Source organism: Drosophila virilis, chromosome 4 (genome assembly GCF_030788295.1).
Source record: "Drosophila virilis strain 15010-1051.87 chromosome 4, Dvir_AGI_RSII-ME, whole genome shotgun sequence".
In the NCBI taxonomy this organism is placed as follows: Eukaryota; Metazoa; Arthropoda; class Insecta; order Diptera; family Drosophilidae; genus Drosophila; species Drosophila virilis.
The window spans coordinates 1,216-72,187 of record NC_091546.1 but is presented as its reverse complement, the minus strand read 5'-3'; the positions used below and the strand labels follow the sequence as shown (position 1 = coordinate 72,187).

The window sequence follows — 70,972 nt, the reverse complement described above, 5'->3', positions numbered from 1 at the left end:
GTTGCTTCTTTGTTTGACATTTATCGGGCTTTCTGTCACTTATTCTCCTTCTCATTTTATGTGAGCTTTTGCACAGCTGTTTGTTACAGTCGTGGCATACACAATAGTCTCACCCTATGTTGTTGCCATTATGCACATGTAAGGCTTGTACTTTTATTTTGATATGTTTATGCATTTTTTTATATTATATTATATTATTTAACAATATCGTCATCGATCATTAATATTCTACTCATGTCTTCGAGTTAAACCAACGTATGTACATATATGTATATGAATAAGCTTTTCAACACTGCGCTTTTGCTTTGAGTTTTTCTCATTTTGGGCGAGACTCAGCGTAATGTGAGACTTTATAATAAGTAGAAATAATTGCTATAGCAGTGGATGTTCGATAAATAAACTAAAAAATCTATGTAGTGGGGTTGTAACAAAATATGAGATGCAAAATAATAACTGTGATAATATAAAATTTTAATATGATATATGCACTTTGGCTTCGCTGACCTCGTATACAAAAAGTTGTTTTTACTTTTGTACAACTCTGTTTACTTATAACGGGAAAACCTTTTTAAGACTATAATAACATATATGTGCGTATATGTACAGTTTATTTACATCATAAAATCCATAAAGCGTTACTACTAAGCCTGGCTGTGATTAAATATATACGCATCTATAACTAAACAGTTCAAGCGATGTGCTTTAAGACTTTGTGCAGAAAACTGTTTAGCTGTTGTCATTCTGGAAGAAAGGGTGGTTTGAATGAGGTAAGCCAGTGAGTCAAGGACTAGCTTTAAAAAAAATAATTATAATATACTTAAAATATTCTGTTTATATGTGCAACTTCTAAATGAAAAACTCTGTATTCCGTTTATCAAGTTTAAAACCTTATAAATGAAAAATACATATGCAATATATGTCATATATGGTATATACTTTGACAATAGCAGTTATTTTTATAATTAGACTAACTTGTGTAGGTATAGACTTACGTTTAACCCTTGAAAGATAAATAATATCCTTTTTCAATAATAATAAGTACTTTTAAGAGAACGCAGTAGGCATTTTTTGTTGCACATGGAATTGTTGAAATGTCGATGTTATCTATATTTGATATATTCAGCTTTGAACGCCAAAGTGAACAGCTAGGAAGCATTGTAATGTAGATAATTTAAATATTAACAATACATAATTTAATATTCACTTTAGGCGTCTTTTTATGAATACTCTGATGCGCAGCCCAAGTATTCTACTGATGAAATTGGCCAACTCTGCGAAGGCGTTAGCTTTACCTTCACTGGAAAAATTGCCATCAACTGCGAGCGGTGACTGACTCGGATAAATCATATTCGTCTGTCGTTTACTAAAATAATATATATACCCACAGATTTTCCATTAATTTTATGTACAAAAATGAAACACGGGATGTCGCACTACACATCAACCCCCGCCTTCCTCAAAACTATATTGTACGTAACACCAAGGTCCATGATGTTTGGGGCCGTGAGGAAGTGTCTTCAGCGCTGCCGTTTTTACTCCGCCGTGGGGATAGATTTGCTATTCAAGTGTTCATTACAGACGTTTGTTACATGATATCTATAAATGGTCATCACTTTACTGAGTATTCGCACCGCGTACCCTACAGCGGTGTTAAACATCTTGAAGTCAAAGGTGATGTGGAGGATGTGGAAATGCAGCGTACTATAGTTCAGAGTTACCCACAACGACTGAAAGAATCAGCAGCAAGAGTTATAGAGGAACATCTTTCTGCAGAAATGGACGAGGTTGATGCCAATGCTGAGGAGATTATCAGTATACCCCGCGAGTGGTGTCTAATTAGCGCTCCCGCTAAAATATCGGACAATTCATCAAAAACCTGCCAAGTTTCTGCAGATCAAGGTCTTACGCTTCCATATTACGGCGGAATTACACCAAAATCATTAAAAGAAGGCCGTTGCTTAAAGATTGAGGGCCGTGTACGTCTGTTGCCACATTCATTTTACATAAATTTGCAGCAAGGACAGAATATTTGGCCACATCCCGTTATTGCATTCCATTTGAATCCACGTTTTTCGCAAACGAGCAGTGGTGCCATAGGTAAAGCGGTAGTGTGCCGTAACGCTTGGTATGATGGAAGTTGGGCTCAAGAAGAACGTTCCGAATTGGACACAAACTTAAGACCGGGCCGTACATTCTGTTTAGCAATTGTCTGCTCCAAGGATTCTTTTGAAGTCTATGTTAACCATAAGTTTATTACTGAATTTAAGTTCCACGTTAAGCCGGATATTGTGGATACGGTATACATTCAGGGTGATGTAAAGCTGTGGAATGTTTCATTAGAACCAAATCCAATGATTAAGGGCAAAAATGTGCGTATCTATCATAATCCTATTTATACAGAAGAGTATTAGGTTATGAAATATGCGGCACGTCTTTGAACGTTTTTTCTTTTAAAAGCCTATGTTATACCAGCTGCCTTAATGACAATATTAAGCTTTTAGACCGTTTGGAAAATGTGTTTTAAATCAAATTATCTAAGCAAAACGTGTGTAAAACAATGTGTAAGGATGTTAGTAAATTTTGTTGTGAGCCAGAATATGAATATAAACCAGCAATCTTCTCTTTTTATTTAACTTTAGTTGTGAATTATGAATAAGTTTCGAAAAACGCTACTCTCTGTTAATATTATAATTTCTTGTGAAAATAATACCAAACCTAGTTTTAAGAATTAAAAAACCAATTACAATATATATTGTTTTTAAAATACAATATCCCATACATTGCTTTGCATATACTAATGTACATGTTGGAAAGTACATAAGTATGTATATATCATTTCAAAGTTGTAGAGAAAAATCTTAATGTGTGCATATATATGGTGAATAATTTTTCAACATTTACTTTTCTAACAAATATGATTTAGTTACTGCGTATTATTTCATGACAGTGTTGCATTATTTTTATATTTTAGGGCGCAAGTCTTGTTTCTTAAAAAATTATATCTTTATTGTTGGCCTACTTTATTTAAACTTCTACGATGTACTAAGCTGCATTCTTAGACATGCAAAATTAAAATTAAACAATAATTATAATATCTTTGTTATTAATTTGATACAAATCAAATTATTACAATACTGTACTGCGGCAGTTTAAATAATTAACCTTAATGTTCAATTTAACATTTTTAAATAAAATGTTATTTGCTTTTCAAATTTAAACCATAAAAAAAATCAGGAAAATTTCCCTTATATTGTTGCTTGGTTATTTGACTTAAACTGTTTCACATGACACTTGACAAAATTATTCCGGTAAAACATTTAAAACCCACCACGCTACTTTTAGAGAGGCCGTTATTTGAGCATGCATAACAGTCGCAGGCGGCTGCAAGGCCATGAATATCTACGAGGGCGCTCGCAGCATTGCCCTACGGCGTGACTTGGATGCTATGTCCATATTCTATGAAGAGCGCAGCGCTGTTAGTCGAAGAAAACAGTTCAAGCTGATTGAGCCACCAGTGCCCGGGCTTTGCTTTTTCTTTCACGGACTTATACTTGGCGACTGCGAGCACTTTGTGATCGACTTTGTGACTAAGCAGAAAAACGAACGATGTGATACCTGCGACGTTGTTTTGCAGATCGGGGCCCGCCTACCACAAAACTACATTGTACGCAATTCGCGATTAATGGGCAAGTGGGGCCCAGAGGAAAATTCATCTAATTTACCTTTTCAGCTGAAACGTGGTAAAACCTTTTGGATGCAGGTGCTTCTGACAGACAATTCGTTTTATATTTCGGTAAATGGCTTTCACTTCGCACAGTATAATTACCGTATGCCATACAGATGGCTAACAGGGGTAGAGGTGCGTGGTGATGTATCTGACATGGTCATTGACATCTTCTATGTGACGGAATATCCGATTCGTGTCAGTCGTAGTGCGGCCACCGTTATACAATACATCGACAAACCCTTCAGGGATCTTTCGCTTGAGGTTGATTCCACCATGCCGCTCGATTGGCTCCATATTGATGCTCCACCCAAGTTCCTCGAGCGTGGCCGTAATCCCCACGCCCAGTTAACCGTACCATTCTATGGTCGAATTCAAAATGACGAAAAATTTACCGATGGCCATGTACTGCGTATCGAAGGTCGCGTTCGTATTATGCCTCAAAGTTTTAGTGTGACATTACAGCGTGGTCAGAATATCTGGCCGCAGCCAACAGTATCATTATTTTTTAGTCCTAATTTCCTACGAAGCAGTCGTGCCAAGGTGGGAAAGGCTATTATTACTAGGAGCGCCTATATAAATGGTACATGGGTGAGTCGTGAAGTAACACGGTTACATACACATTTGGGTCCAGGCAAGGCATTTGTCCTTATAATCGCCTGTCGGAAGAATTTTTACGAGTTATTTGTCAACAGCTATTCGCTTCTGACATTTAAGCATCAGATGAATCCCGCAGATATTGATATGGTTAACATTCGGGGTGACGTTAAGCTCTGGAATGTTGTCGTTGAACGGGTCAAGCTTCCGCCGAAGCCTCCCAGTGAGTTCAATGTAAAGTAGTTATCTAATTTTATTTTGCTATCTGATTTCCCAGCAGGCCGTTCTCTTGTCAGTGTTAGTCGTTTCCGGTTATATGAAAATGAAAAAGGGATTTAAAATGTAATTGGATCACCTTCAAAAGAGTTTAAAAATATTGTATCCACTAGAAGTGTTCAGCTCAAGAAGACAAACGCTAATAGCAGTGTCGGCAAAATGTAAAAAGGACCTAGTGATTCTTATCCCGCTCTTGGCTCGCTAACTAACCACATTCACCGAATAAACACCAGCCCCAAATGAGCGAAAATTAATAATTTAATATTTACCTTACATTCTTACTACATATTTTTCTGCAATTAAAACAGCAAATATCACAGCGCACTTTAGACATGTCTTAGGTGCAACTGCAGGGCGCTTCTACTCATAAACGTCAACGTGCGTGCTGTCAAGTCGAGCGCAGCCCATAATAAGAATGCAGGTGGACTGTAGATTCAATTGATTATTAAAAATGATAATCGATTATAGAAGCCTCCTGCCAGTTTCGAATGCTGTGTCTGTTGGCCTGCTGCGTTTAACTGCATGTGTCTGCATGTGTTGAGCACGACAGTTGACATTGTTTAGGCATGTGCAACAAAAAGTGGTATCAAAATGGGCAAAGCCGAAAACGTCAAGTAGAAGGTAAATATTTTTCAAGGTTGCCAAAGGAAGTCGCTTTGTCGCAGGCAAAAAAATTTATATTATTTATGGTTCAAGTTCGAACGTGCCTCGCATTTTTGATCAGTTTTGGTAATGAAGTGGATCACTCCCAGTCCAATGCAGCCAGTGCAGCCGACAGCGGTCTTCATTGGCTTTAGTATTTGCTTAGTTAAACGTTCCGACTACTATATAAGTTCTTTTTTACCTGTTTTAATATTTTGTAGCGCGGCTCAGGCAGTAGTCTTGATTGTCTTTACATTGAATAAAGATATAACAAGGATATATAGAATATGAATTGGGCAAGTACATTTGACAGACTATTTGGAGGCTTGAATTAAAATGTTTCCCCTCCGACTTTCTGCATAAAGTACTGCATATTAAAATTGTCGAAATCGATCGGTAATGTGTAGACTACAAATGATGAACTTGCCGGCAATTACGGTCGTCAGGTAGGTTGGCTGACGGCACCCATTTTTTGTAATTAATCAAACGAATTAATTGGGCGTTTATGGTAAAGCAGCGGCCAAAAACTCAACCGCTGCTACCTTTAAAAATGTTCGTTTTGCCGCCTTTGTAATCAAAATGTCGCCGCGCGAATAAAATTATATGTCGAAATCGGCCAACAGCTCGATACAACTGTCCTTCGATGGTCATCCCGTGCTTGTTTCAATTACTGCAGGTTTCGTTTTCTGAGTATTGACTGTGCAGCTACTGGTGAACTTTTTTTTGTTGTTTCAAGATGTTATTAATTATGAATTTTTTGTTGCTTTTTATGATGCTGCTTCTGGACGCCGTCTGATAAGTTTTCTTGATCCCTTTTCGCATTTTGTACATAGCTCGGTCATCGCTGTAATTTGTCACTACTGATGACGTTATTAGCTGCATTGATTGAAGGTTAACTCTGTGTTATGTTGATGACTCACTTCAATGAGCCCTTTTACGCAATTTAAGAGTGTGCGAATTTAGACTGGGGTTAAATAAGTAGTAATACCTAAAATTTGACTGAACGCCGTTTTTACTGGGACTTTCAGTAAGTACATATAATAATTGATAATTGGGTATGTTTAGAATGTATCTTTTAAAACTACATTAAAATTGTCAGTGCTACCATTATTTACTTGGTCAAGGGCTTATCAATATTCCATCTGTGTAGCAAAGTCTCACAGAACGCGGTACAATCAATGCCTCCGCAGTGCGGCACCGCTGGCCACATTATAAATGAAACCTCAATTGAGGTTTCGCGCTCTGCAGCCGCACCAGTAGCAGTTTCTGCCAATTGTTGGAAATGGTCATTGGAATGTAACTTGTTTCCCATATAACGCAATACCCCAGTCTTAAATAATAGCCACTTTCCGACCAAATTGCGAGCCGTCCAAAAAAAAAATAAAAACAGGTCATCGAAAAACTGTCCGGCATGGGTGTGCAGATATTTGAGAGAAGCAGCTTCTATACCCATACCTGAGGAATACAATATAAAATAAAAAAGCACATTAAATCAATCTGTTTTTGTGATGTGAGTCTTGCAGTCGTGTTCTAATCCCCACGACTCAACGGTCCGCTCTGCTTTACTCATAGTGAGTAAATTTAAAAAACTGTCAGAAATAATAATGTGCTAACTAACAAATGCGGAAGATTCAAGGACACGTCTTAACAAGACCACTGTGGATCTTATTCTTTAAAAAAAAACTGGTAGGCCTCACTAATTAGTTGGTTAATTAAAGCATTGGTGGGAGGATCATTAATCATTTAATTTAATCTAAATTGTAAATTTATGTAAACTGTGTGAGATATAGACTTTTGTGACTTGGGGATGCGCAAGAAGGCGTCATCTGAATATTTGCGACTCGATCTTCAAAGAAGTTTATAAGTAAATTATTCGAAGTTTTGTGATTATGGAATTTAAGACATACATATTTGGGACTTAATCCTCCACGTCTATCGCGGGTATACACGAGGGTATAGCTGAGTATTTTGGGTAGATAACTGGCACGTGCTTTTTCGATGTCCAGTGAAGACAGTGAGAATTTAATGTAAATGTTGGTAAATGTTTGGCTAAATTGCTTACCAAAAACCTCACATGCCCAGTGGAAAGCGGACACTTCCAAATTTAGAAGACAATCAACTAGTAAGTTGGGGATGAAGGCCGCTAAAACCAGTATTTCCTTTCCCCTTTTTTTTACCATTTTTGCTCTTAATTCTTTAGTGTATTCGTTTGGTGCATTTCTGCTTGCTTCTCAGAAAAAAATGAATACAATTAAGCCAAATTTTTGGTATCTATACGGTCACGGTAACGAACAAATTTTTGAACTAGATGGTAAATGTTACAATGGAAACAGAGTATCCCAAAGCCGCAACCCACAACTGCGGATGGCTACTTCGATTTAGCAACATTAAAACAGAATAAAATTGGGCCGCTTCTGAAGCCTAACGAAAGCAACTGCTAAAGACGCCTTTTCGTGTAAGCGATAAATTCACAATACGGTCCGAAACTTGTTCCCTACTGCAAACTTGGAGTCTGATCCTGCAACGTTTCAAAAATCATTGCATTAGTGTGTAGGTCGAAGGGACCGACAGTGTCGACTGCTGCTCAAGCTCCCGGTTTCTTGGAATATCGCTCGAGATCAATCTCTCATTCGTCTGATTGCATATTTTTATATGGTAGTTGGGCACATCGTTCGCATCCTTTTTCGGCATTTCGCCCGCCAGCAACTAGTTGTTGTTTTTTTTTGTGTTTTTCTTTACCACGTGCTTCTTTTTTACATACCCTGTAACCATAATATTGGTAAGGCGCATTATGTTTAATAGCTAATAAGTGAATACCTGATAATATAAGGTATACAAAACATTTTCTTGGTCGGCATATGAGAATAAATCAATTGGAACATGACCGTCCGTATGCAGAAACACCAAATTTATTAAGTAAACTCTTATATACTTAACAATTATCAGAGTTATTAGGTATCTTCAAGTCGAAGTGAATCGATTTGAACATTCTTATGCCTTTTTTTTCGGTTCAGGACGAAACACTTATTCCAGCGATTTCGATGCGACAACATTGTTTTATTGATTTTGTTTGCTTTGATTTTGCTTGCTTTATTTAGCCCATGAGTATAATGTGAGTTTTTAACACTTGTGTTGGCCTCGCACCGCCTTCTTCTCTCCTTTGTTGTCGTTGCAAATGCGGTGCGCATCCTAAGCATTTCAGCTTCTGGTTGAACAAATAGTATATCCATAACTTGTAAGCTACTGTCAAATCCGTTTATGAATATGCTCTTGTCCATATGACATTGCCAAATGTGTAGGTTGATCAAGAAAAGTAAATTGGTCCCAATATTGTTTTACTACAAAGTAATAGTTAAATTGAAGCTACTAATTAAAGAATGTGTCTCGTTCTTTTGATGATCTGCCAATCTGTAGGTGCCCGAATATTTAAAAAATGCTATATGAATAATAATTGTCATTAAACGAACCTACATAATACCGTTACTAAGTGCATACATCCATCAAAAATTAAAAAATTTTAAAAAAAATTAGCTCTGGCAAGCCTCACATGCTATATTTTTTTTCCAAGTGCCAAGTAGAAGAGAAAACACCGAAGATCAGGATTAAGCTGTGGCATGTTGCGTGGACACACTCGAACTAGGCGCCCATTGACTGTGCATGTCTTCTCAGCTGCGACTAGGATGCCATTTGCACCAGCCAGAAGCAACTGGGCACATCTGGCAACAGCGTAAACGTGTAAATTATGGGGCGCTGATAGGCATCTCTAGGCTCGCCTCAACAATACTCGTTGGTTATGCAATAAGGGCAGAAGTATGAACGATGTGGGTGGAATCTTAATCCACGCACCGATTGAATGCTCCGGTATTGTGCATTTACCTGCGTGGTACAGGTACATTTTTCAACTGGTTGCCGGGGCAACCAGGTGTTTCTCTCGCACAAGTAGTAGTCCCGACGCGGTTTTGGTCAGGCGCTGGCTATTGGGCAAAATTGATGACTAGCAAATTCGCAAGCTTGTCAGCACGGGGTTAGTGATATAACTGAAGAGGCACCAGTGACTTCGTGTTACTCTCGTTGACCTATGACTATTAATTCCTTGTGTTTACCTAAGTCAATCGTGCGACGATCAGGACGCATATTAGTATTTATATAGACCGCACAACTTTTATATGTCGAACAATAAACACGCTCCTTCAAAAGTTCAAATCGAAGAAATGGTATATATATTTAAGTATTTTGAGTTCAGCTGTTACTGTGCAGTTTAATATTAGCGCCAACCATCATTAACATATTAATGGGTAGCAAAACATTCTGGCATAGTCAAGATATCTGTCGTCAAGGCCACATCTGGTTTGTGTCTGCGCGCATGCTCCCCTCCTTTTTACACAAATCTCAAATTGAGTTCCTGACTGCTAGGTCAGTCACAAACGGAAAAAACGCAACAAGTCCAAGAAGGCGGTGCAAGAAGATTGCAGACAAGTTTGTGAGAATTAAGCACAAAGCGGGGTTCATGTACTGTGGTTGCCTCATGACGTAATTTCGATTGCAGTTCGGTTCCACTTGGCACTTTACAAAACTTTATTATTTGTTTCATTTGAGTAAGGGCTGCTTTAAATACTCTCAAATTCCCCAATAGATACAGTGGCAGGTGAGATGGAATAGCATTGTGATCATAAATTTGGGATTTTCTAAAAAAATAGCTAAAGATGTCGTTTTTTTCGTATAGGATCGCTTGGTCAAAAATTGCAACGCAACGACTTTTTTATTCTGCCTCAGGCCGTCTTGTACCCAGCACTGATTAAAAGGGGTATAATAAAATAGTAAGAATGAATAGTAAATAAAGAAAATTAAATAAAACTTTAAATCAAAGTAAAAAAGTAAAAAAAAAGCATCTAGCTTAAAACATATAACAACACATAAAAAATATCTTTAACTGAAATCTTCTAAAATCCAAACCATACAACAGATTCATTTAATAATGTGCCCAATGCATTATAGATATTGAAGATATAGCGTAGATGCCAGTCCGAATCGCGCTGCAAGATCATTCGCATTTGGTTTATTTTAAGAATGTCACTTGTGCATTGCTCGCGGGCGCCAATGGTTCGTGCGTTCCGATGCACAAGCCGACTCTATCCCCACCGCTGTCTAGCCCCTGCCCAGGCTGTGTCGACTTGGCGTGCAATTTAGCGTCAGTATGCAAATAATTTGCTTTTGCGTTGTTTTTAACTAAGCGACACCAGCTGTTGGGCCACCATACACATGCATACACATGGCTATATGCATACATATGTAAACGTTGAACATTCAAATGTTCGTATGCTTTAGGCGTAAGAATTCTTCTGCAATTTATTTTGTTTTCATGCTATGCTATTAGGAAGGCGCTATAAAAACAACTTTACTTTTTAAATTAATTTGACCTTTCAAATCTGAAGAGTGAAAAAAACTATCACAAAGACCACCTTTCTAACCATTCATGTTACAGATAGCTTGCTTTTATACAAAATTCACATAGTTTGAAGCTTAGCTTGATGATAATAAAAGAAATTAGTAAGGTTTTATAGCACTATTTGTATTCAACTACGAGTTATTTTAATTTTTTTCGTATGAACAAGAAGTTACGTTAACTGAAAACTCACGCTCATTGTCCGCATGGCATCACCATGATGAATCCGCCCCCGTACTTCTACAGGCGATGAGACGCGCTGTAGACTCAAAAATCGAGTGATACACTCTCTTCCTCTTTTAGTCGCTTAAAATTACCGCAAGCATTGATATAACTATTTTTAGGCAATATTTGCTTTATATTTGTGCAAAATCATCTCGATTCTCTACTGCTAAACCCACTTCGCATCGCGACCGCAACATGTGATCTAACGACCTGTCATTTTTTGTTTCAGTTGTTTATACAAATGCTAATTTTTTTAGATAACATAAGAATCACCGTGAAAATGTATAAAGTTTGCAGGCTTTAAAAAAAATGAACTCTGTCGATTGCAAGAAAAGAGTTTGTTCGAGTATGAAGGTGGTTTAAATTTTAATATAGGTAAGAAACGGCGTGTGGATGCATTGGTTTAATGCACACTTTTGCTTTATTCAGTGAACTCTCTCAGCCGGTCAGGCTGTTCTCTTCACTCGTGGCGCTGACAGAATATAAATTAGTTTGTAAGCATTTTAAATTCAAGATTTGTTTCATTCATCTTGATGGCTTTTGGTGACTGCTACAATTAAAACTTTATTTTTTTATATTTTCTTTTAAATAAATTTAAGCGTATTTCAACAGTGTAGTACATGCAAGTATTTGGAACACTGTTTGAAGCTTGGTAGATTGAAATGAAACACAGATCTGAAGTGACCGATGCTTAATGTAGAAGATTCTTAAAAATGGTACATCAATGAATGCAAGCAAAAACAAAGGTACGTTGTGGATCTGGGGACATGGAACTAGTTAACTTCGTGTTTTTGTTTCTTTTGAGAAATTTTCCATACATATATGCTTATATATTTTATAAAATAACATATTGAATATTCTTTTTAACCATTTTTATAAAATATATAAACTCTGTTTCACTCTATACATACTATCTATCTATACACTCATATATCATTGAAAGTTTTAAGTCTACTAATTATTTGATTATTTGATTTTGTATTTTTGCGCAGTATGTAAGCCTTTGTAATTCTTTCTACAAGTATTAATTAATAGTTAGCAATTTATTTATTCAAAAACAGGCATCGCCCATGGCCCCGCAATCATACACAACAATTACATCAGCTAAAGCTTATGTTAAAAATATAAAATATACTTTATTCAAATAAAGTATAAAGCTTAGCAGCAAATGACAACTGTTGTAAAATAAGACGCTCTGTTTAAAAATAGATATTCAAAGATAAGCAATATTCTCAAGATTAAATCCCGCTATATAGAAACAATATTGCTCCCCAAAAATTAAAAATAATATGCCCGCTATCTATCTATCTAATAACACTACTCTATATATAAAACAGTTAGAGCGAACTAACTAAATTAGTATGCTACATTTTTATATACAATAATGTATTCCCTCAAAGTGAAAATATTCAGAGCGGAACTATTGTATGAATCTTAGTTTTTCAAAGCAAGGCTTTCACAAGGGAGTTAGCAAAAGAATAAGCCCAAACCTAAATAGAACCAATGCCATTTATAAACCAAGTATGAACCAAGAATTATCACAGCTACTGCCTTATCGTTACCAGCCCAATAACTGTAAAGGCTATTTATACTCATTTTATGCAGCTTCTACATTGTGAACTCAGTATAAAGCAATTGGTTGCAACCGAATTCTTCCATATCTCTTTAAAGAAATGATTATAGAAGTCATTTATGAAGGTACAAAACTGCACAATAGAATATTGCTTTGTGCAAACTATTTCCTATGCTTTTGAATTTTACATTCTAAATATTCTTTAATTATGTCGAATGTTGACTATAATTTATATAGCATTTTTAAACTACGATATTTCGTGTATTTTCACACTTTTGACTTGATAGCAATGTATTTTATGCTATAAAAAGCTGTCGAAAGTATAAAATTATAAAATATATCAATCTAAGCCTTAGTTTTTAAAACTACAATGATAGTGTTAAATGAAAGTGAATATAAAACAACGTTTGCGGAAATTGGACAAACCGCCTGCCTGCTCTAGTAAACCTGCTCTAAAGCTGATGTAATTTAAACCGGCTATTGCACACTAGGTCAAGTAGATGGATATTTAAGAAAGATAAACTGCATCTCTTTAATGATTGTTGTTCGATAAGTGCACATGCACCAACTACACCAGTGCGATATCGTAACACCTTGTGCTTGGCTAATAGATAAGGTAAAAATATAAATATGTAGGACTTTTGTTAATGATAAGGGGTCGCTGGCTAGTTCGAGTGTCCCAAAACAACTTACGAGAACTTGGTGCAGATGAACCGACCGTTTACCGTTCTGGGCGCACCTGTTGCCTAAAAGCTCTCTTTCCCGTTCTCTTCTGTTATTCCATCATGTTGCGGTCTGATAAGATTAATAAGTATATAAAAATATATAACCCCTACATGTCTATCGAAGTTTGAATCAAATTTTTTGGGTGCGCTCGCACTAAAGTTTGTAATGGGTCAGTCCCAACCACATACAAACACATATTTCAGATGATATTTAATTTTGTATTCAGTATTTTGTATTTCAGCTTTCTGCTTTTATGGCACTTAAAACATATATAAAATGAGATTATCGGTAATGCATATTGTTTTTTACACAGGAATAAAATACCATATTGTCTCCCTTATGCAACATACAGTTTGATTTCTTCTCTGCTCTAATATAAATACAAGTCAAAATATATATTCAATAAAATTTAAACTTTTGTTGTTTGACGTGCACATTTTTTATATATTAATATTAAATGTTTATTTCTCGCATGCTTGAAGTCAAAATATTTCGTACAATTGTACAATATTTTTTTTGACAAGTGCAAAATTATTGTCATAGATTTTTCTCATTTCGACTGATTACAATTATTGTCTTTTTAAAACATTTGAATATATTGTTATTTACAGTTTGTACTACGGAACATGATTTGGCCTTAATTACATTAGACTTTAAGATTAGAAGCTAGTTTAAAATAGGATCACATAGCTGGTTTTATATTCTACAAATATCATTTTATTATGATGTGTTATATATATGAGCAATCGTGAAAATCACCCCAGAGCGCTACATTTTTGTTATTGTTATAAATCTAGCTTAAAAAATTTGTAAAGCTGTTTTGGTTAAATGTGACTTCAATTTAATATTGTGTTATGCCGCATATGGACTTAGTTTCCGGCATAGGAACGTTTAGCATGACACTTAAAAAATTCTCAAAATATTCCTAACTTACATTAAAGTCTTTCCACAGTTTAAAATTAAGCCACTTTACTCGTCTTTCTTCCGTTTTACCTTTCCTTCTGTTTGAATAGTTGAAGTGATAGCCTCGATACACTCAGCAATGGTCGGCTCGGATCGATCAGAGCTATAGTCTTTGCCAGCCATACGACTTAACGTGAGTATGTAGGAACAGGCTACACGCAATACCGATAGCTTTGAAAGTTTTTGGGAGCTAGCATATGCCGGAACAGCGTGGCGTAATGTTTCATAGGCGGCGGAAATTGTATGAACGCGAGTTCGTTCACGAGCGTTTGCCTCAATTCTTCGCTCGCGTGTCATATTTTTATAGTTCCGTTGCTGCGGTCTCGAGAGGGAATCACTGTGATCAGCTTTGCATATGCCCTCAATATTTTGTTCTAGAGAAGTTTCGTTGCATGCATCGTGTAATTTTTTATGGGTCAAGGTTTTCTTTTCAAACTGGAGATTGGGACTTTCCTGCTGTACACTGGTTTCAACGTTATCGGATTGCGGCTTTCTTGCAATCAATGCTAAAGGTTCCTGTTGTTCTGGTTGCGTTGTGAGGGGGAATGCGCGATGAAGTGTAGTAAGACCGGGATGACGCACGAAAATGTGCGCAGGATTTGGCATTATATCACGTGGCAGCAGTTGACTAGGGTTACACGCGTGAGCAGAAGATAAATTGGTATGGCTGGTTTGAGGCGGTGAAAGGAGAGATGGTGGCGTCAACATAACCGCGGAGTCAGCTGAAGATGAATAACGTATTCGCTTTTTAGGCGGACCCGACGCTAAAGACGAGGCAAAATTAGTTGATGCCAAGGCTGGCTCCACGACTTTCGATGGCTCCAAACTCTTGCGTTTATTGCGGACCAGCAAAGCGGAACCTTCTTTGACTGAGCCATATTCATCCGTCGATCCAACAAGAGATCTGGCACGTTGCAGGGTATGTTCTAGCGCTAAGTCATCACCGCCTTCGCTTTCTGAACTAGCGGAACAAAAGCCAGCGTCGCGGTCGTTGGAACTGGGTGAATCTAAAAGTAAACAAGACAACGAAATCTATAATTTTATTCATAGTAGGCACTTAAATTCTTTACCATTTCTCTTCATAATATATGTAGCTTAGATATTTTTATCAAAATCCTGAGAGGATTATATACCTACTGCATGGGCATAAAAAGGGTGTAATTTAAGTTGATTTTATTTACATAAGTATGCTCTTGGCAAAACTAAGAGGATATTACATTTTCTCTTTAGATCCATTTGCTTAAAGGCACTTCCTGTCAATATACAAGATATCTATTTTCCAATTTTAATAAGCGCTGATGACACAATATTCAGTAGATTCTGGTATTGGATCGCGACGTTCTTATGTGTATATAAATATTTTAAATAAAAAAAGTCACCAGTTTTCTGGTTTATATTTGGAGATTAAGTAGTTACTGTTTATGTTATATTTTTCGAGCAAACATATTTCAATGCAATCTCTTATAAATATGCTTGCCTGTCTTTGTTTAATTGGCAAATTCCGAAAACGCAAGCAACTGTGTCATATTTCAGTCAGTCGGACAAGCGAGTAAAAATAAATACAGCTTAAAATTTTCAAATTCAAGTTATTCATCGCAAACGAAAATAAACCAGTTTTCTCCAGTTCATTCGGTCTGTCTCCCACTGACCTCCACAATTTACTTTAAAAATTTTAGACACAGTTTACCGCCTTTCTTGGGAAGAAAAGCGCAGTCCAAATTCAGAAGCACTCACTTCAGTTCGCCTATTAATTACTGTCGCCGGAGATAGCTTAGATTTTTACAAGCGAGTCCTGGAACCTCAATAAACTTTACAAAGAGGCTATTCGAGCTTAAAAATAATGAGCTAGTGAACCAAAGATACATTGTTAAAATGCATACATACATACATTGCGTTTCATAGATTATTAAGCTTCACATTTTCACACTCATACACTGTATTTCTACTAAAGCAGCCGCACGCACAGACACATGTGACTGTGTTTTTTTTTTTATTTAGTTTTTTTTTTGCATGTTGACTCAACTATTTATAACCATATTATTTTGCTATCTTAGCTAATTTTAGACCAGAAAACGGCAGAGCGAATTCAAAGTAACTGCAGAGACAAGCTGTACAAATAACAGTAGCTAAATAAGTACATACATACACGTACCCTATACGTATGCATGTATTTTGTACTTAGATAAACAAATGTTAAGCTCAACGTCGACATCTATGTCAAAAACACCTGTGTTTAGTGTAATATTGGACATCGCATCAAGAGAAATATTGGCATAGAATAATATTTTTAAAAAGGATTGCTAGCCAATTTTGAATCTGTAAGATAAAGAAAAATCATTTCATCGTCTTTGTTTTATGTGCATATAATTATATAATCTGTTTATAAAAAATGACTTAAGTTGTGTGCGATCTAATTTGTGTTTTATATTTGATTGTTGATTTTCTAAAAGTTAGGAGAAAACGTAATATACCATTTTATCATATTCTTTCACATTATATTATATTAAGTTGTTATACCCTGAACCCATTAAAAATGGGTATAAGGGTATATTGTATTTGTGCAAAATCCAAATGTATGTAACAGGCAGATGGAAGCTTCTCCGACCCCATGAAGTATATATATTCTTGATCAGCATCAATAGCCGAGTCGATGTAGCCATGTCAGTCTGTCCGTCCGTCCGTCCGTATGTATGAACTCAAGGATCTCAGAACCTATAAGAGCTAGAAACTAGAAAGAAATTTTAGATGTAGGTGCTCCTAGGGCCCGCGCAGATCGAGTTTGTTTCCGATAATCGACAACTTACTCCGTTTCTAAGTAATCGATAAAAATCGATATCGATATCCTGTTTTTTGGGCAATTTTGGTAAATAATAAGAGCTAGAGTCACCAAACTTGACATATAGCTTCTAAAATAGAATGTATATATATATTTGATGTTGGAAGAAGAGAGTTCAGGGTATCCCCTAGTCGGGAGCTCCCGACTAGAACCTCTTACTTGTTTTATATGAAAATGTTGCGCATTTCAGCTACAAACCTTGCCTTGTGATTTTTGCGAAATAAATTTCATTCGTTCGGATATAATTGGCCTTTATTTCTAAGAATGAATTACTGCAAGTGAAACCTATTTTAAAAAGACACATTTAAAGTATATGAGACTGCAAAAACTCTGTGCTCATAGTAAATGTCAGCTAAAGGTTATCAGACAAAGTCTGCCCTACACTGACTGCTTGTTGGACTGCTGTCAGGGTTCCGTGTGTGGGAAGCATGTGGTTATCACTAGAGGTCTACGAGCGAAGTATGGGCGCATTAAAATATGATCTTGTGTTTGTTATAGTAACATGACGAGTCATTTTTATGAATGAAACAAATTAAAACTGAATGTTAAGGTAAATAAATTATTTTTAAACGTACTCAAAATAAAAGTGTACTTGAACTAAATATCTTAGTTCGAGAACATTTCATATGTAATATAATAATATTTCTTAAACTATTTCAAATGGCTTTAGTTCAACATAAGTTGACTTAATATTCTAAAACAATTGTATGCTGTAAATAAAGAAATAAATACAGCAGACAGCAGATGTTTTCCTACTCTAATATTGTTTAATTATTTGTAACGATAAAATGTCAATTGTCAGCGTAAGCGATAATAGATATATAATATACCAAAAAGACTCATAGGCTAGCATATAGAGAAATGTTTTACCTAAGCTACTGCTAGTAACTGCAGGTCAAAGCGGATTAATTGCAGAAAATCTTTTAAATGTATCTGAGAAGCTACCATAGCTGCATTGTCGCGACGCATAACGACGCTAATAGCCGACAGTCTACTCCACTCTGATACGCTGCAGTCAAAGGCTGAGTGAGTTGAGGGGAATTTCAAGAGGCGACAGACATCTGAACCCCAAAACTAAATGTGATTGCCAAACGGCGCCCTTTTAGTTGGCGCCGGCTGTTACAATGATGCTCGTCCGACTGGTACTAGTAAACAATGTAAATGCAAAAATAATAATAAAAAATAGTTAAGAGCGATGATTCGCCTTGTAAGCAGTGGTTAAAAAAAGCTTAAATTATAGTTGGTTCGATATTTGAATTACCTCAAATAAATTCTGCAATTCAATTCCTCAATAAAAATGTTGGCACTCCTCAATTTTCTAACTTAAAGAAAAAAAGGCAATGCTTTATAAATTAGTTACGCTCCTAAGTAGATGTTTAAATAATACCCTTTTATATTGTTATCAAACTATGAGAAGGGGACGCATTAGGAACCTTCAACTCTCTCATTATAACTAGAGAGTGACTTATATATTGTAAATTAAAATATTTACAGTTTACAGTTAAATTGATGGTATCCGCTTACCACGCGATATTTTTCCATTTTTTGCGAGAGTTATTAGCTGGCCATAAGTTATACGTGGCAAATTTAAATGACATGTGGATTGAAACAATGTTTTAGCAGCTGTTTTAAGGTTTATTTTGTAAATTTGCATTAACCATGTTAACCATGTTTTTAAACGGTTTTTTTTATAAGACTATTGTAATACATTTATATTGTATTTTCTATTGAGGATTGCGCATATGATATGACATATGATATAATCGATTTGCGCATTAAACGAAGATTAAATTTAGTATTTGCTGTATTTGCATTTTTACCAGTTAAAAAACAATCTTTTACATAATATGTAAAACTGTTTATCCTGACTGACTGACCAAACGCAGAGAATAATCGCTAAGGAACATGAATCTAAAATATTCACAAAAGCCTCTTTTTAGAAAATCGCTTATCCAAGAACGGGTTTCTTTAAGTATAAAACGACCAATGACATACGAAAGCAGTTTAAATATATCAACTTAAATTATTTTACAATTATTTTCTAAAATCAACACCCCATACAATTTATAAATAAATAATTTATCGCCAAGTAAACAAGTTTATATGAAATAGTTGGACAAGAAAGAATCTATCAATTAGTTTAAGTTTAGGTAAAAATAAATTTAACATATGTCCCTTTTAATATTTAGTTTAGGCAACAGGTGGTATTGGCTTTGTTATTCTCTGATCATAAAACGGATATATGCAGAATCATCCGTATCGTACCTTTTTTGATGATGGCTTCCAGCTCCGCAGTGTTTAGTCGCATGTATAGCTTGTCTGTTGTGACGAGGTCCATATTTAAAATAAGCGAATTTCTCAATATATGTTTCGGGGAACGCGTAATCCACAGAGCGAGTTTGAAAATTATTTTTTGTCAACTATTTTCTTTTATGGTAACACAAAAACTGATAAGATATCAATACAATAAAAGATATCTAATATTAATTAATGCAGTATTTGGTTGTGAATAAATTCAAAATAAAAATTTACAACACTACAATTTTTGAAGACGTAAATACATTTACAATATTATATTACACACTTTTTTAATTATTTTCACTTTATACCGCATTCTTTCAGAACACGTCCGACAGTCAGAAACACAGCACGTCTAATAACCACGGCAGTATATTTCGTTTTGAGAGGACCAAACACGCTCGCTTCATACTAAAAGCAACACGCGGTCGAGCCGGTTGCGTTGCAATTGGAGGTGAGTGCGTGTCAAACAATTCAGCACAAATCGGATGAAAAAATAACATTTCTTACCGATAGTTTCGTGTATGTATTTTTCAGTATACATAAGTATATTTCATTATTAAAACCCCTCGCCCGTTTTCCACATAAATAAAAAAAAAAAACAAGTAAGAGGTTCTAGTCGGAAGCTCCCGACTATGGTATACCCTGAACCCTCTTCTTCCAACATCAAATGCATATATATATTCTATTTTAGAAGCTATATGTCAAGTTTGGTGACTCTAGCTCTTATCATTTACCAAAATTGCCCAAAAACAGGATATCGATATCGATTTTTATCGATTGCTTGGAAACGGAGTAAGTTATCGATTATCGGAAACAAACTCGATCTGTGCGGGAACTAGGAGCATCTAAATCTGTAATTTTAAGTCTCTTGACTCGGCTATTGATGCTGATCAAAAATATATATAATTTATGGGGTCGGAGATGCTTCCTTCTGCCTGTTACATACATTTGGATTTCGCACAAATACAATATACCCTTATACCCATTTTTAATGGGTTCAGGATATAATAACTCAGTTTATGTCTAAATGTTTGTACGTGTACTAGCACAATTGAAACAATCCGCACATCAATGTATTTTTAGTACATGTTGTTTTTAGGCGCATAGGTAAAATTATAAACCTTACTGTTCGGTTGCCTGTATGTTTGGGTCAATTCATTGACCATGACGATTGAATGGAGTCAGCTTTTTGAATTTTTCCGTGAACTAAAGCGTCACGCGTCATTCTTTTATAAATGTATATGTTCTTAGATTATACATTTTTATATGCACATCGCGCCGTCAAACATGTTCGATGCGACGCCTTATCGTTGTGTTTATGAATAAAGCTTATGCCAAAATTTTCGGTGTTACTCCTAGTTGCGCATAAATGTTTTTGCCATTGGTATTATATACATAATATGTTCTGGAGAATCCATAATATAAACAAATATAATATATTTGAATTAAAAAAGTATCTGAAAAACTTATATACTAACATGTTAAAAATATTTTTAAAGATATTTATGTGCATTAAGTTTATGAATTATTAATTAAACAAATATAATACATAATCAAAAATCAAATGGTAAATAAATTTTTGATTTATTCAACCATCCTTTTTTAATCAATACGTTTGTACATTTGCTTTGTCTAAAAACTGAAAAATAGGCATTAATAATAATTATTCTTATTATTATTTATATAATGCTTTGTCTAAAAACTGAAAAATAGGCATTAATAATAATTATTCTTATTATTTCTATAATGATTTATTGGCATATATGTATATACAGTTGCAAAAACGCATATACGCCTATATTTCTCCGAGTATATACGAAGAGGTGGGGTAAAATTCTCCTGTGTCTGGTACTGCGGTGGCGCCAGTTGTGTCATATTTTCAACTGACTTTTGAATTGCAGCATCTGCAGTTCTATATGCTTATAACGAAGGGAGTCTGCGTCTGGGACTGGTAGACATATTAAGGCAGCACTGGTATAGCGTCTGCCCTCTGGGCTCACTCTGGTCGGTGGCTGATGATGATGATGCCACATGCAAACGAGTTGTTACTGAACCGACTTTCGTGCCAGTTGTCGGGTTGTCATCGTAGTTGGCGTTGTTGTTTTGGCGGTGCTACGCTTGCCTAAAAGAAAAGTGAATTCTGTGTGCTTTAGGCGGCATTCTTTAAACAGATTGAATTGTGTGGATTTCTGTTGCCTTAGCTTCACAATCTTAGTCCAACCCCAAACTTAACTCAATCGACCAACCGTTGCAATAATGCGGGCACATTGTGCGCTTAGTGTGAAGTGAATTATAATGAATCCGTGGTGTGGATGCTGCGACTTGGATGCTGCCTCTTAATAGCCAGTCAGTTTTAACGCTGCCATGTGGAATTCCACACAATTGGTCATTTCCCCACTTCTTTGCAACAGTTTTGCAACGTTTGCAGCACAGCCACAGCCAACGTCCGTAACAACAGCAGCTTGTATAACCGTGTGCTGTTTACATAAATCTCAGGCGCTGGCAATGGCGGCTCGACTCTTAATTTTTTATCAAGATGCATGTAAAAGCGCTTGCGTTTTGGTCGAGAAGTTGAGGATGCTCCACACAAGCCACAAAGCCGCCCTTGTCTATGATTGTCCATGACGTTGGCAGTGATCAGCCAACAATGTTACATGAAGCTGTGCCACACGGACTGCCTACGCGGCAGCTATTTGAGTCAGAGGAGATAAGTGTGAGTTTCATGCTCTCATTCGCAGCGCGCCTGGAAAACTCTTTCAATTTTTATTTTATATGGAGACATACACACTCGCAGTTGGTGGCAAATGCGTCATGGGTTATACGAATGGGATGATGCTGCGGTAGTCATGAAAAATACGCGGTGGGTATTGGCGTCATTAACCTAGACTGTCATGTCCAACATGTTTTCCGCTTACTTCACAAAAAGAAAGATTTCCTATTTAAAGACGGTTCAATAAAAACAGTTTGTACTAAGTTAAGATAAAATTATATTTGTCTCAGCAAGCTCTCCAGATCAGTAATATATATGCTTTATGTTGAAATGGTGGGACGGAACTTTAAAAAACAGACGGTCAGTGATAAATGACTTCGGTTGTTAAAACTGATATCCCCTCTCCTGTATATTTCATACAAAGTGCCCATATATTTTTTGTCAATTTTAAAGGCTCTGAGTATACAAAATAGTTAAGTTGCATGGGAGGGGTCAATAAAGGCAGTACACAAAAAGGCCAACAAATATTTCTAGGAAAATATTAATGTTTCACATAATCATGCCGCCGTGATACCAAACTTCAGGAACGAGCCACTAATACCGTAAACGCTCTTTCTGGTTTCTTGGTCCCTTAGTAAACCGTTCTACCCAATCAGTTATTGGCAGATGTTCATTATGAATGAGTCTTGATGTCGCGCTGAATACCTTTTAATTTATGACAAATGTATACCCTACACCAAAACATGCGGTAAGTGATATCTAAAAGTTGTTCAAATGTGTATATAACTCTAAAAACCCCACACTTCCCTAAATTATATGTGTGACCTCTTGACCAATATATACCAACTGTAGGTGAACTCATAGTCGGCCATTCGGGAATTGCACTCTTGCTTTTTATCTTTGGCTTTCTGTAAATGTATGCAAGATTCGACTGCCTGCTAACCTGTTTACCTGTTGCTTTCGCCGACGCCACAGAAGAGGCAACCCGCACAGCCGTTTAAACTGTGGGCGCGACAAAGCTTTTTAGCTCATTTCTTTTGTCAAGCTGCAAGTTCAAGGATATACCATACATGTCTTCCAAAAGTTGTTTGTGAAATTTAATCGTCTTCCCTAAAAAATCAATTTCTTGTTGAACCCATCTAAAATTACTAAAACATATTCTTGTCATCCCTTGCAGTGACTTGCAAAAATTATGGATTCGGGAGGAGGCACAGTACAAATCTTTTTTCCTAGCTGTATTTTTATTATATTTTAAAATTATGTTTTTTAGAAAAAACAAAATACAACCTTAGAACTTGGGCTAACCGCTACTGACGCTACTTTTTGCACAACAGCAAATATATGAAATGTTACCGTCTCTTTATATTTATTATATTAAGCATCCACTATTGCAGTTTAATCTATAAACAGTCGACTCAGGTAGTCGACTCTCACCAGACCTGTGCCAGACGCAGTCGTCACATATATTATTTCGGCCAAGTCTCAGACGCTAATTGCTTTTAGTCTGCTTAATATAATTACTGCCGACTGTTTGCAAGTCTAGCGAACCGACCAATTGATATTTTCCGGGTTTTACCCGGTCATGCAACTAAGAACTTAGAATTCAGGTAGAAGTGACTTCTTAGAATTTCCATAATCAATTTGCACTTGTTTTCCTTTTGATTTTCTTTATTGTGCACCTCTAATGACTTTTGCGCACCTTTTTGCGAAACGTTTATAGCTTTCAGGTTGGAAACTCAATGGTGCATATTAATGATGCACCCATACTAGACCAATTCACTCTCGTTCTTAATTCTTTTATTTTTAATTGGGTGGAAAAACAACGTCTTTAAAAATGTGTAATTAACCTAAAACTAACCAACTTGAGTAAGGAAACCTACAAAAATAGTGTTATAATGTAATAATGTTGTGCTGCTCCACCACAGATTTCAAAAAATATTTTAAAAATTGTGTCATACAAAATTGGAATCACACAAACAGCAAGACGGACATTGCACATAACCTTTTCCCCACTTTGTGAACCAATTATAACAATAACTTTGACGACATAAACAAAGTTTTGTTATAACAACCACATTACATCGTCTTCAATTATATAACATGGTACTTAAAAATAAAGACACCAGTTGGTGATGATACCAGTGGGAGACGGAGGTGAGGTGCGCAGGCCACATGTCCGGCCGTAAAGCTATTAAAGCAAGCTAGGAACCGAACGTATTCAATTGGGAACCCCAGGTATGTTTTTATTTTTATTATTATTTTATTGACAACTATGTACACTTATACCAGCACATCATTTATAAATATATTCTTTCAATCATTATCGTAATGTGCACATGCTTATACATGTGACGTCACTAGGTTACGTGCAGCTAAGAACTCTTCAACAGACTGGCAAGCATCTGGCTTGCGTGTCATTTCTTCAGCAACATCCCGAAGTTTAAACAAAAGTCATTTGTATGGGTTTATCTTACTATTTAAGATAATGTTTAGCTTCCGCTAACGGCTGATGACCCTTGGTTATCGTCCACATTCTTGCCAAGTTCGTGGTAAATAACTCTACAATTACTAAATTCAAATAAAAATGTGGGTCTGGAATGGTCAAAATCATTTCAGAAACTATGGATACATACAGATTAATAACAAATATCTTTAAAGAAAAATGTCAATATAATACTTACCAGATGCAGAGTGAAAGGTCTTTCAGAGTAGTGGTGCGTGGCATCCTAGCTTCCACAATCACAGAAGAGCTTTCTAGTATGGGTTTTGAAGTCAGAACAGAGTATAACCCAACACTAAAAAATCGTCATAGCTCCGGCACAGACCGAATATTTTCTTTATTTCCAAATTCAGAAAAGAACGCAATGTTCGGTGTCCGCTCTCTGGAAACACGTCCGCTTTAAATGGCCTAAAAGGAATGATAAACAATTACCTAATGCATTCGTTGCAAAAGATTTAACCACACGGCTCGTTACCTTCACCATTCTCCGCTTGAATATATTTATGTATATATTTACTATCAATAGGCCTTAATTTATTTTGGGTTTGTTTAGTATCTCGGCTAGCAGTCCACTTGCACACTGAAAATATTCTCAAGCTTGATTTATAAGGGCATATCTTTCGCCTCTAATATTAAGCCAAATATCCCAATAATCTGAAATAGGAAATTTTGTTACCTAACTATAAATGGTTTTACTTTAGAAGTTTATTATATTTTAAATCCTTCTCTTTTTTCACTAAAAAAAAAGTTTCTTCCCACTCGACTCTCATATCGAAACAAAATAGCGTACAAAAAATCTTGTAGCTCCACTAATTATACGCACATTTTCTTCATCCAAGCATGCTTTTAATTAAAAAAATAATTTTCTTTTTCAAGTAGGCCTTGAAACTAAATTCATAAATTTGCCTTGGATGCCATTGCCCACATACAGTCTGCGTCAGTCTGCTTCTATAGTTCGACAGAAGCACTTCAAAATTGAGAAATAATTCTTATTCTTATGCGCGGCCAATATAGCACGCGTTTAAAGGCATAAACAACTTGTACAACACACTCAGTGCAACCTGCTCAAATATGTTACAATCAGTTGTAGCAACATTTTCAGTTGTACTAAACTAGTGCAACGTGTATGATGCAGCCGCCTTGCACGCTAATACAAATGAAGCCGATTTCAAGTTTGTTTTGTGGGGCTTAATGCTTAAGCATTAAAATTGTTGTATGGGGTGTCCAAATTTTTAAATCAAATTAATCTTGATACATGATGGGATTCAAAGCATCCCAATTATCCTGTTTCAAGTAACCTCATCTTTTAGTGGGATAAAAAATGGGTAACAAATTTATAATGCTTTTGGGCAAATTAAATACAACAAGCAGAAGGAAGCATTTTCGACTCTAAAGAAGTATATGTATTCTTGGTCAGCAAGTCGAAATCCTGTTGTAAGCAAATATCTTAGGTTTCGACAGCTAGTCTCCAATTTGTCATTTTGATCGTATACCATACAGCTCAAGTATTATTTAAGATGTGTGACCGCAAGTGCTTCGTTCGTTGAATATAATTGCGAGCTCGAAGACAGCATGAGGGGAAATAAGTATGAGAATGCGAAACAGCTTATTTACGTAGAGACAGGATGGCGACAATACATATTTTAATATATATATGTATATTCCCTGTGTGACGTTCAAATGTATGTATCTATGTATATGCCCGGAGATGGGAACGACAAACAACACATGTCCGTGCCTTGAGGCCTTCAGGCGGCGTCAGCTTGACTCTTGCGATTTTTCATGGAAATTGCACAGTCGACAACTGATGGCACATATGGTTACCAGAACCAGAAAAGAAAGTGTACTTGCATATGCCTACGACCTTACAAAATGCACGCAAAATATGATTTTTCGACGGGCACACAAGCCAGGGGCAGTGCCTTACAGTTTTTCTTCGTTTATGAACTGATTGCGTGAGAATATTGTTGGGAAATTTCGGTTTCAATTTGTACGCTTATTCACATGTGTTAAACTTTTACCTCAGGTTTTCGAGTTTCAGTCAAGATGGGTTTTTACGGCTGGCAATGCAAGCTACAAACCGAAACGAAAAATTTGTTTTTAAGCAAGTAGCGTTTTTTGAGGGTACAGCTGCAATATGAATCCTATGTCTGACAGGCATATAAAGCATGCCTCAATCAATTAATTAAATATATCAGACGCTCATTGTGAAGTCGCATGCATATATTAGGAACAAGCAGAAGCTCCTCTGAACAACGTGACAGCCCCAAGCTAAGTTCCAGAGTAACAGCGGCAATCAAATGCATGCGACCGCCCAGATACACAATTAGATACCAAAATATACGCTATTGTTCAAAAATTTCCAACCAGTAGGTAAGTATCGCACAAGCTTGGTTCGCCAAAGCTAAGCACGCAATGTGAAGGTGATGTAGAACTACTTTTTCGTAAGATCAAAAGTTGGTTATTTCCCACGCTTTTAGTACGGAAAACACCCCAAGCTTATAAGCAGAAATGCGAAAATGAGGCAAATCTTTTGCACTTTTCATAAACGACATGTCGACAAACATTCTACCCTGCTTATCGGCTACTGTGTGCCTTCGAGACAGTTTTAAATTGAACAGATGCAATACAGCAGTAAATTGTTAATACGAAAAACGAGATCGCTTTGGGCTAAAACTGCCAGTAAGTTGACTCCTAAAATTACGCAAATATTTTTGTATGTGGATCCAAGCGATACCTCAGTCCCGGCCTTTTTTTGTTCTTTAGAACCCATATGATTTTAAAACATAAGTATATTATATTTACCTTACCAACTATGTACTTCTGCCTTTTTAATTCACATAAATCAAGTATATTTGAAATCGATGGCATAACAAGTTTTGAGTATCAAAAGCCCTAAATCAACGATGTATCGTAGAAAGCATTACTCATGACATGACTTGGAAAATATACCTGCTATCGGTAAATTTGTTGTACCTGTTTTCCAGTTCGTTTACTACCTCGTTTTTGGCTCTTTGGGCATTGTCTATTGTCCTTGTCATAAATGGGATTTGTCTATTTCTCTTTTGTTGAATAGTTCTCTTTATATTTTGCAGTGATTAGTCACAAGACTTTTGAGCTGGCGCCAGGAGCGCAGTAGGTAACCTCAAAAGTAGACAGAATAAAACATGAAACAGCTAGATCACAGTTACAATGACAATCAAAAACATTTCTTACTGCAGGTAAAGGTTTAGCACACATTCGCATTAAATTTTGGCGCCAAATGAGTACTTTGTATGTGCAACAGTCGGCAGAACGACAAGTTAAGCAACCACCGGTCAAAAGTACCATCAAAAAATGTCGGCAGTCCGAGCCACATGTTCACAGTGGCCGCGTCTTGATGTTGACACATGCCACAAAACGAGTATAGCGGTCCATTGGCCCGTCCTTAGCCACTTGTCGTCGAGGCTACAACTGGTTTGAATTCTTAATTTGCGTGCTGGACGATCTGTTACTCATACATCTGTACCTTGGCGTTTGTATGTATACTTTCTTAGTACACCTTTTGTTGTCTTAAAACTGCAAGATGTGCTCAGATGGCCTGTGTCCCCTTTAGATCGTGTCAATCGAAAGGTGCATAACAACTGCCACTCTTGATATGCCGTCGGGCACTTGGCGTCGTCTTGCCTAAACTAATTGTCGAATGCGGTTGGCCTGTCAGGTGTTTTTGCATAGGTCGTTTACGGAAACACTGCATAAGCATTATATAAATCGATCTGCGCTAGTTCACAGAAGAATTGATCGGCAACAGAATTTTATAAGCCCGAAGTTAATTGTTTTTTTTTTGTCAAAAATTAAAAACATTATTTATTGGTAATTGTCCTAGCACCTCATAGCCGTCATTGACCCAATGTGTGTGAAAGTAACCGGATGGAGTTTAAATAAACATTATAAGAAACTTGATTTATGTGTCTTTACCTGCAATAACCCATGTGTATTATTACAAGCTACAACGCATTTATTTGCCCTTGGTATAATAATAAGTAAGTATAATTAGAGGAGTAATTATAATATCAATAAAATATATATTATAAATAATGAAAAAACAAGAGGGTCTAGTCGGGAGCTTCCGACTAGGGGATACCCTGAACCCTTTTCTTCCAACATTAAATGCATATATATATTCTATTTTAGAAGCTATTTGTCAAGTTTGGTGACTCTATTAATATTATTTACCAAAATTGCCCAAAAAACAGGACATCGATATAGATTTTTATCGATTGCTTGGAAACTGAGTCAGTTATCGATTATCGGAAACAAACTCGAACAGGGTATCTCAAAGTAGGAAAATACCCGCATATGCTGCATTAAAAAATAGTTGGCGCCAGACGAGCAAAAATTTGCGGCAAGAAGAAAACTGGTGCAGTTTGTATTCTTAATGAATTTGTATATACATTGACACATACATGAGCAATGTACATATATAAGGTGTACGAAAGTTTGTGTAACAAACGATACACGACGATCCGAGCAACAGATTTTCAGAATGTCACCAAGTGGACTTTGTTCGCAGCCTATATTATTGGCAATGTAATTCTGGCGACTAACTAGGCGGCTTAGTTGTCTCTAAATTCAGTCACATCTGTCGTTTACGAGTTGGCATCAAATGAAAATTAAATCAATGGCCAAAAAAAATGTTCGACAGCTTAAGTAATAAGTATAGTAGAAAATCACAATGATTTGTACACAATTAAGTATTTGTATACCCTGAACCCATTAAAAATGGCTATAAAAATGTCACAAAAGGATGCATCTCCAACCCCATAAAATATATATCTTATTGATCAGTATCAAAAACCGAGTCGATCTAGCCTTGTCCGTCTGTAAGATTTGATATGCAGGCTTCTGAATTAAATATTATACTAGCGGGTTTTGCCCGTCGTATGTATAAAATAATTTCGGAATATCGACGAAGAATAATGCTGCCAGATTTATATTCTGAATTAAACAAAAGGCGCAACCCTGAACAAAAAGGAAAACTTCGTGAAAATCGGATTCGATTTGACCGAGTAATGGGGGTGTGCAATTTTGATATATGTTATATAGGATATTTGAAGGTAAAATTTTTACATACATTCTTACAAACAATAATAGTGCCAGACTTAGATGGAAAATTTATTTGGAAATCGAACAACACAAAACTTATTAAACACTTAGAAAGAAGAGCTATCTTCGGCACGCCAAAGATTTAATACCCTTGCAGTCCCAACCATGCTCATAATGATTTTCCCGTATCTAAGAACCACAGGGAAAATAGTTAAGGTCGATATAAATAAAATAATATTAATAAATGGAACGTAGTGAAATTTATAAATGCCGAGTTTGGCCAAGATATATTGATAAACAAAGTTTTCTATAGAACAACTTTCGACCGATCGTTCTTATGACAGCTATATGATAATGTGGTCCGAACCAGCAGGTTCCAACATATGTACTGCGGCGATCGTTTCCTCACCGACAAAAAACAAGTGATATGAACTCTTCTAAAATGAAGCCACATGCCAGTTTATTTTAATTTGCATGCGTTTCCGGCAAAACGGCTGTGGCTGGGCCATAAGTTTTCACTTTCACCCACAGCTGGCAGCTGCTGCGGAGATTTTTTTAAATATGGAACACACTGTACATATTTCCATTTTCTACAAGCTTCAACATGCTATGATCACCACATTAGAAGCTTGGGTGTCAGGGAGACAGTTCTGGTTTTGGTTTGTGGGCGTTGAAAAAAAAATGGGGTGGGCTATATATATATACATATATAAATATAAACTTTGGATCGTGCATAATAAGTAGAAAAGAACTGTCATCGTTTTGTCAGCAAGCTACTTCGTAAGTGAATGCATATGTACTTAAATGTAAATAAAAAATGTCTATTACCCCTAGTTAGAACTAAAATTAAAATTTTAAACGGTGCAAACCTACTGTCTCTTCGTATGTACTTGTACGACTATTGAATTGTTTGTAGGCTCATATAATTTTTAAATAGATCTGTATACATATACTTCCAAGTAGAAAATTGCGACAATTTTAATGTATTCGTAAACAATTAAAATTACAAATTAATTGTGTCTTAATCTGTTTTTATGTGCTGTTGAAATATATGGTCGTCGCGCTTTGGTCGCGGCCGCCTTGCTGCACAGCATTTTTCTGCCTTTTCTCTCGCGCTGATGAGTTCGTCGACAAATTATGACAAACTGTGGATAATAATTTCACTCGTATGCATATTCAGACTGCCATGCAGTGTCACCATCACATTTGTTTATGCGCTTTTTAACCCAGGGTTGTGCCTTATTGGTTGTTAACGCTGGAGCGCTTGGACTGCATCCATAAATTGTCATATCTTGAGTAAATGCAATCAGCCTTTGTTTTTATATTACTTATTTAAAAGATTCAGATAATTGTGAACGAATTAAATAGAATAAATCAGTTGGATGGGCATTATTTTTAATGACGCGCTCTGAACTCTTTAAATCTTCTTTGGTCAGTTAGAGCATACATTAGTCGGCATAGGCATGTCAACGCAACCCCTTTAGTGTTAAAAGATAAACAAAATATTGAACAGATATTTAAAAATATATATATTTTATTCATTTTTTATAACCCATTTAAAATTGGCATAAGGGTATATTGTATTTGTGCAAAATCCAAATGTATGTAACAGGCAGACGAAAGTATCTCCGACCCCATGAAGTGTATATATTCTTGATCAGCATCAATAGCTGAGTCGATGTAGCCATGTCCGTCTGCCTGTCCGTCCGTCCGTCCGTATGTATGAACGCAAGGATCTCAGAACCTTTAAGAGCTAGAGACTTGAAATTTTAGATGTAGGTGCTCCTAGTGCCTGCGCAGATCGAGTTTGTTTCCGAATATCGATAACTCACTCCATTTCCAAGCAATCGATAAAATCAATATCGATATCCTGTTTTTTGGGCAATTTTGGTAAATAATAACACCACTAACCAAACAACATATGTTGTTATAATAATAATAGAGTCACTAAATTTGACATATAGCTTCTAAAATAGAATATATATATATATATATATATATATATATATATATATATATATATATATATATATATATGTCGGAACAGAGAAATCACTTTCTTTGCAATTAGGCATACTGGCAGTACAGCAAGTCCCGAGTGTCGTTATAGTCACAAAATAATTATATTTTTAGGAGCGAGCACGTCTGTTCTCTATGACTTCCACTTTTAGAATGAATAATTTTCATCGTCCTCGAGCATACTACTCATGCTCTTGTCATTCTATATTCTTCTCTGACTTTTAGTACTGTTAGTGAACATTCAACACTATAGCAAACTGGACGTTATACAACACACTCGGGCCATGCTCGGCAGAGACTATCTTTTTTGTCTCACACCATGCTTTCAGTAGCAACCCTAATACAAGTAGGACAGTTATGTTAAATAGCAGTACCTTCTGTCAAATTCTCTGATTCTTACTAACACTTAATCGTTAGCATTCAAAATAATACTCACAATAATTTATTGGATACACGACACGGCCTTCCTGACATTTCACACGTCCTCGTGTGTACATTTCGCTTAGATCATGCCATAGTCAAAATTGTTGGGTAAAATTTATTAGTCATTACTTTACTTTAAGAATAGCTTTACAAACAGCAGTATCATCGGTCATTGTAGGTTTTATTTTTTTTTTTTTTTTTTTTTTTTTTTTTTTTTTGTTGTTGTTCTGTCATCACACGTCTATAGGCTCTTGCTGCCCAGCAACGATAACATGGAGCGGATCCATACAGGTCTTTCAACCTCTGACCCCCGCCATAATATCACCCGCTTCAGCACGCCATGATCGAGCACTTGTGCACGGCGTGAGTATTATGGTGCGGTCTTAGCCATCGTGTATGAGCCCAACCGCACTCTCTCTTAGTGCCACAGTGTCTTGAGCAATGTCCTCAACATTGTCACACTCATCATCTCTCAAATCTATCAACTCCTCCGATACATTGTTGCTTGGAAAAGCTCGCAAATACTCATGTGCATACTTAAACGTGCGCTTACTCGTCAATGACTTTAATAAATATCTGTCTCCATCAAGTATTTCGATTATCTCAAAAGGTCCCTTAAACTTGGGATCTAACTTCGTTTGATTTCGTTCTTCCCTCTTGAGTAGGACATGATCACCAAGCTTATATTTTACAATTTTTGCTTTATTTTTATCAAACCTAGCCTTATCATATTTAGCGTTATTCACCATGTTATCTTTCGCTTGTGCTCTTATTAAATCTTTATCAATTGTTTTTTCATCTGATATTGTTATCATTCCTAACGGCCTTGCCTCTTTACCGATTAGCAATTCTAACGGACTATATTTCGTTACACGATTTGTCGTGCAATTTATTGCCAGCTGTATGTCTTTTAAAGCGTCTTGCCAGGATCGCTGACTACTCTCAACCGCTGTGAGCATGCTCTTCAAGGTGCTCATGACACGCTCTACTTGGCCGTTTGCTCGACTGGCGCCCGTCGCAATCAGGTGTAAACCTATCTTCTGCGAAGAACAAAATTCCTTAAACCTTGTGCTAGCAAAACATTTACCCTGATCAGCTATGATGCGTGCCGGCACTCCGAATAGTGCAACAGTTTCTTTGACTGCCTTAATGCAGTTTTCCGTATTAAGGTTCAGCGTATGTTGAAGGTGAACAAATTTTGTGAATGCATCAACTTGAACTATGATGTACTCTTTTAAGTCGTTTTTGCCACTTAATTTTCCGGTTATATCAATATGCACAGTGTGCCAGGGTATGTCATCTTTAGGAATCGGGTGCATTTCTATTTGTAGCTTACCAGATGGTGGTTTTGACACTCTACAGGTAATGCAATTTTCTACAAACTTTTTCACATACTTAGACATCTTCTCGAACCAGTAGTTGGCATACATTTTGTCTAGAGTTTTCTTCCACCCTAAATGCATTATGGCTTCGTGAACATTGTTAATGACTGACCATCTAAAGGCTCTAGGTATTACAGGCAAACATTTTGTGCTGCCATTTCTTTGAATCCTTCGATATAATACTCCTGCTCTCAATTCGTACGACGCTGAGATAGCTTCTCCCATCTTATGGTTTCGCAATTTTAAGGTTATGGAAGCAATGTCAGAATCTCGTTGCTGTTCGGCTAGAAGCCAATCGTCGGTTATCTCAGCTAGGTTTATGTGCATTTCAACCGTTTTCGCTGAGGATTTATAATCAGTAGGCAACGGATTGCGCGAGAAAAAATCAGCATGTAACATGCGTTCTCCCTTCCTGTATTCAATGCTGAAATCAAATGATTGCAGATATGCCCACCATCTATGTACCCTTGGGGTAAGGTTAATTTTTTTGATACTTGCTTTCAGGGAGTTGCAATCTGTATGCACAATAAATTTTTGACCATGTAAATAATGGCGGAAGTGTCTTACTGCGTTGTAAACTGCGAGGGTCTCAAGCTCGTATGAATGATATTTTGCTTCAGCCATTGTCGTACATTTGCTGTAATATTCAATGACTCTGGGTCTATTTTCTATCTTGTGCATTAAAATAGCACCATATCCAATAGAACTTGCGTCTGTATGTAATTCAATTGGCTTTAGTGGATCGAAAATTGTCAAAACGGAGTCATTAGTCAAAATTGATACGATTTTTTGACGAATTTCCTCATATTCCGGCTTCCAGACAAATTTATTATTCTTGGAGGTGAGATTATATAAAGCTTTCATCTGCTCAGAAAATTTTGGTACGAATTGCCTAAAATACGAGGCTAGGCCTATGAATTGTCGCACCTGCGTTACTGACTGCGGTGACGGCAATTCGGCCAACGCTTGTATCTTGCGTGGATTTGGTCGAATTTGACCCGCTTCAACCAAGTATCCTAAATATTCTATGCTTGTTTTCAAGAACGAGCATTTTGTAATGTTAAATGAGAATCCAGCTCTAGACAAGTTTTCCAAGACCGTTTGTAGCCTTTCAAGTGCCTCTTCCTTTGTCTTCGCTAGAATTAACACGTCATCTATATAGACGATGGCATACGTTTGAGCCAAATCACCCAATGCTCTCACAATTGCGCGCTGGAAAATCGAGGAAGCATTTTTTAATCCAAAAGGCATGGCCAAAAATTCATACTGTCCTTCTGGCGTGACAAAAGCAGTGCGCTCGATAGAGTCTGGGTGTATTGGAACTTGGTAAAAACCACTTGCCATGTCTAAACTGGAGAAATATTTGCCTTCACTCAGTCTATTAATTTGATCAGAAATCAAAGGCAGCGGATATTTGTCAGCGACCGTATTAGCATTCAGTTCCCGATAATCGACACATAGTCGATCGGTTCCATTTTTCTTTCTTACCATCAGCATTGGGCTTGCAAATGGAGAGCAACTAGGACGTATAACGTTTGCGTCTAACAATTCTTTTACTTTATTTCGCACGACTTCTTTTTCTTCTATGCTTAACCTATACGGACGCCTTTGTACAGTTTTATTTGGGTCAAGCAGGCGGATTTCAAGTTCACCCGTAGTCACTCGCGTTTGAGGAATACCCTCAATAAATTTATCAGCATAGTTTTGCAATAATTCTAGCAGACGATTCTTATCAGTGTTGCTTAATGCTCTATCGTTATTCAGATGCTCTACGTAACTTATATCTGGCACTTTTATTAGTACATCAACAGTTTTGGTTTTGTACATTTCAAATTTGTCGGCCTCGATGGAGACTCCAAAGCCTAATCCGAGTATATCACGGCCTATCAATACATCGTATTTCAAAAACTTATCCATTATTACATGAAATAATATTTCTAAGGAGTACTGATCAATTTTAACAGTAGCCAAGATTTGCATAGTGCTATACACAGGATTTTCTCCAATACCCCTCAAAACTATCAAATTATTAATTCTTTTTCCGGAAAATTTCTCGGCACAACTCTCTCTGATGAGCGTACATTCCGCTCCAGAGTCAAAACAAAATGGAACGAGCTCACCAGATTGACGCAGGATTCCTTTTGGCTCGGACACACAACAGATGTTTATACGCTTGTCATGTGATCCAACACCGCTCGTAGAAACTCCTTTCGTACATGAAGACGCAATGTGGCCAGCATCGCCACATTTGAAGCAGGTAACGGCAGATCGAACTTTAGGTAATGCTGAGTTTTTTGACACGTTGCCTTCTTCATACTTCCTCTTGCGACATTCGACCATTTTGTGTCCGAGGTTTCCACAATGATGACATTTAATGCCATATGTTTTCGATCTCTTGCGATCTGGTTCCATTGGGATATTTGGCTGTAGACCTCCATTTGACCTTCCATAAGCATAGGCCTTCAGATGCTGTTGCATCTCGTCTTGACTTTTAATATTAGTCGTATATAACATACGTTGCAGACTTTTGTCGATTTTCGATGTATGTGCCAAAACAACTGAGACTGCAATTTCCTCCATGTTCGCTGTCTTCCATTTGGATAAAAGTGAGGTCACAAGACGGCTCGCATATACGGAGAGGCATTCGCCATCATTCGGTCGGCCATTAAAAATGTTCATTAAAGTTGCCGCCGATGTTTCCATTCCCACGAAACGTTGCAAAAACAATTCCTTAAAATTTTGCCAGTTCATTCCAGTATAGCATATTTGAGAAAGCCAGGGCGAGGCGCTTCCTTCTAGGGAGCCGCTGAGGGTCATCACCAGTGTACTGCCCTCAATAGGATTATCGTCAAGTATTATGTCCACAGTTTTGCACCAGGCATTTGCATCTGCGCCTGCAATGTCCGGGTTGAACTTTGGCAACGAGATGCTCTTCTTTGTTGAGGATGCTGAATTTGACATCTGCATTGCTTTAATAATCTCAAGAATATTTCGATTTTGAGATTCCAAAAGCTGACGCCACGAATCGTCAGAATTGCCTCGTGGAGGGGCATCGCCTAATCCCACTTCTGATGTCGGAACAGAGAAATCACTTTCTTTGCAATTAGGCATACTGGCAGTACAGCAAGTCCCGAGTGTCGTTATAGTCACAAAATAATTATATTTTTAGGAGCGAGCACGTCTGTTCTCTATGACTTCCACTTTTAGAATGAATAATTTTCATCGTCCTCGAGCATACTACTCATGCTCTTGTCATTCTATATTCTTCTCTGACTTTTAGTACTGTTAGTGAACATTCAACACTATAGCAAACTGGACGTTATACAACACACTCGGGCCATGCTCGGCAGAGACTATCTTTTTTGTCTCACACCATGCTTTCAGTAGCAACCCTAATACAAGTAGGACAGTTATGTTAAATAGCAGTACCTTCTGTCAAATTCTCTGATTCTTACTAACACTTAATCGTTAGCATTCAAAATAATACTCACAATAATTTATTGGATACACGACATATATATTATATATTATATATATATTACATTATATATATATATATATGTATTTGATATTGGAAGAAGAGTGTTCAGGGTATCCCCTAGTCGGGAGCTCCCGACCAGAACGTCTTACTTGTTTACTAACAAACTTTATTATTTAAAAATACCTAAATACGTAACGTATTGATTAATTTGCTTCCTCATACAAGTCAAATGTTAAAAGGCTCAGACTATTTAAATAATATTTATTCTTTAGGGTTCTAAAATATCATGGAAAAACATTACAAATACACAAGAAAAAACTGTTGAGAGGTGACTTTGACTGTCAAAGTAGGTTGGGATTAATTTTGAAAAACTACCACACCACAGCGCGACACAAAATAATAATCAGCTATCCACCACAATTTATCGGTCAGCTATCGGGTAGTGCACACTCAGCTCTACAGTTTCTTTCATTTTGCCCATTGTTTGATTTTCAATTTGGGAAGCAATATTTTAGTTATATTTGTAATAAATTACTGTGCAAAAATGTCGACAGCACAGAGATCGTTTGTACAAAAAGTTTCAAAGTACGTAAAAAAAAGTGGTAGATTAAAGCTGAAATTGTAATAACCGCACCCTTGTTACGCATTTGTCGGCACAAAAATTGTTCCATGGTTTTTGGTCCCTTCTATAGAAACAAATTTATATATGTACCTTCTTTTCAACAGGCAACCAGCGGCAGATGTGCGCAAAAACATTACTATGCATATGACGTCTAAGCCCACCAACTGCAGCTCAGTGTGTTCATCTACTGTAATTTTTTTCTCTTTTTATTCATTTGCATACAATTTACTTACAATTAATTATCCGTTAGCTGTCTCTCACTGAACCGCTTGATTATGAAGAATTCCTTATTCAAAACATTAATATTATTAACCGAGATCCTTTAAAGCATATTTTGGATTTTCCTCAAGGAGATGTGTCAGTTAAAACAATTCCGAGAAAGATTCGCACTGTCGAGCACATTATTCCTAAAGCAAATATGTAAGCAATGCCCATTTAAGTGGTATTTTTAATATTTAGAATCTATTTTGCAGCTCTGACTTACCAAAGCATGTACAGGAAAGCATTCATTGTTACACGCGTCCTTGGAAAGTTGTAGAATATGCACAACGCCACTACTCAAGCTCGTGTTGTACACGAGAGCGTATTGATCGCGAAACTATTAGCCCTTCGGGCTACCAGCAAGAGTTCGAGATTGATAGAGACTTTTCCTCCTTTGACGAGTCATTCACCGATAAGAGCGAAAGTTGCACACCTAGTTCCAGACAATCTATAGCCAGCTTAGCCTCGGTTAGTTCTTGTACCGATACGCTAACTCCTCGCAGTTCTTGGGCAAGTTTTGATTTAAGGCGCTCTGTTAATGACCCTCTTATTCCAAATTTATTGGATAATGTACCGCCAGAACAAATTGATCAATTAAATGACACGCGGCGGCAGGAGGATCGGCAAGATGCCTTCTTTTCCCTTTATCCGGATATTGAAAATGAAGAAGTTGTTGAGCGCAGGTTTCCCGCTGAAGTTCCAGTAGAACATATTGGTCATCGCATACAAGTTAAGTGTCTACAACTAAAGTTGGAGTTAGAAGTAGAGCCTATATTCGCATCAATGGCAATTTACGATGCAAAAGAGCGACTGAAAGTATCTGAAAATTTTTACTTTGATATGAATTCGGACAATCTGAAACTTATGTTATCAACCCATGTTCGGTGTGCCGACGTAAGCACGCAAAGTCGCTCCGCAATATTTGAAATTTCATATCCAAGTAATGATTTATTTCTTGTTATACGACTGGAAAAAGTTCTGCAGGGTGACATTAATAATTCTGTGGAGCCCTACCTTAAAGAGGACAAAGACAAGTACCGAGAAAAAGTAAAGTCAAATGCAATGGATTATTGTGAGCGCCTGGGAAAATATCGCATGCCTTTTGCTTGGACTGCTATATACCTAACAAACGTCTTTAATGGGGACAACTTCGAAAATAAGGACTCTTACGTTGGTGAGAGGGACTCATCGAACAGCAGTGGCAGTGCAATTTTGGGTTCTGCCGTAAGCTCAAATAGCTTAGATCGTAAGTCTTCTACTAGCAGTTTTGATCAGCTACGCCGAAAAGCTAACGATATGAGCGGTACGCTAACAAGGCGGGGTTCACTAGAACGGAAAGAAAAACGCCGCTCTTGGTCACCAGATGACTTCGCCAACGTTGTTGAAAGTTTTCGTCCAATTACTTTAACAGTGCCAAGTTTTTTTAAGCAAGAGGCAGATAAAATGAAAGATGAAGACTTATACAAAATTTTACCCGAGCTTAAAAGGCCAAGTACAGTCATAAAAAAATATAAATGTATTCCGGGATCCATAAAATTGGAAATATCACCTTGTGTTGAAGATGTTACGAATGCGTTAACACCGGAATTGGCTAAAATCGAGCCACATAATGGCGACAAACTACGCCCAGTTAAAGAAATATTGGAATTCCCCCCGCTACCCATTTATAATCCCCATTATAGCTATCGTAATCTACTATTTGTGTCTCCTAAAGAGTTAAATTTTTCATCACGCGCCGGCTCGGCTCGTAACATTGCCATTCGTATACAATTGATGGCAGGTAAGAAAATGATATGAAATTAAAACAATAATCACATTTTTTTTTTTCAATATTGACATAGGTGAAACACCAAATGATGCAGTCAATGCCATCTTTGGTAAATCGTCGTGTCCGGAATTTACGACCGAAGCATTTACATGCGTCAATTACCATAACAAGTGTCCATCATTCTATGACGAGATTAAGATTGCTCTGCCCGCTTTCATCAAGCAGCACCACCATTTATTGTTCACCATCTACCACGTATCATGCCAAAAAAAGCCACACGATTTGCAACTTTCAGTGGAAACTCCCATCGGCTACACTTGGTTACCACTTCTGGAGGATGGAAAACTAAAAGTTGGCGAATTCAATTTGCCTGTTATGGTGGAAACACCCCCGGAGAACTACTCTTTTATCCCACCAAATGTTCATCTTCCTGGAATAAAATGGCTCGACAACCATCGCGCTGTATTTTCCATTAATGTGGATGCCGTGACTTCAGTTCACACTTTGGATGCACACCTAGATCGATTTTTTTTGATCTGCGAATATTTGGACACCCGAAACATTCCTTCCCACATTGGCGAGTGTAATATGGAAGCCGAGTTAAAAAGGTGCCTACTGGACATAGATCATGCTAGTCGTGATTCACTTGTTAGGCATCTGCCTCTTGTGTTGGACAAGCTAATTGAATTGTTGGTTACTACACATAAAGTAGGAGGCCAAATTATGTCTTTGGGTTCGACTGTGTTCGAGGTGCTTTGCTTAGTTTCAGCTCAGCTTTCAATACTAAACGACATAGACCAATATGGACGCCAGAGCTTGTTTTCCACTTATGTGCAGTTCCAATGCAAAATACCGCGCCCCTTCAGTACTAAACACATCACTACCAATGAGTTCTTATCGAAGGAAACCTGTAGCATTTACGATAATGATTCAAGCACTCATACTGCTGGTAAGTTACCAAAAATTATTATAAAGTACTCTCATTAAGTTTACTTTCTTATAGCTCTTGAAGTGAGCCCACATCCGAGAGTGGGACTAGAATCGAATGCCAGTCATGTACGCTTGCTACACGAAGAGCTCGTCTTGCAGTACACCCTGTCTAGTGGGAGAGTGGCAGATATTGCTATGAGTAATTCATGGTTTCTCTTTGAGCTTATTATCAAATCTATGATAGAACACTTAGATAATTCAGGTACCTTGAATGCTCCACGTAAACAGCGGTTTTCACACCAGTTTAACGAAGACGTAGCCTCGCTTGTCGCAGTTGTAACCAACAAAGTAATTGAGTACCATAGCACAGACCCAAGATTAGCTCAGTCATTGAATGCAAGCTTAAGCTTTTTGATTTTCGATCTACTGAGCATTATGGATCGTGGATTTGTCTTTGGCTTAATTAAAATATACTCGAAGCTTATAACATCAAGAAATGCGTTAGTACCTGATTTGATGAACTATAAACTCGACTTTCAACGAATTGTATGCAGTCACGAACATTTTGTAGCGTTAAATTGTCCTTTCGGTACTTCTTACACGACCATCTCAGCGCCTTGCAGCCCAACTCCCAGCACTACATCTAACACTAGTCAGAGTTCATATGTACGTATTATAACTATTCAAATTTCGGTTTACATTTTACGAGTTTATTTTTGTTTGCTCAGGGATCCATTGAACGTGCGTTGCACGCCGACCTTAGTACTGAATTTCGTCAACAGCACTTTCTCATCGGCCTTGTGTTAAGCGATTTGGCCACTGTCATGGATGTGCCCAATCCTCAGGTTCATGGAAAAGCAATTAACTGCATCCGAAATCTTTTAACTTCGCATGACTCGCGGTACGATGCGGAAGTACGCTCGCGAGTAGCTTCACTCTATATACCACTGCTTTCGATAGTCATGGATACTTTTTCACAACTATATCAATATCTACCAGATGCTCAAGATCACGATCGCTTGCAGCAGATAGGTCTACTTGAAGATTATCAAGGACCTCACCAGACTATAGCCACGGCCACTATAAGCCCAGAAGTAGCATATGCTATCTCAGGTAGTCGTGTATACTCCTACATGTCGGAACAATCGAAAAACAAGGTTCCCTTGAACGCAGAGAATACGCGTCACTTGCTGGCTTGTTTCCTTTGGGTGCTGAAAAATTTGGAACGCACGGTACTCTATCGCTGGCTTCTCGGCTTAAGCCCGCATCGTGTGCACCAAATGCTGCAAGTACTTAATACATGCTTAAAAGCTTTTGAATATTCGGGTCAAAAAAGGATGCCCATCCCTAAACGGGCTAATACTCATAGCTTTCGTAAAACAGCGCCAACTGATGTTAAAGAAAAATTAGAAGAATGCATTAGAGGAACAAATTCGGCACGTTATGATTTGATTAATCGTCGCAAAGATCGAAATTCAACGGAAAAACTTCGCTGGCGTAAGGAGCACATGCCATACCGTTCGCAGTACAGTGAAGCAGTTACCAAATGCGAACCAGAGCACGAATTAAGTCATTTTATTGAGGGTTCTCTTTCTACTGAAATTGCACTTATAATTCTAGATTCCTTAGAAATAGTAGTTCATGTGGCTACTAACCTTCATCATAATCTTCTAGGGACAGTACTAAAAGTCCTCCTGCATAGTTTATCTCGCAATCAATCGACCCTGGCATTGCAAAATTTATTTGCTTCTCAACGTGCATTGATCTTTAAATTTCCAAATCTTCTGTTTGAAGAAGAAACCGATATATGCGCAGATTTATGCCTTTTACTGTTAAAGCATTGCGCATCACAATTACCAGGAATTCGTTCACAGGCAGCTGCATCGTTGTACCTGCTAATGAGACAAAACTTTGAAATTGGAAATGTAAGTATATAAAAAATAATTAAACCAATTGATGTATAACTATTTGCCAAGGCTAACTGACTAACTGACTGACTGGCGATCAAAATACAGACCGATCCGTTTATTTGTACAGTAGTTACGTTTACGTTGAGAGGGAGGTGTGGAAAATTCAATCTTTGTCCGTTCGTCTTCAATACTCTACGTTAAAAATGCTGGAAAATAGGTAATAATAGGTATTACTCTTTTATGTTTTATATCGGGATAATTCAGATTATCTCTCAATGATCTATTTCAAATCACATTTAAATGTGCTTCACCAATGAAATGAGCTTTTAAAGAAATATGTGCAAAGTTTAATTTTCATATGGGCGGAAAATCAGTTGAATATAGTAGTGCTGAGACAGAGAAATATACTTGGCCCAGAAAAAGCATTTAAATACCTGTTTTTATAAACATTTATGTAACGACACCTCCCATTTTAGAACTTCGCACGCGTCAAAATGCAGGTAACTATGTCACTAAGCTCTCTAGTGGGGACTAGTGCATCTTTTAGCGAACAGTCGCTTCGTCGTGCGTTAAAAACAATTTTAGTCTACGCCGAGTCCGATGCAGACTTGCAGGAAACTTCTTTTCCAGAACAAGTGCAAGATTTATTGTTCAATCTGCATATGATCCTCTCAGATACTGTAAAAATGAAGGAATACCAGGAGGACCCAGAAATGTTACTTGACCTAATGAACCGCATAGCAAAAGGGTATCAAAACAATCCAGACTTACGGCTAACATGGCTAGAAAACATGGCTAAAAAGCACCGTGAACGCGCTAATCACACCGAGGCGGCCATGTGCTACATACATGGGGCTGCCTTAGTTTCAGAATATCTTAGTATGCTGGAATCCCAAACACATTTGCCTGTCGGTGCGGTAAGTTTTCAGCGCATTTCACCAAATACGTTTATGGAGTCTGCGGTATCGGATGATGTTCTTAGTCCCGGTGAAGATGGCATATGTCTGGGCAACCACTTTACTGAGACGGGATTAAAAGCATTGCTCGAAGAGGCTTCTAATTCTTTTCAAGTCGCAGGAATGTATGAAGCTATGAACGAAGTATATAAAATATTAATTCCAATCTGTGAGGCGAACCGTGAATTTCACAAGCTTGGCAAAATTCATGGCAAGCTTCAAGAAGCCTTTAATCGAATTGCACAGCTGCAGGTTAGTGCGAAATGCAAATCTCCTCTGCAAGTCTCAAATATACAAAATTTAAATCATACACTGCTACATTCTTACTTTTTTATAGGGTAAAAGGGTGTTTGGAACATATTTTCGCGTTGGTTTCTATGGCGCCAAATTTGGAGATCTGGACCAGCAAGAATTCATTTACAAAGAACCCACATTAACAAAGTTGCCAGAAATATTTAGCAGACTTCAGGTATTCTGATATTGAAATTGACATTGACATTTAATAAATTTAAATCATTTTCTCAATTAGAACTTCTATGCGGATAGATTTGGTCCTGAATCGGTGCATATTATTAAGGACTCAAATAATTTTGATTCAAACACATTGGATTCAGAAAAGGCGTATATACAAATCACTTATGTCGAACCCTACTTCGAAACCTATGAAATGCGTCATCGCGAGACTTACTTTGAGCGAAATTTTAATATAAGTATGTCATTTATATCTTTTTTTTTTTATTCTTAGCTGTCGAGTACAATAATTTACAAGTCCAAAAACATCCATGCTTATTTTTTGGAGAAAGCAATCAGCTTTCTTAATTAAAAATTGTCCGTTTGTCTGCTTCCGTATGCAACAGTTCATTTTTTGTTTGAAACTGGGTTTTTGTATGCAATATTGTTGAAGTGGGTATGTTTTTTTTTCGGATGTACGCAAAGGCAATATAGTAGACCAATTGTTGAGCAATATCAGCACCACAGTTGATTAGACCATATTCGTCTGCTTACACTGATGTAAGTATTAAAAAAAAAACAAACATTACACCTTTCAAGCCCATAAACTCCTTTTCCAATCTAGGTTTTGGTTACCTTCCCTACAACCCCCCTCTCAAATCCCATTTTAAACAAAATTATAAAACGCAGCTTTAGATTTTATTGATTTGGAATATTCACAAACACCATCTTGTACAACCTACAAACATAAAACCATAGGGTAACAAAAACAGAAGCTTTCAAACTGTGGGGCTGCGTAAAATGAAACATGCTCGCTTTGGGTGCATGAATGTATTTTACCAAGCAAGTATACTGACGGTATTTAAAATTATACCACTAATTTGTCCTTTTTCCCTTAGAATGCCAAAAGCGGAAAAGCTTATGGAAAATTACATGAGCAATGCAATCGATAACTAGTATTACAAACAGTTAACTTCCCTTAGGTTAAATTTAATTTATCTATTTCATACTTTTTCCCTTAGAACGTTTTATATTTGCAACACCTTTCACTAAAGGCGGAAAAGCTCATGGAGAATTACATGAGCAATGTAAACGAAAAACAATATTAACAACAGCTAACCACTTCCCTTACGTCAAAACCCGTATCCAAGTAATCAGTAGAGCGCAATTTCAATTGGAGCCGATTGAAGTGGCAATCGGTAAGTAATTTTTAATAAGTTAACCTATATAGTAAAGTGGCTTCATCTTTTTAAAAAAAAATATTTTTCATGGGCTTAAACAATCTGACTTCGTCTGACAAAACATATTATATATAATTAAGTTTTACACGTTAGGTTACTATAAAAAAATATATTTCAATTTATTATTTTCACTTAACGGCTACTTTTGTTGAGTACATTCAGATTTGCTTCCCGAATATGAACTGATTTATCTAACTGTTGCGGTCGCTTAGCAAACTTCGCTTTGAGAGAGTTTGAGTCAAAATTGAGTGAAGTTTGAGCTGCGTCAGCAATTATGCGTGGGATAGTACTCTGATGGGAACATTGACAGTGGCGTGATATTTAGGGTGAATTGTTTATGTCTACCAAAGGGGGACAGTTTGATCTTGACCAATGTCGATGTTATCACCAGGCTCTTTGTTTACAATATTAGAAATGTTTATAATTGTGCTTATGCTTATGTGCTAAGATATGTTAAAGGGTGGGTGCGACTATGGATATGTCACTCCCCCAACCATTAGAAAAGTGCCTGTCCTCAGGTGTTTAAGTTTGGATATAGTGTAACATTTTCTTCTTTTACAATTGGTATATCTCCTATTATTGTAGGTGTTTCTTCTACTTTGGGTTTTTTATATTTTATAATTAATTTCTTAGGTATGCTTTTGAACTTATATGTCAAATACAGTGTTAAACTTATTAATATGATTACAAATATGGTTATTGTAATTATCTGGAATACATTGTTAAATTTTGTATGTGCATTTATAATTTGTTTCGTTTGTACAAACGAAAGTGGTTCTAATTTTATAACATCATTGCTTACGTAAATGCTTTGAGTATAATCTAACATATTGTTTGAAATTGAAATTTCATTAATTTGCAATGAACAATTAAAGATTTTTATTATATTGTTTCCTTCTATTGTTATTTCGTTATTTATACAATTATGGTTTAATATAGTTTTTGGTAAATTCCAAGTTAAAATTATATTTGGTTCTATGTAGTTGATTTGAAAATTTTGCAAAATTTTAGTATAACTACATTCTGATGTTATTTGGTTTAAAATTCCTGTTAAACATTCATTATTAATTAATTTTTTTGTTTCTCTGCTATAAACTTTTTTATCTTGGGTAAAATATTTTTCATGAGCTATTTCTGTCAAAATATTATTATTTTCATCCGGGTATGGAATTATTTCGAATACCGGGCTTTTTATTATTTCTCGAGGAATATGGGATATTATAAGTATTTCGTTTGTATCTGATTTAAACCAAGTGGAAGTTTTTGTATTCAACAATTTCTCAGAATTAACATGCAACAAATAGTCATGTTTTAGTAATTTTGGGTTAAAAATTCCTAATCTTGTGAGCTGCATTCCCATCTCAATGTCTTCTATATATTCTGTAAAGTGTTGTAAGTTAAATATAAGGATATCTAATTTCTTTCCTTTTTGTTTCTCTTGATCTAGTTCGTTCATGATTTCTATTCCTTTGTTTATAGCTTCTATTATGTAATTTAATTCGTTAACCTGAACGCTGTTTTCTGCTAAGTTGCTTATTTTTTGTTCAATTTCTGCTTTGTCTTCTTGATCTAATGTTCCAAATAAGTATTTATATGCTGTTCCTACTATGTTAACTAAACCTCTTTTGCTGCGTTTGGCTATTTTTAAGCCGTTTATTTCTCTGTTTAATTTTTCTACTAGGTATTCGATTTGTATAAGGTTATTGAATTCTTTACTTTGTTCAATTAAATTGTTAAAAGTTTCTTCGGTTTTTGTTATATTAACCGTTAAACAGTGGAATTCGTAATCTGTCGGAATGTCTATGGTTCCTGTTTTAAATATGAGATATCCGTTATGGGCTTTGATAGGATTAATTTCAATACTCTGTGCATTTATATAGTTTACAGTTATTGATAGTAATATTATAATAATTAATTTAAGCTGGTGCTTGTATGTTTTGATCGCTGTCTGTTGTTGACCTGTAATTGTTATATTTGCTTTGATTAGTCTTCTTTTTCTTTTTGAATTTGGTTTTGTAATGTGTTATTTTCCTGCCTCTGTTAGTTTCCTCAAAATGTTTGTCGTCGATTTGTCTTAGTTCTCCTGTTTTCTTGAACGGGGTTGTCGTCTTTGATTTAACTAACGGTGAGTGTTTGTATCTAGTGTCAATTTCATAATTTGTTCGTTTTTTGTTGAGATTATTTATTAGTTTTTCTTTATTAGCTTGAGTGTCATACTCTGGTGTACCTGCATATATGAATATGTCCGCTGGTGTTCTGTTAGTCGTTTTGTGCTTTGTTTTATGATTGTACGTGTAGAGTATAGTTTCAAATTTTGTAAGTTTATTTTCGACGTCTGAGTCGCTGTTAATGATTCTTAGTTTTTCGTTAACTGTCTTATGAAATCGTTCTACGTCGGATATACCATTTTTACTAGTGGTTATATTAATATTTACTGCTTCTGATTTTAGCCATAATTGTAAAGCTGTGCACATAAAAGCTGAGTCTTTGTCTGCCTTTATTTCGATGGGTTTACCCATTTGGTTGAACACTTGTAATATAGCTCGTTTGGTTTCTAGCCAGTCTCTACTTTTTATTTCTATTAATGATGCAAATTTTGAATAGATATCAATGCAAGATAAAAATTGTTTATCTCCTACTATGTAAAAATCCATTACATATTTTTCTCGGATATTAGCGATTTCCGGAGTTATTTCGAAAGTTAATTTTGTATCTCTGTGTTCTGTTTTTGCGATGTTGCAAATCTCACATTCATTTATTAGATTTTGAATTAAATTTTGATAATCTGGGAAATAGTGGGTTTCTTTGAACCAATTGATAGTTTTTTCAATTCCTGGATGTAATAATTCTTTGTGCTTTTTTAATATTAATTCTTTGAATTCTGCGTATGTTTGAAGGTCTATTAATTTTGTACTAGTTTTCATTGCCTTTGTTGAATTATTCGGACTTATTATTTCTAAGTAGGCTTCTTGAAAAATTGGAAAATCTGCTTCGTTGTGGAAGTATAGCACACTTTTCTTTGTGCATAAGTATTCTTTTATTAATTCTTTGGCATGCGTATTAGTCATGTCTTTGTACGTAATTTTTATGTTGGTTTTGTGAAAGTAATTCGTAACTTTTGTTTCGTTCTCGGTTCCTTTTTCAAATTCTATTTGTCGATTATAATAATTAAGTGGTCTTTCTGTGATTTGTAAATGGTTACTGTTGTCTTCTTGAGCACTATGTATTGTTGCTCTTGTGCTAATTGTATCTTCGCCTAAGAAGTTTTCGTTTAATTGAATTCTGGACAGAGCATCTGCCACATAATTTTCTTTTCCTGGGACGTATTTAATTTGGAAATCAAACTCATTTAGCTTGATCTTCCACCTTTGTAATTTCATGTTAGGTTCTTTCATATTATTTAACCAGACGAGTGGTCTGTGATCACTAAGGATTTGAAATTGTCGACCAAAGAGATAGGACCTAAAGTATTTAGTGGCCCAAACGATTGCTAATAATTCTTTTTCAATCGTTGAATAATTTAACTCATGCTCGTTGAGAGTTCTACTTGCATAGCATATAGGCTTATGCTCTTGCGAAAGGACGGCCCCTATTGCCATATTACTCGCGTCTGTAGTTAATGAAAATGGTTTTTCGAAGTTAGGGTATATTAAAATTGGGTCGGATGTTATGAGTACTTTTAGCTTTTCAAACGCTAGTTCGTAGTCTCTGTCTTTTATATTGATTTTTGCTCCTTTTTTTAATTTAAGTGTTAATGGTTTTACTATATTAGCGAAATTTGGTATAAATTTCCTATAGAAACCACATAATCCTAGAAATGATTTTATTTCTTTTGGGGTTTTTGGAATTGGGAATTTGACAATTGCTTGTATCTTGTTGGGATTTGGTTTTACGTATGATATTTTGTTTTATCATATCGCTTATTTGTTTATTTACTTCCTCATCGTATATTTGAGGATATTTGTATGGACGCTTGTAAATTGGGTCCTCATGTTTTGTTAGAATTTTGTGTTTAATTGTACTAGTGAAAGTCAAATTGTCACCTTCATGGTACTGGATATCACGAAATTCATGTAAAACTTTTTTTATTTTTTCTTTTTCTTCTGAGTTTAGGTGCTCTAGCCTAAACTCATTGTTTTCTATTAATTCATTATTAATAGCGAAGTTAAATGGTCTGTCCTCTGTTGAGGGTGGATCAAGGCACTCTTGTGCGGTCATGTCCTCTTCGACCTCTTCGTCGTTATATCTAAAACAAAAGTTAAATTCTCCTAAGGTTACGGATCCTTGTGCATAGTCTATTTTTGCTTGACATGCCTCAAGGTATTCTCTCCCAATCAGAACATCATAATGCTCTGAGAAGTCGTGAATATAGAATTTTTGTTTGCTCGGACAAATTTTGCTTGCTCCTAAGCGTATACTTTGTTTTAATTCAATAACACCATTTATGGTGTGAACCTTTAATGTTTCGTTGTAAACTGGAAAATTTAAGCGGTTTGTTTTCATTAGATTTATGGTTGAACCTGTGTCGATGACACATTTTAGAACTTCGTCATTCATAATCAATTTTATGAATGGATTTGTTCTGTTTGTTCCGAGGCTTGCTGATGAAAATTTTCGGATGTATCCATTTTCATCTGCCCACTGTTACTATCTCTTTGACGTTTAGTCGGAGGGTTTGGTGCATTCAAGCGTGAATGGGACTGATTTTGGTAGTTTAAGGGATTTTGGTATCTACCTTGACTTAATTTCTGTTGGAACTCGTGGTGAGCTTTCTGATTGTCTTCGGACTTATTATGCTGTTTATTTTGTGCGTGATAACTCTGATTCGTGTTGGAATAACCACTTGAAATGGTGGTTGGGTTAGCATTTTGCTGATAATTTCCCATGTTCCTACGATTGTTATTTGGATTTCCCTGAACATTATTATTTTTAGGTTTTTCAGTAACGCTATTTTCATATAATCCCTCTCTTTGAGCTACTTGCTTTAGTTTTTGTGTCGACGTAATGTCGTGTCTGGCTAACATCATGAAAAGCCTATCTGGTAATTTTTTTGTAATAACATCTTTGATTGTGTTATTCATAGCATTTGTATAAAGGGTTGTATTGCTAGGTATATTTTCTAGTGCTAACTTATTTAATATAACAAAAGATTTATTTTCGAGCTCCTCGATGAACTTACGGACGTTTCCTTGGTAATTCGTGTTGTATAAGCGTCGAAGGAGTTCTTCAAATGGTGTCTGCACTTTGTATTCTTCAATCAATGCGTTTCTCAGCTCCTGCCAAGTGTTGGCTGCTGTCCTTTGTGATATTCTCTGAGCATCTCCTGTGACTTGCAATTCGATGGCTCCGTATAAGATGCTATGTTGTCTAACATCTCGGGTTGGATACAGGTGTAGGATGTAATCTATCCTTTTAATGAAGGCGTTTAGTTGATCCGTTGATCCGTCAAAGCTTGGCACCTGTCTAAGTTGTGAAAGGGCCTGGTTGAGGTGTTGTTCTGATAATTCCATGGTCATCTTGATGTAATACACTTTTTTTGAATAGTTTTGAGTTTGTAGGTTTGAACTTTATTGTTCTTTGATTTTGCACTTTTATTTTAGGTTAAAGTTTGTGATGGATTATTGGTTAAATGTTTTTTTTTTTTGTGTGTGTGTCTTAAAAAGACTCAGTAATAACGTATTGCAGGGATCAAACGATATGCAAATCCAGTCGTTATTAACTGTAGTAGCTTTATTGCCCAAAGGGTCAATATTATTAAGCTACTAATGACCCGAAGGTTCTTGTGCGGATACGTATTCGAGAAAATTTTTATTACACTCCGACAACACTTTCGGTCGCGATTGTGCGTTAGATCTGGGAATTAATTATCCTTTAGCGATCTTTAATTTTTCCCGACGTATCCTACCGGCTGCGCCAATTAAGTTTTACACGTTAGGTTACTATAAAAAAATATATTTCAATTTATTATTTTCACTTAACGGCTACTTTTGTTGAGTACATTCAGATTTGCTTCCCGAATATGAACTGATTTATCTAACTGTTGCGGTCGCTTAGCAAACTTCGCTTTGAGAGAGTTTGAGTCAAAATTGAGTGAAGTTTGAGCTGCGTCAGCAATTATGCGTGGGATAGTACTCTGATGGGAACATTGACAGTGGCGTGATATTTAGGGTGAATTGTTTATGTCTACCAAAGGGGGACAGTTTGATCTTGACCAATGTCGATGTTATCACCAGGCTCTTTGTTTACAATATTAGAAATGTTTATAATTGTGCTTATGCTTATGTGCTAAGATATGTTAAAGGGTGGGTGCGACTATGGATATGTCACTATATATATATATGTGTATTCACTTTATGACTATTCAAGTATTATTGGCTATTTTAAGGTAATGTTACAATATTAAAGTCGAACATTGCATTTGGGTGTGACACAAGTTTTTCGCCACTTTGTAGGAAGGCATATATAAGTGGCTTCATCTTTTTAAAAAAAAATATTTTTCATGGGCTTAAACAATCTGACTTCGTCTGACAAAACATATTATATATATATATGTGTATTCACTTTATGACTATTCAAGTATTATTGGCTATTTTAAGGTAATGTTACAATATTAAAGTCGAACATTGCATTTGGGTGTGACACAAGTTTTTCGCCACTTTGTAGGAAGGCATATAATGCATTTATGTATATACATATGTATGCATGCAGGTTTTTTTAATAGCTAACGCAGACCGAGCTAATTTGATGCTGTGCTGCAAATTTAAATAAAACGAATTTTTACCAAACGCTTTCCTCCACGATTCTCAAGAATACAAGTGAGCTCTGCACTTTTTCATGCATAGCTTGTAATGTCGTATTGTTGGTGTTTTTGTTGTTTTTTATTTTGTTTTTTTTTTTGTTGTTTTTTTTTTGTTTTTTTTTTTATGTATTTACAAATTTGTCGTTTATTTGTATGTATTTCCGTGTGTACATATATGTATGTGTACAAATATGTTCATATAACCGACATATATATATGTGTGTTTTATATGTATGTATGTCGTTTGTATGTATGTATGTGCGTGTGTACATATATGTATGTATGTGCGTGAATATACGTGTGTGCATGCACAAATTTGTCGATTACATGTAAGTATGTCCGTGTACGCACATGCGTACATATAAATGACATTTATGCATGTGTGTATATAATGTATCTACATATGTGTGTATACATGTGCATATGTATGTATGCATGAGTGTACATATATGTATGTGTGTACACATATGCATGCATGAGTGTAAAAATATATATATATGTGTACACATATATGTAGGTGTCCGGACATGTGTTCATACATGTATGCATGTATGCATGTTTGCTTATACAAAACAAAAATGCATATATGTATGTACAACCAGGCACACATTTATACATGCAAACTTAAGACTTGCACCAAAAAATCGCATTTTTTATTGGAGAAGCGAAAAGTTTGAGACATGTCTCAAATCATTTCTCGTGTAGATCCTTGGAAATGAATTTAAACACGAAACGTAACCCACAAAACTTTGGCTCCCAAAAAAACGTTTTCAGCGATTTTTCAGCACATGCGAGTAATATTTCCCCGTCTTAACGTGCACCTTAATCACATAAGGTAATTTCTAGTTTTTACGGTTTTGGGCTGTGCATTGATCACCAATCAGTCAGTCATTCAGTCAGTCAGGACTGGACAGTCAGAAGTAAATCTTGTGGAAAATATTTCAAATGGAATACGAAGCCCTCCACCATGAAAAGGCTTAAATCAATAATTATTAACATTTCTTTTAATGTATCTTATGGCAGAGGACATCCAAAAGAAAACACTAGAATTGGCTGCAGCTACCAATCAAGAGCCAGCCGACCCAAAAATATTGCAAATGGTTTTACAGGGCTGCATTGGTACTACTGTCAACCAAGGTCCAATGGAAATGGCTAGTGTATTTCTGTCAAACTTATCCGACGGCACAACCGTACCAACGAAGCACCAAAATAAATTACGATTGTGTTTTCGCGAATTTTCAAAACGGTGTGCGGATGCTTTAAAGAAGAATAGAAATCTGATATTATCGGATCAGAAGGATTATCAGCGGGAACTTGAACGTAACTATGAGCGCTTTGTGGAACGTCTAACGCCGCTTATCACACTTACTTCGGTACAAACACAAGGTGTTATAAAGTAAGTTAAAATTAAACTACAAAATTAAATCAAATTTAATTATGGTTTACTCTTTGCAGAATCAATACTTATCAAAATAAAAGCACACCATTAAAATGGTAACTTATACGCTCCAATTTAATTTATATTAATTACAGTGAAAATAATTTTATCTCTAATAACCCAATTTTTACAAATTTTTTACATGCCTAGTGTGTCGGATTATTTTAAGTAAGTTTTTATGCACACAATATCCAAAGCGCTTTAAATTCAACACAATTACATTCATATATAATATATTAATAATATAATATTTTATAAATGCATACTTCCGACGTTTCGCTATAAATAATATATCGAAATAATTATCATATTATTCATTAAGAATATTCCCATAATCGTAATCATGATCATAATCCAACGCCATGAAGTACTGATAATCTTTTAAAAATAAATATAACATAAATATACAATTATTTATTATATTGTCTCATTCACAGTTTTACCAAATATTGGTATACTGAATCTATTCAGAAGGTTTTTTAAGAAATTTTTATATCAAACGCGAAATCAATCAATATGATTTTTTTCAAATTTTGATATAGTTTTTATTGAACTAATTTTTATAAAAAAAGTAATAAATATATACAAGTACATAAGTATAGACCCAATTATAATTAACTTATTCTAAATTATATTCTATTCTTTTGACGCCGTTAAAGAAGTCACTAGTATTATATGGGAAAAGAGTTTCAGAATTTAATGGAACACTCGTCTGAACATATTTTGGTACATTTTTATCTGCATTGCTCACAATTCGTGTCCACTCGGCTATGTCGTCATTTAGATTTGTATGGTTTATTTCTTGGTGCAAAGGCTTTAACATGAACTGCAAGTCCTGCAATTGTTTCAAAAAGCGTACTGAAAATATAAAAAATGGTGCAAATATCATAAAATGGTATATTATAAGATAGAAATATCTATATATGTATATAACTATTTGTTAAATTTATTTAAGAGGTGCGTCGCACTTTTTGCAAAATCCGTCGCTCCCTGGTTAAATTACGAATCGTAATCTGGAAGGTGTTCGGGTTCAATTTAATTTCTAAGAATCTTTATAAAAATTCACACTTTTTTAAAAATCGAAGAACTCTTGGTGAAAAAGACGATTCAAATCGTTTCGATCGATTTGCATCAACATTGTTGTAAGGCTCTTCGTAATTTCCCCAAGTATATTTAAATAATTAGAGTGCTTAGAGATTTCCCAATTTTAAAACTGATCCTTGAGTTTGTTTTGCTTATTAGTACAAAAAACTATTAATTTGAAACGCATTATTTTAACAGATCAATAATATCATCATTATGACTTTATAACTAATAAGATTATATCGTAGATTTTTGCACGGATAGATAAGAATTTACTAAGTTGGTTTAAGGATTTTTGTTTAATTGGCTTATGAATGCGGAGTATTTAATTATGTACTAAATTATACTTACAATGTACATTTTCGAAATTCAACAGCCTCGCCTGACTCTTCCACCAGTTACACAATATATATAGATAATGTTTTGTTGTTTCTTCAGAGTCTCGGAAAATGCAGGTGAGGTAATATTCACGAAAGATAAGTGTAAATAAATGCAATGAAATCTGTGAGATTTCTCCAACTTGTAAGATGTCTGCATAAACGTTTACAATATATAGTGAACTTGGTACATTTATTTTTCACCAACCTGACTTTTTGTCTTGAAGCATCCACTGATACATCATTTGATAAACAATCGTAACAACGCTAAGACAAAGTTTCACATAGCATTCGCATTGAATTTCTTGTGACACCTTGTCCTGCACTATAATTGACGAAGTTTTGGACAAGTTCGTTGGGTTATGCGCTGAACCATGAAAAGTTTCTGTAGTATTACTAATCGTTACATCAGAGTGCAATCCGACGACTTTAGAAAACATGTCCTCGTTGTCTTCCTTTCCGTCATCAGTAAATGATGGACATAAAACCATTTTCAGTATAAATTCGGGTGTAGCTGTGAAGCATTGGTAAACAAAGCGCACATGATTCTCGCACAGCGCAAGCAAAAGCTTGAAGTGACTAGGTTGGAGAGGCAGATCGCTGCAAAAGCAAACCTCGAGCAGTCCTGCGTAGACCTGTAGTAAACACGACTTGGGACCAAAACGGTAATACGAACGAACGCGATCTGATACAAAGCAATTACTTGGACTATTAACACACATTCTTGTCATAAGTTGGTTGTTTCGTGTGCACAATAACATGCATGCACTAAGATCACGGAAAACCCATGGGCTTGGGCGAGTGAAAACCAATTGTTTTAGTAAATTAAAGAGCAATTCAAGTTGGAATCCATATGTATCTTCCTTAACTTGGTTAACATGGCTTAACAAACTGTGGAGAAACGCTGCAGTGGCTTCAAGGACACCAAAATGACCTAACACCTCAAATGAGTAACTTAAGTTTGTTATCGCCTCAATTATTATCTGTAATACCCAGTATTTACCATACTGTTTTGTTAGCAATGATTGCGGTATGCTGCTTTGTTTTTGGCAGATTATCGCCAACGTGCCAATATAGCGACGCATAAGGACTGCCTGTTCCATGTCGTATAAAGCGACCGACTGAATCAATGACAAGCGCATAGTTGTACATTGATCTGATTGTAAATCAAAATGATGATAGGGATAAAGCATACAGTTTTGTGGTATCTCCAAGCTTTGGGTATAGGACCAAAACTCTGTTAAGACTCTACTCACAGACATAAATATGCGGCCTGTGATAGTTTCGACTGATTGAGGCTCAGACTGCATTTGCGCGTAGTCAAGAAGCAGTTGCTTCAACTCGACTTCAAAAAATGCACGTTGCTTTTTTTGACCGCGTGTTTCTTTCGTGTACTCGTAGATAGGTGCTTTAGTCTTTGGGAAACTTTGTTTTGCAAAAGGACTACCGATGGATAAATTTTCCATTCGAAGTAAACTCCTATATTCGTCAGCATCGGTGACTGTCGGCTCTAAATTTTCTTTGAATATGTTTCGTTCGTTATTTGTAGCATTTCTAATTTTAAGCTTGGAGAACTCTACATTTGTAATTTTCAATTCTGCGTCTTTGGCTATTATTTGCTTTAAAGCTTTTCCAACTTTTTCGTTGTACTCCTTTTCTCCTTCAGCAGCCATTGTAAGCTTATCCATCTTGCTAGCTTGAAGCAGTTTACGTGCTTGTCGGAGTTCGTTACGGAGTAGACCCACCTTTGGTATATGTATTAGTTAAAGTTTAAAATAATATTATATTTACTCACCTCGCCATCCTTAGCGCTGGCTTGGTTGTTGCTCTCCGACAGGTCCTTCTGTAATTTTTCATTCTCCTTTTTAAGCACATCAACACGTTCCATTAAAAATTTGAGTTGGCGCTCTTGTGCCAATTGACGTCTTGTTTCCGTTGCCAGATTTGAGGAACTGCCCGTCCATTTGCTTGCAGTACCAGTTTCAACCTCTGCTAAAACTGTGTTATGCCCACGTCTAGCATCGGGTAAGAAAACAAAAGTTTCATCAGTCCCAAAAATTTCTTCCACATTCAAGCTCGATGGGAGATGCAGATCATTTGCAAATATTTCCTGGGTACTCGTACTGCCATGGTCTTCAGCCACAAAATCATTAAAGGCAAATTCGCTCTCTCTACTTCGCACGCGATCAGTTTGCCGCTGCTTTTCCTCTGCTTGTTGGGTAGCTAACAAAACGTCATCGTCATCGTCACTCGCCCAGAATTCCGATATTATAGAAGTGTTCGCGCTGATCCGCCCGCGATTTACGCTTACGTCCAATTTAATCTTTTTAGCATGCCCAAACTTATCATTTGGGCCGAGCCGCTTAGCCATTTTTAAAGGTTTATATAAATACAATCGTATAATATGATCGGTCTTGAATGAATGAATGAAAAATTGCTGCTCATTGAACCTAGCAGTAAATTTGTTTAGTTTTGGCCGGTGAAATCATCATAATTAAAATAATTGTTTGTATTTATATCCACTGGGTGAGCAATGTTATAATTGTTTCTGCAAATAAAAGAAAATAGTTATCGGTAACTCAATTATTAGTGTCAACCAAAAAGCAATAAATGAACATCGGATTCAACAATGTGAGCGAAATGTTTTATCTTTCAAAATGATTGGACTTCAATGGCAAAAGAATGTGCTCACTAAATAAGCAAATAAGCATAAGCATTTATTCGACAATTTAAAATCTAAATTATTAATTGTGATACCGAACAAATATTTATAAAATTTGCTAAAACTTCCGCATGAGATTTCGTTAAATCGATTCAGAAGGGCGTAAGAGTCTTAACAGTAGAATAACATTATCGATTAGATTGATTAATTCATTTGCGATAGTGAATCGACATTCGGCTTAATTTACAGTCAGCTGTCCAGCCCTGGTGGCTTATCGATATTTTCGGTTCTTTTCGATGCCTACACAGTTGAATAGAGGATTCGGTATGAACGCGTCGACTACTATTTTTTGAAGCGCCGAAATAAAATTAAGTCAGTTCCAAACGCGTTAAATAAGTTTTAAATAATCCGCTATAAATTTAATTGAGTTGATTTTGAGTAACTGTGCCACAAAAAACCTTTTTTAAGCCAGTTCGCAAAGCGCACAGACTCGAATGTGAGAAAAATATATGAAAGCAGGAGCTATACGGCCGCCACCGCGCAACTGCAAATGTATTAGTGGTAGCGACTCTACAGGCTCAATTGAAAGTAAAGAAAAATAATCATATAACCCTGTACATTGCATTGTTTATGCAAAATTGTGATTTAAAAAAGTACGTTTAATTATTTATTCACCAATATATCTATGACTCAGCCGAGGTAGCGTTCATAAGTATGTATACATATGTGTTCTCTCGCAGAAGTACCTCATAATTTCCGTGAAATTTGTGTCTTGTATTCTAATAAAAACAAAAAAAAATTGTACCTAATGTTCTTTTTGTTTTTTTAGATCGTGTAATACAATTTACTAAAATTCTGTAAGCATTTGATAGAATAAAGGTATATTTTCAATAAGTTTGTGAACATTTTTAAAGCAATTAATGCTAATTTATGTTCGGGCGTCGCCTAACGAATGGCAACAAAAACAAGAGTGCTTTGTTAGTGTATTCGTATGCGAGATGGCTTCTTGTCACGCATGCTATACAAACTGGCTAGTAGTAAACTAATACTTTCATAAATATACCTATGTATAAGTTTATGTTATACAAAAAAGTTTTGTTTAATTCGTCTATTGTGCTGAGTAGGGAGTTCATTAACATTATTTATTGAATCGTTGTAAGAGTCATTCATTTACTCAGTTAAAGCCATATTAATACACTCTTGCCAAAGACACATTCATGACTCTGTAAAAATAATCTCATCATAGAATTTCTAATTTTGTGATATTCTTCTATGCAGACGATTGTACATTTTTTCTATGTACCCAAATAGCTACAAACAGCTCCTTTACGCCTACATAAAATATCAGGCTTACGTTTTTAAACTGAGCACAACTTGTTTAACGAGTTAGGTAAGTCGAGGTCATGCTGCGATTTGAGGTACCATTTTCTTTTGCTTTAAGATATGTACTTTTTAAATATTTACATAGTCTTTTCTTTCTTCCCAGGCTATGCAAAATTTAAAAAATTGCTATAAGTTTCATCAGTGTGACTAATCATTAATAATTTAAAAAAAAAACTTTTCATTAACTCTTAACATAATTATATATATTATAAATTATTGCAGTTTGCAGACTCGTAAATTGACAAACCTTAATCCAACAAAAAAAATACAATTATGTTGAAGTTTATACGTGGAAAGGGTCAACAGCCAACAGCTGAACGACAGCGACTACAGAAGGAGCTCTTTGCATATCGTAAGGTATGTATTTACAAATAAATATCTGTCTAAAGTACAGTTGTAGGATATTAGAAAAAACAACAAGTGATTCGTTATGTGACGAAAATGGAAATGGATAAGGTGTACTATCTGCAACCAGCCTGGGACATTTTAATCCGAATTCAAAATCTAGAAAATCAACTTCAGTAATATAATTAAGTAATTGAGATATTATTATTTATCAAAGATACCGTCAGTATTGATCTACCTACTTGCAGTTTGTAGTAAGATATGATATGAGAGCATACAGTAAGTTTGAGTACATATTAGAAGAAATGTCATCAATCACCGGCCATGTATTTTATGCGGAATTGACAAGACTGACAAACTATGTACGTGGCTTTAATACATAGGTTATGAACTTGTTGCAAAGAAATCTGTAACGCATAGACAGCCAGCTTCTTGACCTCGTAAAATAAATATAAGATTATTATTATTACATTTTGACAAAGCTTGGCAAATTTACAAATTTTATTATGCTCTAATTCATCTTTGCTTCTAACAAATACCAAATCCGGTATATTTGCCTAAGTTGTCATATATTTAATTCAGTTTATGGCTTTCGAGCCTTTAAGATACAACTTGAAAATATACGATTATAACTTTATATAATTTTATTTAACAGTTGGTAACGATGAACTTAACTATGCAATAAAAAAATGATAAGAAAAACGTACAGAAACTCGCATTTAAAATATGCTTGAAATGCATGTGCTGTTCAATGCCAATACCATCACCTAGTTATTGCTGGTTGCGACGTTTAATTCAATGACATCAATGACCGAGACTACGTCACCTTGTTGCGTTACAGTTTTGAAACAATATTTGAGCATTAATAACATATACATGGCATATGGATTTGTAGGTATATGTATAAAACCGATATCGCCAATTGGTCTCAATATGAGTAACCGACTAACTGTTTCGAATTACTTGAAAATTATATCTCATATCTTCCGCATTTCCAAAATGAAAGATCATATTTTTTTATCGGTGCTTTTACCACTCTTAAATGAATTACCATTCAATTATACAAGTTAAGAAAGAAAATAATATGTCTTCAAAAGATACGAAGCGGAGTGTTTTATATATAAATGGTCAGCTAAAAGTATAAATTCTTTAAAATAACTTTTACTTTATTGCAAACCCCATTAAACTTCCAGGTGTTTTAGCATATTATGCTAGTATAACTATAACTTTTAGAATGAAACCGAAGTGATTTCAGAGCACTTTACAAGACTATATGTAATAATATATATTTTCAAGAGTCAAATATTTATCTTTTATCAACAAAACACATACAAAAAGTTATAGTCATCAGCCCAAAATAATAATTTTGTGTTCATAACGCAAGTCTGGCAAAAAAAAGTCATGCAGTCGGCACAGCCGGTAAAAAGTAGATAAGATAAACTTAGTTTGTTTTATGTACAAGCCGAACAAATGGGTTGGTCGAAAGAAATATTTATGTATACTATATAAAGGGGATAGGTACAGGTATAGTTTGTTGGCACTGATAGGCGTAGTATGTCTTACTGATAAGATTTCAAAACACAGTCACCGCGATTGTGTAAAATGCTGCACCTGTAATGGGGTCGAAACCTTATTAAATTCTTTAAGTCTATTATACCATGTAAAATTAGAATGAGTAAGAAAGGCGGTATAATGTTTTGTGCACAGAAAGAATGGAGCACCTTCCATTCGACAGTATGTATATTTTTGATCAGGCAGACGCGATGAGTCGAGTAACCATGTCTATCTGTTAGAGCTAGAGTTCAAGACTTAAAAACCCATATGACAGCTGTTTCATTTTTATAGGGTCATTAATTTTTTTTTTTTAAAAAAATTTTTAAATACATTTGGGAATCTCTAAGAGTTGTAGACACAAGTGCAGTAAAAATGTTTTGTTACATTTTAAATCCACCCTAAAGCCCTGTCCATTTAATTATGATTCAAGAATAAACACAGAAGTAAATCAAGAATACATTTTCAGTAGTATGGTGCCGACAAATGAAGAAGCACAGCCACTGTCTAATTTGCGCAGCTTGCGACGTTCAGCTTGTGTGCGCAAAGAATAGAAGTAACTTCGAGTGTATTTTACTGCAGCTCGAAACTGTGCATAGGGTATATTGCCAGCTTGAATTTAATAGTTATAATTGTCATTATATTTAAACAGCTATCGTTACATTTTTGGTTGAATATAAACTCTTTAAGTTCTTAATACTAATAAAACATTTTGTAAGCTCAAAACTTATTTTGGCCAAGTTAATTTTCCTAGTCGATTGTAAGTTACAATCTTATCAAGCTGAATAATTAAGCCTTGTACAACAATATAAAATGACCTAAATTTGTGAATTAGAACATCGTTGGGAGTGTAAGTTGTCAAGGTCTTTTAAGTTGTTTGTAAAAAAATTAAAAAATCCTTCAACGTTGTTAATCGTTGTCAACCTAAGTTTAACTAATCAAATGAAACCCTGTTGAAATTAAGCAGCTACGGACAGAAAGTCACAAGAATATTGATATCTTCGGTAAGCAAATAAATTAATATATATATGATCGCAAAATTTGAAAATATGAGCTCACAAAATATTCCCCTTCAATATTAAGCTGTGACCATATAAAATATATATTTTAGAGAATTACCGCCTTATCTAAAGTATTTCGTCTATTTGTCAATGTTTATTCATTTTGTTTAATACGTTATTCATTTGCAGACCGCGCAGCATGGTTTCCCACACAAGCCCTCTGCGTTGGCGTATGATCCAGTATCAAAGCTTATGGCTATTGGAACACAAACCGGTGCTATAAAAGTACTCGGTCAACCAGGCGTAGAGCTATATGGCCAACATACATTAGTCAATAACTCGACGTCTGAATTGAACGTTCAACTACTTGAATGGGTTTACGGCAGTGGTCGTCTTCTCTCGTTAACTGCAGCAAATCAACTTATATTGTGGGAGCCTGTTGGCATTACACTAGTGCCTATTAAAACACTTCCTTTTGATGGAAAATTGAAAAAAGTATCTTCATTATGCTGCTCGCTAAGTAAAGATCTTGTATGGATAGGGACCGAAGGTGGCAACATATATCAGTTCGATTTAAAATCTTTTACCATACGTGAACCCGTTATTTACCATGATGTGGTGTTAGAACAAGTACCACCGACTTACAAACTCAATCCAGGAGCTATTGAGTCAATACGCCAGTTGCCAAACGAACTTAATAAACTGCTTATTGCGTACAATCGTGGACTCTGTGTTTTATGGGATATGGACATGTCGTCTGTAGAGCGTGCCTATATCGCACCCGGGCATGGGCAAAGTGTTGGACTGTATGTCAATAACACTGGCACAGAATTCACTTGGTATCACGCAGACGGCTCTTATGCTAGTTGGCTGATCGCAAGCGGGGAGCCACCTGAAAATGTAAATTATGTTCCCTATGGACCAGATCCATGCAAAAGTATTAATCGGCTTTATAAGGGCAAGCGGAGGTAAGCTCTTGGTTTTTTCAAAGTCGACTGTTTCAACAAACTTTTTTTGTTTTAGTGTCAATGATGTAATCATTTTTTCTGGAGGAATGCCGCGTTCGGCCTATGGTGATCACAACTGTGTTTCGGTGCATTCCAGCGATGGCAAAAAAATCTGCCTTGATTTTACGTCCAAAGTAATTGATTTCTTTGTAACATACAAGGAAGAAAGCGAGGATTTGCAGGTGCTCGTTGTATTGCTTGAAGAAGAGTTTTGCGCCTATGATCTCACTGATGCGAAAGTTCCAGCCATTAAAGCGCCTTATCTGCACTCGGTGCATGCCTCAGCAGTGACGTGTAATTACATAGCCTCTCAAGTCACGCAGACAGTGTATAAGCGTATAAAACGCGCTGGTGGTGAACAAGATATAGAGTTCAGTAGTATTGATTGGCCCGTAACAGGTGGTGTGCTACCAGAAGGGGTCGCACAGTGCGATGAAAATGAGACAACAAAGGAGTACGAAATTCTTTTAACTGGTCATGAAGACGGTTCCGTTAAGTTCTGGGATTGTTCTGGAGTTCTCTTACATCCGATATATAATTTTAAGACAGCAAATATTTTTGGTCATGAAAATCACGATGAAACAGCTGCAGTTGAATGCAATGAACTTGATGAGAGTGAACCACCTTTTCGCAAAGCCGGTCTATTTGATCCGTATTCCGACGATCCTCGCTTAGCAGTAAAAAAAATTGCATTGTGTCCCAAAACAGGTCATTTAATTGTGGGTGGCACCGCTGGACAAATTGTCATAGCAGATTTTGACGGAGACTCCTTAGAACACGTTATGTTAAAGCTTAGTTCCATGAACTTGGTTAGCGACCGCGATGGTTTTGTGTGGAAAGGTCATGATCAACTAAACGTTCGCCCAAATTTACTAGGAGAAGATTCTTTGCCAATTAGTGAAAATGGCGTCAACATAACAGGGGTTTTACAAGTACTTCCACCAGCTAGTATTACGTGTCTAGCGTTAGAAGCTAACTGGGGGTTAGTCTCCGGAGGTACTGCGCACGGCCTAGTATTGTTTGACTTTAAAAACTTTGTGCCTGTTTTTCACCGCTGTACATTAAATCCAAACGATTTGACTGGTGCCGGCGAGCAGCTTTCACGGCGCAAATCGTTCAAGAAATCGCTTCGTGAATCATTTCGGAAACTGCGCAAAGGAAGATCAACTCGTAACAATCCCAGCAATCAGGTTCCAACTACAGTAAGTCCCAATGTTTAAATTGTTACCAATAATTACACAATATTGTTTTATATAGTTGGAAGCGCGACCTGTTGAGAGACAAATAGAGGCGCGATGCACAGACGATGGTATGGGTTCTATGGTGCGATGCTTGCTCTTTGCTAAAACTTATATAACCAACGGTGTGTATAATAATATTTTTGAATGTTTTGAACGAGTCTTATCATTTCCTTTTACAGTTAATATAACCTCCCCCACATTGTGGTCTGCAACGAACGCCAGCACCGTTTCGGTGTTTCTTTTACATTTGCCACCCGCACAAACTGCAGCAACAACTGGCCCACCTGCTAGCGGCAATACCACGCCGCAGTCTCCACGGCGTATATCTGCACAACTGGCCAAGGAAATTCAGCTAAAGCATCGTGCGCCTGTTATAGGCATTTCTATTTTTGACCAAAGTGGCTGTCCTGTTGACCAGCTTAATTATGGCGAAAATGGTACACCGCCGCATCGTGTCTTAATTGCTTCTGAGGAACAGTTTAAGGTTTTCTCACTACCACAATTAAAGCCTATAAACAAATATAAGCTTACGGCTCATGAAGGAGCCCGTATACGTCGCATCCATTTTGGCTCATTTAGCTGTCGTGTCTCACATGAGCTTTTGCAAAGTCTTACCGGAAGCAGCCCTACAAAATCTACGAGATCAAATGATGGTGGCGATGGAGCGGCAAATACAAGTCTAACAGCCTGCAATAGCGAAATATATCATGAAATGGCATTGATTTGTTTGACCAACATGGGGGACATCATGGTTTTATCAGTGCCAGAGCTAAAGCGCCAATTAAATGCAGCTGCAGTGAGGCGTGAAGATATCAAGTTCGTATGATATATATGTGAGCCTTAGTATTACCACTTTAACATATTTAATCATTCGTCTCTTGTAGTGGTATTTCATCGCTTTGCTTTACTAATAGCGGCGAGGCATTGTATATGATGTCGTCTTCAGAATTGCAACGGATTGCTTTGGCCACCTTCCGGGTCGTACAGCCAACTGGAATGGTTCCGGTGGAACCCTTCGAGAGCGAAGGCAACGAATCCACAATGCCCACCAATGAAGACGATAATAGCGATAAAGAAGTCGATTCAAACGATGATGCAACCATACCCAACCCACCAATTGCCAAGCAACGCGCCAAGGCGCTAGAGCTTAGCATTGAAAACAATACCTCTCCACGTACTAATGGCTTAAACAGCTCACCCAATCGAGCCAATGAGACAATCACCAGCTCTATAGGTGATTTAACTGTCGACTCTGTCCGTGATCACTTAAATACCACTACCACAACGCTATGTTCAACAACTACAGAGGAAACTGTCGGTAAGTAGATCCCCTTGTATGAACCATTTACAATCCACATATACTCTTAGCATTAATTAATCTCCATATTTTTCAATGTTTCGTGCAACACCCCGTGGCTTACTCATATACTCTTTTTATCATTGTACAAAAACAATCAATTTATAACGTTCATTTTAACTGCATATGCTACTTACTTATTTACCTTTGTTTCTAGGTTAACGACACTACAATACGCTAAAATAGTAAACATTATCTTTAACGATTTTAGTTTTAATGACACAGAAAATAAACTTCCTTTCGAATGACCTTTGTAATATCATCCAAATCACATATTTTTGCATTGTAATTAACACATTGGATTAACATTTTCTTAATATGATTTAATAGGTCGTCTGTCAGTGCTTAGCACGCAAACAAATCATGCCACCGCCAGCGTTAATATAAAGGATATACCTAATATAAATATTCCCAATTTATTCGATTTGGCGTCAAAAGGGTATGTAAATGATCGCACTACCGTTGCAATTTCATCTTATTATTATATTCTTTCAGTAATACCACGGAATCGAGCACTAGCTCTGTTGTCATAAAGTCTGTCATAACGAGTATATCACATGAAAAAACAAACGGGAAAAACGAAACTTTAAAGACTAAATCTACAGAGCATGAGGAAAGTCAATTTTAGACAGATTTATTAAAACATCCTCGTAAGAAACTTTATAAAAACTTTAAAACAAACACTTCACGGTCGAAGACAAATAATATATATACTAATTTTCAATATATTATAATACAAATATTAATTACATAACGCTAAAATATGACATAGGGCGCAACTGGACAAGCTGTCAAATTTGATTGAAACATATATGTCGCATTTTAAAAAATGTAAAGAATTTTCAAATCACTTTTTTACCAAATTTTTGTAATTAAAAAATGTTATCTTTAAGCTAGTGAGCAGACGAAACACCTAGAATGTGTACACCTATTTAAAAAACATTAATATTTTTTTATATTAGAATGACAATATTTTCAATAGCTATAAATGTCTAGTTCATAAGCGTATACCATATATATATATATATATATATATATATATATATATATATATATATATATATATATATATATATATATATATATATATATATATATATATACACGACACATAGTACAATACAAAACACATTTGCCTTATATTATGAAAATCTTTATTACAAATTTTATAAAAGTATTACAAATTTAAAAGTATAATTAAAAATGCTTTTGTACGTTCTACCGATTGTTCAGTTTTTTAATGTCTATTAAAATGATATACATCAGCTTTTATAAATTTCAGTGCTTTCACCACTATAGATTTTTTAAATAACCGTTAGCTACATATGTAAAAAGAATTACAGAACTGTTGCATTTATTTTTAAATATTCAATTATCTAAAACAATATCCAACTATCCAAGTATATAGAAAAACAAAGAACAGGTATTAAATTGTAATTCAGGTGAAACACTAAACGATTCTCATTGTCACTCTCAGTAAAGTCATTTTATTCATCAACCATTTCGGATAGAGGAAGAGTCTTTAGTCGAATTCGTAGGTTTGTCTGCCTGTATGCCTATTCGAGATTTCCACGCAATTTTAGTACCTCCTGCTACTGTCACGCATTTTGCTCAGCCTTTTTGTTTTATGTTCACGAATCTAACGATGGTTCAATAATTAAAATTTAATTTAATGTTTTAAAATCGGGTTTGTGTACAATTTGAAATCTTTTTCATTTAAAATATAAGAAAAAACAAGTAAGAGGTTCTAGTCGGGAGCTCCCGACTAGGGGATACCCTGAACCCTCCTCTTCCAACATCAAATGCATACAAATATATTTTATTTTAAAAGCTATATGTTAAGTTTGGTGACTCTAGCTCTTATTATTTATCAAAATTGCTCAAAAAACAGGATATCGATATCGATTCGATTCGAGTCGGAAACAAACTCGATCTGCACGGGAACTAGAAGCATCTACATATAATCTAAGGAGCATCTACATATAATTTCAAGTCTCTAGCTCTTAAAGGTTCTGAGATCCTTGAGTTCATACATACGGACGGACAGACCGACGGACATGGCTAGATCGACTCGGCTATTGGTGCTGATCAAGAATATATATACTTTATGGGGTCGGAGATGATTCCTTCTGCCTGTAACATACATTTGGATTTTGCACAAATACAATATACCCTTATACCCATTTTTAATGGGTTCAGGGTATAAAAATTCTCCATATGCGGTTACGATAGTTCATGTGTCTCGTAACGATCAGTACTATCAACTGGCATCAAAAAAAAGAAAATCTAAATTTTTACCCAAATCGACAAAAATTGTGAAAATTTTCAAAATTGGACATTATTTGGTAAAGAGAATCCAAAAAATCATTAAGAAAGGTTGACTTTACAAACAAATCGTGTTTGGGTCTGCAAGTTTTTGTAACCCACCTATTTTTAATTTGTTTGAATGCCAATTGATTGTAGAGATTCGTACAAATTCAAAAAGGTATAATATTTGAAAATCAGACTTTATTTGCCCGAGAAACTCAAAAAAAAACATCAAAAAAGGTTTGATTTTCGAACCGACCCCGATTTTGATAAAAAACGTGATGTAACCCCTTGCCATTTTGGCCGATTTGGGTCAAAATTAAGATTTTCTATTTTTTGATGACAGTCGATAGTACTGATCCTTACGAGTCCAAAATGGTATAAAATTTGAAAATCTGACGTTATTTGGCCAACATATTCAAAAAAATCATAAGGAAAGGTTGACGAATCATTTTCGGGTCCACATCTTTTTGTAACCCGTCGATTTTCAATTTGTTTGAATGCCAATTTACAATAGGGATTCGTACAAATTCAAAAAGGTATAATATTTGAAAATCAGACTTTATTTGCCCGAGAAACTAAAAAGAAATCATCAAAAAAGGTTTGATTTTCGAACCGACCCCGATTTTGATAAAAAACGTGATGTAACCCCTTGCCATTTTGGCCGATTTGGGTCAAAATTTAAATTTTCTATTTTTTGATGCCAGTGGATAGTACTGATCCTTACGAGTCCAAAATGGTATAAAATTTGAAAATCTGATATTATTTGGCCGAGATATTCAAAAAAATCATAAGGAAAGGTTGACTTTACAAACGAATAATTTTCGGGTCCACATCTTTTTGTAGCCCATAGATTTTTAATTTGTTTGAATGCCAATTGACAATAGGGATTTGTACAAATTCAAAAAGGTATAATATTTGAAAATCAGACTTTATTTCCCCAAAAAACTAAAAAAAAATCATCAACAAAGGTTTGATTTTCGAACCGACCCCAATTTTGATAAAAAACGTGATGTAACCCCTTGCCATTTTGGCCGATTTGGGTCAAAATTTAGATTTTCTATTTTTTGATGCCAGTGGATAGTACTGATTCTTCCGAGTCCAAAATGGTATAAAATTTGAAAATCTGACATTATTTGGCCGAGATATTCAAAAAAATCATAAGGAAAGGTTGACTTTAGAAACGAATCAATTTCGGGTCCACATCTTTTTGTAGCCCATCGATTTTTAATTTGTTTGAATGCCAATTGACAATAGGGATTCGTACAAATTCAAAAAGGTATAATATTTGAAAATCAGACTTTATTTCCCCGAGAAACTCAAAAAAATCATCAAATAAGGTTTGATTTTCGAACCGACCCCGATTTTGATAAAAAACGTGATGTAACCCCTTGCCATTTTGGCCGATTTGGGTCAAAATTTAAATTTTCTATTTTTTGATGCTAGTGGATAGTACTGATCCTTACGAGTCCAAAATGGTATAAAATTTGAAAATCTGATATTATTTGGCCGAGATATTCAAAAAAATCATAAGGAAAGGTTGACATTACAAACGAATAATTTTCGGGTCCACATCTTTTTGTAGCCCATAGATTTTTAATTTGTTTGAATGCCAATTGACAATAGGGATTTGTACAAATTCAAAAAGGTATAATATTTGAAAATCAGACTTTATTTGCCCGAGAAACTCAAAAATAATCATCAAAAAAGGTTTGATTTTCGAACCGACCCCGACTTTGATAAAAAACGTGATGTAACCCCTTGCCATTTTGGCCGATTTGGGTCAAAATTTAGATTTTCTATTTTTTGATGCCAGTGGATAGTACTGATCCTTACGAGTCCAAAATGGTATAAAATTTGAAAATCTGACGTTATTTGGCCGAGATATTCAAAAAATTCATAAGGAAAGGTTGACTTAACAAACGAATTATTTTCGGGTCTACATCTTTTTGTAACCCGTCGATATTCAATTTGTTTGAATGCCAATGGATAAAAGGGATTCGTGCAATCACAAAAAGGTATAATATTTGAAAATCAGACTTTATTTGCCCGAGAAACTAAAAAGAAATCATCAAAAAAGGTTTGATTTTCGAACCGACCCCGATTTTGATAAAAAACGTGATGTAACCCCTTGCCATTTTGGCCGATTTGGGTCAAAATTTAGATTTTCTATTTTTTGATGCCAGTGGATAGTACTGATCCTTACGAGTCCAAAATGGTATAAAATTTGAAAATCTGACATTATTTGGCCGAGATATTCAAAAAAATCATAAGGAAAGGTTGACTTTACAAACGAATCATTTTCGGGTCCACATCTTTTTGTAACCCATCGATTTTTATATTGTTTGGATGCCAATTGATAATAGAGATTAGTACAATCTCAAAAAGGTATAATATTTGAAAATCAGACTTTATATGCCCGAGAAACTCAAAAATAATCATCAAAAAAGGTTTGATTTTCGAACCGACCCCGATTTTGATAAAAAACGTGATGTAACCCCTTGCCATTTTGGCCGATTTGGGTCAAAATTTAGTTTTTCTATTTTTTGATGCCAGTGGATAGTACTGATCCTTACGAGTCCAAAAGGGTATAAAATTTGAAAATCTGACATTATTTGGCCGAGATATTCAAAAAAATCATAAGGAAAGGTTGACTTAACAAACGAATCATTTTCGGGTCCACATCTTTTTGTAACCCATCGATTTTTAATTTGTTTGAATGCCAATTGATAATAGGGATGCGTACAAATTCAAAAAGGTATAATATTTGAAAATCAGACTTTATTTGCCCGAGAAACTAAAATAAAATCATCAAAAAAGGTTTGATTTTCGAACCGACCCCGATTTTGATAAAAAACGTGATGTAACCCCTTGCCATTTTGGCCGATTTGGGTCAAAATTTAGATTTTCTATTTTTTTATGCCAGTGGATAGTACTGATCCTTACGAGTCCAAAATGGTATAAAATTTTAAAATCGGACATTATTTGGCCGAGATATTCAAAAAATCATAAGGAAAGGTTGACTTACAAACGAATCATTTTCGGGTCCACATCTTTTTGTAACCCATCGATTTTTAATTTGTTTGAATGCCAATTGATAATAGGGATGCGTACAAATTTAAAAAGGTATAATATTTGAAAATCAGACTTTATTTGCCCGAGAAACTCAAAAATAATCATCAAAAAAGGTTTGATTTTCGAACCGACCCCGATTTTGATAAAAAACGTGATGTAACCCCTTGCCATTTAGTCGATTTGGGTCCAAATTTTGGACATTATTCAACGGAAATATTCCTAAAATCATCAAAAAGGTTGACTTTACGAACGAATCGGTTTTTTGTCTACAACATTTTTTAAAAAAAAAAACGATGTTTAAT

The 70,972-nt window shown here is 35.8% G+C and overlaps 6 protein-coding genes and 1 long non-coding RNA gene across 28 annotated transcripts in view; 4 read left to right on the top strand and 3 right to left on the bottom strand.

The window, feature by feature from the left end:
- Positions 1-2,748, top strand: part of galectin — a 4,113-nt gene extending 1,365 nt beyond the window's left edge. For 3 of the 5 annotated variants that reach the window (XM_015168964.3, XM_002059077.4, XM_015168966.3), the window contains 2 exons: positions 1,210-1,325; positions 1,388-2,748. In XM_015168964.3, the coding sequence (XP_015024450.1) occupies positions 1,210-1,325; positions 1,388-2,411 (1,140 nt within the window). In that variant the 3' untranslated portion in view covers positions 2,412-2,748. Of the gene's footprint in view, positions 1-322; positions 768-1,023; positions 1,158-1,209; positions 1,326-1,387 lie in introns of those variants that run through there. The other 2 variants (XM_015168967.3, XM_015168965.3) reach the window with 2 other exon arrangements.
- A 508-nt stretch (positions 2,749-3,256) lies between these two features.
- Positions 3,257-4,859, top strand: LOC6635755 (galectin-4). 5 transcript variants are annotated; one of them, XM_015168972.3, is made up of 3 exons: positions 3,257-4,315; positions 4,461-4,544; positions 4,599-4,859. In XM_015168972.3, the coding sequence occupies exons 1-3, from the start codon at positions 3,392-3,394 to the stop codon at positions 4,665-4,667; spliced, it is 1,077 nt and encodes a 358-aa protein (XP_015024458.1). In that variant the 5' UTR covers positions 3,257-3,391; the 3' UTR covers positions 4,668-4,859. The 5 variants fall into 5 exon arrangements, with proteins under 5 accessions (XP_015024458.1, XP_015024457.1, XP_015024455.1 ...); XM_015168971.3 differs by having other exon boundaries at positions 3,259-3,664; positions 3,731-4,544; XM_015168969.3 differs by having other exon boundaries at positions 3,259-4,315; positions 4,602-4,859.
- An 8,555-nt stretch (positions 4,860-13,414) lies between these two features.
- Positions 13,415-19,740, bottom strand: net. Of its 3 annotated transcripts, none has more exons than XM_070209260.1 (3): positions 19,590-19,668; positions 19,271-19,452; positions 13,415-15,176 (listed from the first exon to the last, which is right to left on the bottom strand). In XM_070209260.1, the coding sequence occupies exons 2-3, from the start codon at positions 19,341-19,343 to the stop codon at positions 14,176-14,178; spliced, it is 1,074 nt and encodes a 357-aa protein (XP_070065361.1). In that variant the 5' UTR covers positions 19,344-19,452; positions 19,590-19,668; the 3' UTR covers positions 13,415-14,175. The 3 variants fall into 3 exon arrangements, 1 of the variants encoding a protein (XP_070065361.1); XR_011416715.1 differs by adding an exon at positions 16,322-16,485 and having other exon boundaries at positions 15,088-15,176; positions 19,271-19,720; XR_011416716.1 differs by having other exon boundaries at positions 15,132-15,201; positions 19,271-19,740.
- A 1,188-nt stretch (positions 19,741-20,928) lies between these two features.
- Positions 20,929-28,664, bottom strand: LOC116651797 (uncharacterized). 3 transcript variants are annotated; one of them, XR_011416661.1, is made up of 4 exons: positions 25,340-28,662; positions 24,992-25,170; positions 24,698-24,924; positions 24,293-24,635 (listed from the first exon to the last, which is right to left on the bottom strand). It is a non-coding gene; the product is annotated as an uncharacterized lncRNA (long non-coding RNA). The 3 variants fall into 3 exon arrangements; XR_011416662.1 differs by lacking the exon at positions 24,293-24,635 and adding an exon at positions 20,929-21,428 and having other exon boundaries at positions 24,992-28,664; XR_011416660.1 differs by having other exon boundaries at positions 24,299-24,635; positions 24,992-28,656.
- Positions 28,665-37,331: 8,667 nt separating this feature from the next.
- Positions 37,332-53,645, top strand: Zir (dedicator of cytokinesis). Of its 3 annotated transcripts, XM_002059074.4 has the most exons (14): positions 37,332-37,491; positions 37,633-37,717; positions 37,779-37,948; positions 38,002-39,569; positions 39,631-40,506; positions 40,561-41,153; positions 41,216-42,412; positions 42,874-43,605; positions 43,691-43,822; positions 43,883-44,063; positions 44,826-45,002; positions 52,867-53,239; positions 53,299-53,337; positions 53,432-53,645. In XM_002059074.4, exons 1-14 carry the CDS (start codon positions 37,451-37,453, stop codon positions 53,451-53,453), a joined length of 6,186 nt encoding a protein of 2,061 aa, XP_002059110.2. In that variant the 5' UTR covers positions 37,332-37,450; the 3' UTR covers positions 53,454-53,645. The 3 variants fall into 3 exon arrangements, 1 of the variants encoding a protein (XP_002059110.2); XR_011416714.1 differs by lacking the exons at positions 52,867-53,239; positions 53,299-53,337; positions 53,432-53,645 and adding exons at positions 44,563-44,646; positions 44,703-44,771 and having other exon boundaries at positions 44,826-44,966; XR_011416713.1 differs by lacking the exons at positions 52,867-53,239; positions 53,299-53,337; positions 53,432-53,645 and adding an exon at positions 44,563-44,771 and having other exon boundaries at positions 44,826-44,966.
- A 203-nt stretch (positions 53,646-53,848) lies between these two features.
- On the bottom strand, positions 53,849-57,597 carry mus304 (mutagen-sensitive 304). 5 transcript variants are annotated; one of them, XM_032438847.2, is made up of 5 exons: positions 57,499-57,597; positions 56,537-57,289; positions 54,950-56,486; positions 54,716-54,895; positions 53,852-54,139 (listed from the first exon to the last, which is right to left on the bottom strand). In XM_032438847.2, the coding sequence occupies exons 2-5, from the start codon at positions 57,110-57,112 to the stop codon at positions 53,901-53,903; spliced, it is 2,532 nt and encodes an 843-aa protein (XP_032294738.1). In that variant the 5' UTR covers positions 57,113-57,289; positions 57,499-57,597; the 3' UTR covers positions 53,852-53,900. The 5 variants fall into 5 exon arrangements, with proteins under 5 accessions (XP_070065360.1, XP_032294738.1, XP_032294739.1 ...); XM_032438848.2 differs by having other exon boundaries at positions 57,504-57,583; XM_002059073.4 differs by lacking the exon at positions 57,499-57,597 and having other exon boundaries at positions 56,537-57,472.
- Positions 57,598-57,707: 110 nt separating this feature from the next.
- Positions 57,708-67,122, top strand: l(2)gl (LLGL domain-containing protein l(2)gl). Of its 4 annotated transcripts, none has more exons than XM_015168977.3 (9): positions 57,708-57,991; positions 59,009-59,143; positions 61,873-62,651; positions 62,707-63,892; positions 63,948-64,053; positions 64,111-64,747; positions 64,816-65,249; positions 65,619-65,727; positions 65,784-67,122. In XM_015168977.3, exons 2-9 carry the CDS (start codon positions 59,060-59,062, stop codon positions 65,914-65,916), a joined length of 3,468 nt encoding a protein of 1,155 aa, XP_015024463.1. In that variant the 5' UTR covers positions 57,708-57,991; positions 59,009-59,059; the 3' UTR covers positions 65,917-67,122. The 4 variants fall into 4 exon arrangements, with proteins under 4 accessions (XP_015024463.1, XP_002059108.1, XP_032294736.1 ...); XM_002059072.4 differs by having other exon boundaries at positions 57,708-58,056; XM_032438845.2 differs by lacking the exon at positions 57,708-57,991 and adding an exon at positions 58,097-58,115.
- Positions 67,123-70,972: the final 3,850 nt, after the last annotated feature.

Excerpts from the sequence above, each read along its gene's own strand:
- LOC6635755 (XM_002059076.4), top strand. The coding sequence starts at position 3,392 with ATGAATATCTACGAGGGCGCTCGCAGCATTGCCCTACGGCGTGACTTG. Across the intron at positions 4,545-4,598 it reads GCTTCCGCCGAAGCCTCCCA|CAGGCCGTTCTCTTGTCAGT; the intron begins GTGAGTTCAATG and ends CTGATTTCCCAG.
- net (XM_070209260.1), bottom strand. The coding sequence starts at position 19,343 with ATGGACCTCGTCACAACAGACAAGCTATACATGCGACTAAACACTGCG. Across the intron at positions 15,177-19,270 it reads GGAAGCCATCATCAAAAAAG|ATTCACCCAGTTCCAACGAC; the intron begins GTACGATACGGA and ends GTTTACTTTTAG.
- Zir (XM_002059074.4), top strand. The coding sequence starts at position 37,451 with ATGTCGACAGCACAGAGATCGTTTGTACAAAAAGTTTCAAA. Across the intron at positions 43,606-43,690 it reads ATCGAATTGCACAGCTGCAG|GGTAAAAGGGTGTTTGGAAC; the intron begins GTTAGTGCGAAA and ends ACTTTTTTATAG. Across the intron at positions 44,064-44,825 it reads TGAGCGAAATTTTAATATAA|AACGTTTTATATTTGCAACA; the intron begins GTATGTCATTTA and ends TTTTTCCCTTAG.
- mus304 (XM_032438847.2), bottom strand. The coding sequence starts at position 57,112 with ATGGCTAAGCGGCTCGGCCCAAATGATAAGTTTGGGCATGCTAAAAAG. Across the intron at positions 56,487-56,536 it reads CCAGCGCTAAGGATGGCGAG|GTGGGTCTACTCCGTAACGA; the intron begins GTGAGTAAATAT and ends CATATACCAAAG. Across the intron at positions 54,140-54,715 it reads GAATTTCGAAAATGTACATT|TACGCTTTTTGAAACAATTG; the intron begins GTAAGTATAATT and ends TTATATTTTCAG.